This window comes from Clinocottus analis, unplaced genomic scaffold (assembly GCF_023055335.1).
Source record: "Clinocottus analis isolate CAN_PGR_092001 unplaced genomic scaffold, fCliAna1.0.p SCAF_17, whole genome shotgun sequence".
Classification (NCBI taxonomy): domain Eukaryota; kingdom Metazoa; phylum Chordata; class Actinopteri; order Perciformes; family Cottidae; genus Clinocottus; species Clinocottus analis.
In genome coordinates this window covers 7,163,047-7,231,142 of record NW_027175898.1, presented here as the reverse complement: position 1 = coordinate 7,231,142, position 68,096 = coordinate 7,163,047, and the positions used below count along the sequence as shown (strand labels likewise).

The following is a 68,096-nucleotide window of genomic DNA, read 5'->3' as shown; positions in this document are numbered from 1 at the left end:
TTCTCAATGGCTGTGCTGTTAAAGGCGCAGTGGAAGACAAGATGAGAACTGTACTACCATACGCATCAATCGCTCCTGCCTGCTAGCCTGCCTGCTAGCCGTGCCCCTGCCCCACACACACACGTACTGTATTCAATCTGCACTGTTGTTAGCTTTATTCCATGCTGGGTCTGATCCAATGATTTGTACGCTGTTAAACCTGGGCACAGTCTCAGCAGCATCCAGAGATTATACCAAATATAAGGAGGAGCTGTTTTTTTCTCCACATGCAAGATGTAACGACCACTCTCTCCGATCCAAAGTGTTTCTGTAAACAATCCTAAACCCAAACTGCTGCTATGGTGGAATGTTGACAGCTCTGGATTATAGTCGAGGCTGTTCAGCTGCTTGCAACCAGCTCCGAGGGAATAATGATATTATCACACACCATGCCAAATTTGGTAAGTTCTATTGTGTGTGGATGAGTCAAGTTGTCCAAAACAAAGTAGCAGATCAATTGAAACTAAAGAATCTGGGACGAATTGTGCATTCTTCCGTGATGTTAGCTTAGCAGACTGTGCCCATATGTAGAGGGTAGTTGGAGGCATTAATTCTGCCCCTTGTTTTATATAGTACAATACTGAGCATTAAAATTGTGAGATGTTGAGGCTAGTGTTGCTATTAGAGCGTTAACATTTACTCCAGGTTGCATTATGATGAATAGAATTGAGAGAGGGGCAGAATCCACCTCGATGAAGGGCTTGTTGAGTTCCCAAACAATCTGATCACAATAGCAGTGGTTGACTACTGGAGGATCTTTCTGTGTTGGTTGCGTCTTAAAAGAGCATTTTGATAAAGTAACGTTAGCATTACGCTTCACTCAGACCACAGAGCGTTTCTGAATCCCTTGATTCTTCAGATTTTTGTGTAACTGCCGAGCAGGTTGAAGAACTAAGCCACATATTGTACGGTAGCATTCCTCTCCAACACTTTCAGCCCAAACACTGTGCCCATTGCTTAAGACCGTGTTGTAGCAGCTGCAGAGTAGCTGACCCAAACATTCCTCCTTGGTAAACATGGGTGGGGCTCTCGGTTCACCCAAGGCCTTGTTCCATGATTTTTTGTCTGTACACAAGCCATAGAACACACTGATGCTCCCAATGCCTCCTTTGCAAAGAATAAAATGTCTTTTTAAAAATGTCCTAAAGTGAGTTGCTTCTGATTTTAGGCCTTGGTAAGCTCAGACTGTCTGGTAATGTATGGCTGTGATGTTGATTCAGGGGTTTAAAAAGGTATGAGCCGTTGATGGAGCTACTTTTGCGAGGCCTTTGCCTTTAGAAACCGCAGATGTCTCAGCCGTGTGCGCACAACATAGCAGTAATGTTTAATCACAGTTACATACGTGTTTCATCATTCCTCAGGATAAGCATTTGCGTGCTATCTTGGTTGCCAAAAAGGCCAAGGAGTTTGATAGCTCTATCAAACAGCGTACTTTGTGAGATAAGGAACACATTTTTCTTGAAGTCTGTTTCATTCATATTTCACGTTACAGCTTATCAGCTTCATCTTAATATTTACCATAGAGAATGAGCATGAGCAACTTCGCTGGTGTTCAGTGCTGAGTGTAGTTTCCTTCTGAAGCCACAAGAGGGCACTATTTCCTCAACAATAGAGAAGTTGGCACAATGTCCACAACAGCACTGAGCCTGCGGCATTGAATAGCCAAAAACACAGAGCAAAGAAATGGAAGTTTGATGTTTATGGTGAAACAGACTCAGTAGAAATACATGACAAATACATTTAATACAAAAGAAAATGAACTGACTAAATTTGCAAGGCTATAAATGCCTGACAATCCTCTATATAATTACACTACCACAGGAGATATGTAGGCGATACATTTATAGTTTACTGATTCTTTAATATTACACACGTCTTTATTTTTCTATATATATATTTTTGGTTAATTATACTGTTCTTAGATTTATGCATGGATTTAAATCCTGGCATCATGCATAAGACATGGCTGACAAACAGTAGTGAGTAATTTTTAGCTTTTATTTTTATGTGCATGCAAAAATATTGTACGATGATGATGATGACATTTTCCATCATTCGCATGTGACTTCATCGCCTCTATAATAAGGGCACATGAAAGGGATTTAAATACATAACATGTCAGTTAGGCGTTTGGAGAGGAATGGAGCAGTGGGATGCCATGCTTCCTAATTAACATTGCTGCAGTAGATGTGAGATGGGTTCATATGTCTGCACACTTGCCTGTTTTTCTGAATGACAGAAGGGACTCTGAAGGTGACAGCATGCTAATTTGAGATCACTCGGTGACTCCCCTGCCTTAAGCAGGGCAGGGTTATGCAAATAAAGTGGAATGATACAATATTTTTCCTTGAACCAGCTTCCTGGATGAGAAAGTGTGTATAAGGTTCCTGTGCTCTGGTCTTTGTCACAGACAAACATCTCAGTACTTATATCATAACCTTTTCAAACCTAATTAACTTTTAACACTTTTCGCAGCCGCACAACTTGATTTTCCGTGATTATTACTTTCAGCTGCATCAGATGCATTACAATTTTACTAAAAAGGTCCTCTTTGGATCTCTAACACACATACACATGCATTGGTATTGAGCCTGACAATTTAATGGAAAAACTGAAGAGCTGAGACATGTAGTAGGTCAATGATATTAAAGGGATACTCCGGCATTTTAGTATTGCAATTCCATAACATTGAGGAACTCACAAGAGAGAGATTAAAAAATAAATGAAAGGCAAAGCTGGGAAGGCAGAGATATCCTACATTTTTGTTCCTGGAATGGGAAAAACAGGCTGATTCCTATGTTTCCCATAATGCAAATTAATAGTCTTTTATGAGACAAGGCTTCAAAATATTGTTGTTATCTAGTCCAGTCCAGTTACCCCAATATACTGCTGTTTTAATCTCAGACTCCAGTCTGCTCTACGAGATGAGAACAATCTGTCAGACTTGCATTTAAGAAACATTTCAATGTCAACATTTTAAATGATCAAGCAATTTTCTTGGGTAAGCATTTAAAATACATATTTAGTTTACAGGCAGCAATAGATTGGATTATAATGTGCAACAGCTGTCCGTCAACCAGCTGCCACATACCAGAGGAAACCTTTAACTGCAGTTTGGAAGAGTCCGGCCTCTTTTCTGTTTCCTGACGTGTGAAATGCCACAGGTGTCTGCGGGCTGTGAGCCAACTTATCAGCAAGACACCTTACATGGCAAGTTGAAGGCTACAATATTTACTCCAATTACCCAGCATGCAACTGGGGCAAATTATATGCAGATCATCATCTGTAAATAAGAGATAGTGCTCTTCCCCTCATTTAATCTAAGTAACAACCCTCAGAAGCAAACACAACACACATGTATCTCTCTAGTTTTTAATATAGTAAAGTTAGCAGCCATTTTATGTGTGTAATCTCTGTAATGTCCCACTATTTCTGCCTTTTTGGTGAGTCACTATTTGTGACAGAGACGTTTTTTCCTGCCAACACCGCACTGATATTTTACCGTAAATTTGGCTCACCTTTCTTTTTCTATGCCCAAGGTCAAACACCTCACACAGGAATCTCCCTTTTGATTCATGCAACTTGATCTTGTCAAACAAAAGCATCACTTCTTCAGAGGTATTCTTCAGCTTTCAGCAAGCTTTGTGGCGCCAACGTTACACAATTCAAGCTGTATGCAGTGCAGTTTGAAGAGGATTATGATGATATCAGGCCTATTTACTATTTCATGTGGCTCTTGATGATACTTTGTGCTCAGCCTACTCAGCTTATTACTTTCTCAATGAATAACAAATGAGTTGTCAAATAAAGGCAAATAAACACAGGCTGAATAGAAGCTGGAACACATATTTTATTATAACATATGAGGGGGAAATAGGTCTGGAAAATCAAGCAATGAATTCAAACAATATGAGTGTACCTCTTGATGCCCTCTTTATCTCATGTGCTCTTATAGAGGCATGAGGCGTCTCATCTAAACAAGGGGACAAATTACTTTAATTATGGAGTAATTGCAGAGTCATGTGTTAATTAAATCTTTATCAGTTCAAATAAGTGCATTTCTCCCACATGGAGGCGTGCTGCCCCCCCCCCCCCCCCCCTGCTCTGCCTAAATTTTCCCCCAACGTCACAGTCTGAGACCAAATTTATTCCCAGTCTCACGCAACTCTCACTCTTTTGCTCACCCCTGGGTCTCGAAATGATTGGGATTAGCATCATTTGGGGAAGGGGGTTGTTTTACCGACTCTGTCAGAAGCCAGCTGTTTCTTCAAAATACCATAACAAACATGATAGCACTGGCGTGAGGCGGTGTCCTCCGCTGGAAAATGAGATACAAGATTTATCTTAGGTTCCCGGTGTTTGACAAAATTGAATCCTCTCATTTTAATTGCTCTCGACTAGGTGTGCTGCTCCAGGCGATGGAAACAGGAGCTCTGTATGTTGTCCCTTGTTCTCTTCAGACTATTATGTTCCATTGTGCAAAATGCCGATTATGATTTGCTTTATCCTTGTCATCTATCTTATTTAGGATCATTTAGGTAGCCACATGTTACAAAGGAACAGCAGTTCGCCCTGTTATTACGTGTGTTTGACTTCCCTGCTTCTTGTAATGAGAACAGGATCACAGAAGAGAATTAATCCCTCTGAAGACTTATTCACTGGAGAAAATGTAGGAAAATTGACTTGTTTTGTTGATTTTTGTCGGCCCAGCATTTGATCTAAGGTTTGGAATATTAATACAACCATTTGTCATGTGTCTTGCAGCTTTCGCTTGACAGTTCTTGCCCAGCATATTGGTTTTCTGAGTAAAAGGAGGAGAGGGTGACAGTTTTGCATGACAGGAAGCAGTGAGTCACCAGTGACTTGACTAACTCCACAGTATGATATTGTGCCTAAAATGCATGTGTTGTGATCGCTGATTGTTTGAACCTTTTTAACCTAGGGACAGTTGACTAAACACTGTTTCTTTTTGCAGTTCCCTGCACACATGTAATCACCAATGTTTGATCTTTTAACATCAACAGTTTGTGAAGTTTGACACTTAGCGAGCTACTGTTTAGCAGTGCAAATGTTTATGGGACTACGAATGGGTGTAATATGGCTGTGAAGCAGATTCAAAGGGTTTAACTGGATTACAACTCATTTCAAGGATGCTTAAGGTAAGATTAAAACAGATATGTGGTAAGTGAGGAAAATACAAAATCAAATAGATTGAATTTCACTCACTGTTCTCGTAAGCCACTTGCTCATGCATGGCTTTCCGTTTTTTTTTGTGAGGCGCTGAGCTAAAAAATCAGATGCCTTTCTATGCGAGACAATATGTAGATTGTTCGTGTAAAAACGCTTCAGCAAAGGAAACATATGCACATTTCAAACAACAGTTTTGCTCTGTTGGGCCGTCACAATTCACCATTAATGCTCTTTCTTATCTCATGCTACAAATCCCCAGAGCTGGACCATTAGAAGTCTCTAATCACACACACTGGCACACATTGAATGTGTGTTCATGGACTCCAGCTCCACACACACACACACACACACACACACACACACACACACACACACACACACACACACACCTCACATAGAAAAGATAATGAATTTAATACCACTGCTATTACAGTCAACTAATGTTTGTTAATAGCTTGGTGCCATATGGACCGAGGGCCTCAACCATGTGGGTAATTCCTTCTTTTGGACAAGCTGTCAATAAAAAGGCCTTGCATTTTGTGGATGCATGTTGTCGAGAGAAGGGGAGGCTGGGTTTAATCCAGCAGACTCTCTAATGATTCCTCTGTGCCTCGAATGGGAGCTCGGGCCTCTTCGAATAAACTCGCGTCACAGCTGTGTTTTATCTTTCCTATCAGGGCTGTAATATGTGTTCATATTAACACTGCATTTAGCTTTTGTCAGTGCATATGCCATTCAGTTTGGCTGGGTGCAAGACTTTGGTTGTGGTGGGGGCTAATGGAAGGAGTGGTTTTAGCAAGAAAACTTTATGACGTTCCCCCCTCCTCCCTCTCCTCCGCCACCTCCCCAAATTCACTCCATCTCCTCCCCATATCCCTCTGGCAGCACTGTAGCCCAGCGGATAACCAAGCGTGGATTAGTAGTGACATCACACTGAAAAGATGGCTGAGCCCGAGTGTGAGGAAGGGTGAGTACTTGGGTACGTTTGTGTGTGTGTGTCAGATGGGTGTGAGCGTTATGTGTGTGTTCAAGACTGATTAGACGATGAGGGTGGTGGTGAGAGGGAAGCGAGGATTAGAGAGCCATCTGAGAGTTGGCTAGGTGCTGACACCACTCCACCTCACCAAGGGCTCAATTTACTGAGGGATCAGACTCATTTATGGTGGGCTGGGATTATTATCAGTTCAACAGGGCAATTTCTTTATTACAGTCACCCTTCAACCTGTGAAATATGGACACTTGTGAGACATTTATGGATGCACGCATCTTGTTTCAGGTATAATCTACTGCTATCCTGCTCCAATTAGTTGTGTATTTGCAGCAGGTAAAGTAACAGCTGTAGGAGGATAGTGTTTTGAATAAAGTTGTATTACTCTTACTACAAGGTAAAGTTTGAAAGGGTTATCAAAGTGTTCTACCTAAAAAATGCTTTTTCTTTCTTTTTTAGAAAAGACTGGTAATAATAAAACATCTATTAGCGATCCATTAGTAAATATATCCATCATACTTATACTCACAAGAGTTCAAGGAGAGCACTAGTGACTATACTGTGGAGCTTCTTTTTTTTTTAAAGGCACCAAATCAGGTGAGACAGGCAGCTATATGTTTGAGTTTACCTGGAATATCAACACTCTCAAACTGGCCCTCTTTATCGAACCTCTTGTATTGCAGGGAGAATCATTTATCTCATTATTTGGCAGCACCACAGTCCACTGAAAAAAGAAAACATTTTGACTGCATCTACAACAACAGCACATTAGTGAAGAGAATGAAGCACACATTTAGTTGCAGCCTTAAATGAAATTTAAAGGGGCTGGGGCAGTGCCATTGAATCAGGTTTAAGACCAATTGTTCCATCGTCAAAGACTACAGCCACCTACACAGTTCAATTTATAGTTACACATAATGTATAAACAAATATATATATTCATAATCAAGACTGCATTTTTACATTGGAAACAAGCTACGGCCAATCTTTGTTCTGAGGCAACTGAAATGCCCAGTGTGAAAATGTAGATGTTACGACATCCATACTCTGTGGACATTAAGGACTTGCTGTCTTCCATAAAAGTTTAGATCAAGAGTTCATTCTTGATCTTGAAGAAAGCTGTTAGCAAAATGTAGTATGTAATGTTATTATATTTGTTTTGAATTTGTTGTTCAATAATCAAGCACATATACATTTTATAGGCCTATTTGAAATACCTGCAAATACAATGTATAAAATGTAGGTTAAAGTAACACAAATATGGAACAAATAAACAGTATTCATCGTTCTAGTTATTTACAGATCAATGTGCAGTGTTTGTGTAGATGTTTTGCAGGTGTAGACCTCCCTCTGCCACGTGAACTGAAGTGTCCTCATTCTTAGCTTTACTGGGTGAACTGGGAAGTATTGTAATTGCGGTTTTACGAACAAACACATACAATGTTATTTATTCAGGTTCAATATAAATCACTACTTCTATGATCGCGTCAGGTAGTATCGCGAGGTTACCGTTGGCGCGACTGGAGCCGCTTCTTCCCGGTAACAGAAGCGTTTCATTTGAGCTAATGCTAACTGTGAAACCGCCACACATAAACCCGTAAAATTAAGTAAGGGATTTACTTGGTGTCACGTTGACTTAACGTCAGCTCCCAACTAATGTCGGTGTTTGGTTAACCGGTAGCTGACAGCTCTTTTACAGCCCCAGCGCCGAAATGTATGGACGCTAACCATACGATGGATGATGCTAACGCTACCATGATAGCTGGATAGTCGACATTAGCAGTTGTTTGAACACTACCGCTATTTATCCAGAAACAAACATGTCTGCGGAGCCAAGGACAAGCTGGATACTGTCAGGCACCACGTCTGCTTTGATCGTCGCTCTTTACGTGCCCTGTGTGCAGAGAACGGTCCCCGGTGGAGACTCAGGTTGGTGTTAGCCAGCTAGCTCGCGCGCATCTCTGGTCACGTGGCTTTGTTATGTCACCAGTCAGCCAATCATGCGGCGCGTTGTTGGGGCGACCGCAGCTTGTGCAGCTGCAGGGTGCTGTCCGGGGTGCTGCGGGTACTCATGCATACGATTAAAAAACTAACTTTTCCAAGATGCAAAACAAAAGGCGTGCACAGCTTAAACACACAAATACATTGCTTTTGAAATACACATACATACATAGCAGATAACTAAAGATTCAAAACATACACCTGCACCGTTTTCAATCTACTACTGAATGAGGGTTTAAGGCTGAATTAAATGCAGAGTAAATATTGAATGCAGAGTAAACACATTAGATAATGCCTGCTGGACGAACATGTCTGGTAAAGAAAAAAATGTGTAAGGGTGTCTTTGTACCACGTACAATTAGCATAATGACCAAACAACGCAAACATATCCCCATGCCATGAGATTATTCTTCCATAAAGTGTATCCACCTTTGCATTTCTGCATTGTTGTCTTCATTAGTCAGACGACATAACATAGTTTGTATGTATTATAAAGAGTTGTGATAAGATGGATTCTTTCAAATCTAAAAATATTTTAGATGTCATGATCAAACATATTTTAGCCCCAGTGGAGTAACATATGTTTATGCCTTGATAATTATCACAATATTAACTTTGACCATTTGACCCACACACAATCTCCAGCACTGAATCTAAACATGTGCTTTTCATAGTTTCATAGTTTCAAGTTAATTTAACTGTGTCAAAATGCGGTCCCGTTTACATATTTACTAAAATTAGTCTTTAAACAACTTTTACTGTTCTTCACTAGCCATAAGGGGAAAACAAGTAAAGAGCATTATTTCTGATACTGAATGCAAGGCCATGGTAGGTCATATAGACACCATTTGTAATGATAAAGTATTGTTGAAAGCTCTTCCTTATAAACAATTTTGGTCCGTTTGTTTACATATTCTGTGTGTGGAAACATTTGATTTACTGTCTTCTATAACCAGCCTCAACAGTGGTATGATATTTCCCTCAATAGCTTCCTATATTACAGGCCAACAAATTTTTACAACATTCTTGTAATGCAGTTTATGAAGGACTGCCTTGCACAATTACAAACAGTGTTTAGAAGTGATAGCAAGGTTACAAACTTGTAAATGTGGACTTGAGAGCATGAAGGCTGTGCTTGTTAGGTTTGCGCTGCTCTGGCATACACGCTGCCATGGAGGGGAATGCTCATTTTGCAGAATGAAAGCGTGTGAAAAGCTCGGCCAGATATGAGTGAGGAAAGACGAGGAGAGAGCAGGCAATTGGAGCGCTGAGTAGCCCTGCTGGTTGTGCTGCTGCCGAGCGAACGGGGCCTTTGAAAAAATGGCCAGCCCCTTCGCCACAGTGTTTAGGGACCATGCAGGATGCCCGCTCTGATAGTGCCAGCTGAACACCCTTCTGAATTCTCCAGGTCTCCGTCTCTGTGTCCTAATCTCTTTAGGTGTGATGTGCCCTGGAGAGGTTTGAGCACAGCCCCGCGGGTACGCTGTTGTCTAGGAATGTGGAGTGTGGAAATGATGGGGATTATGGAAAGACTGGTGTGGGTGCCCATGCTCCACTATCACAAAGACTCTTGGCACCCATGCTGCTACCCCGTTGAGTCAATATTTTCCCTTTTTTGTATTGGGGCTGCAGAACTGCATCTCTGTGGCACTGAGATGGATGTTTTGGCTCAGTATTAGTTTGAGTTTTTCTGTGTTGAATGGTGTAAAAGTGTGCCACTACGGAGGGTAAATAAGTGAAATGAGAAACTGATGAGGGATGAGAAAGTGTGATGTAAAATGATGGCAGGTAGCTAGCTGGCGGCTCATGCCAGGTGAAATGGAGCTGAGAAAACATTTAAGCTGTGCAGGTGCAGGAGTTCTGACTTCATGGTCCATTAGAGTGATAAGAGTTAGGGCTCCTCATGTGGCAGACATTTAGGCATAATAATTCACTGTATCGGCAAAGTTGCAAAATACGTGATGCAGCCAATGCCATCTGAAACTCAGCCGTTCTTTTCTATAATGGTTGTTGCTGCATTTGGGCACATGTCCTCGCTCTTCAAATGTTTATTTTAAAACATGTAAACTTTTCGATTGAAAATATCCACCTCTACTCGGTTGCTGTTTTTAATGTTTGGTTTAAAAGTAATTGAAAAGACTTTTAGCTTTTTAATGTAATTATGTATTCATTTACTAGGCGTCTTACTTGTGGCTTACATGCTGGTAATAGATTGAGTACCCCGACAGTGCCGATGTAGGAAACGAGGCCACCTCTTAATTGGCTGTATTGGATGGATAAGATGAGTACCCATCTCGTACCAGTAGAGGGAGCTGTCTTGAACCCAAACATTTATCAATGTCATTTAATCTGAACCAAATTTCAATTTCCATGAGTGGGAGATGCAAACATTGGGTGAGAAATCAGTATAATTTGAAACGCTCTGGGTGTATTCTGGCACAAATGGGTTTGTGCCCAGATACATTAAAGCTTCCTCAAATAGCTTTTAGGGGTTTTCTTTTCACTTTGTGCTGCGCCTCACACAGAGCTTGTCAAAAAATTGTGCAACCGGCTCTTATTTTTACAGCTTACCTCATTCTGTGACTGTCACCAACGTTGCCTTTCTGTTTGTGCCCAACGGACTAAACGAGACATTGAGGCATTGGGAGTGTGGGAGCAAGAGAGAGGCACGTAGAGCAGCAGAAGAAAGAGGAAGGAAAAGGACCCTGATGCATGGGGAGGATGGGACTGGAAGCATTATTTTCACATCAGCATATGTGTGTCTTTGTGTGACAGAGCATTGCGAAGGGAGTCTAACGCTGTGTGTGTGTGTGTGTGTGTGTGTGTGTGTGTGTGTGTGTGTGTGTGTGTGTGTCTGCGTGCATGTGCTGGAGACAGGGAGGGAGGCATCAGGGGAGAAGCGAGAGATGAAGAGAATGAGCGCGCCTCTTAGGAAATGTCACACTGGGAAGATTTGTAGGTTTTGATCCTGGCAAATTAATGCAAAACCCCAGTGCAAGTATTTGATTTGGGAAAACTTTGGGGGCAGACTTGTCTCTTAATAATAATTATTGGGTTTACATTAATTTCCTCCCCTATTCTCTTCCACAGGAGAGCTGATCACCACTGCTTGTGAGCTGGGGGTAAGTATTAGCTGTATTGTTTAATCAATTCACTCATTAACTCTTATACGCATTAAGGAAGTTTAATTAAGCATGGGCAGAAAGCAGATTAATTTACTTTCAGTCCACAGGTTTTCTCCTTCTTTTCTATACACTTATTTTACTAAGTTGCAAGTAGAGAATGCTATAATTTGCAACCCGTTTTTCAAATCCAATTAAAGTCAATGGTAAGGCGATGGCTTTTGTAGGCTTTGCCTTATGTACGGTATAAGGCTTATTATATCCACCCCTCTTTTTTGTGTGTGTGTGTAAGCCGCGAAGAATGAACTAAATCGGGTTAACAGTTATAATAAGTTTTATTATTTAATAAAGTTTATTACGCTGCTGTGATCCTTTTAGGGAGGCTGTGTCGGTGTCACTATGCCAGTAATCCTGCCGTTAGTGCTGCAGTCCGTGTGGCCTGCCTGTCTGCCTTTCAGGCCTCCCCAGGGCCTTGCAGTTCGTCCCTGGGCCCCAAGCTGCCGCCCCCCCCTTCTGATCCCAAGAGCTCTAGAGTTCTGCTTCCCCATGCTCCCTGTGGCCTTTGTCCCCCGGCTGTGTCTGTCCATTCCTGTTGGCCACACAGTCCCTCCTCCACAAGCTCATAACTGATGTTACCTACCCGTCTGACACGAACACTTAGTTCACCAAGCTGTCTGCTGTCTGTTTTTCTTTCTTTTATTCTCAACATGGCTTATTCTCTCTTGCTTGACTTCTTCTGACCTTCATGCTCTTTTCCCTGCCCATCTCTCGGGTGTTGTTTCTATGCTTGAATGCAACCAGGAAGCCTTTCCTGGGTCGCAGATGACCAGTGAGGTAGTAGCACTCTCACCTTTCATCTTTGTGCTTATTTGAAGAGCTGCCCTTTCTCCCTGCCTGCATGGCTCATGTTATCAGTGCCAGGGAATGAGTCTGTGTTTAATGACTGAGCCCTTATCTGGGTGGAGGAGACTTAGCGGCTAATTGCTGTGATTGCCGAGATCCCCCAGGCGAGAATGACTGCGGCTTGGAGGTGGTTTGGGGGCTGGGGCTGGCGAGCACCACGTGCTGTACCACGGCCTCTAGGGAGCTGCACTGTCCTTGGGAAGAGGCCAGAGAAAAAGAAGTGAGAAATTGTAGAAAGAGAGGAAGGAGGGGAGGGGGGGGGGGGGGCTCAGTTCGTCAAGCCTGAAGGGATGTGTCCTGCTTTTCTTTTTTATAACTACAGCTCTACAGATCACTACTCCTAGCATCTACCAAGGGCAGAAGAGCAACTAGATTCAGTCAAAGGGGACTCAGTCAAAGGGGACTCGTAAAATTAACACATCCTCACTGCTTCATTCAAGTTTTATGGTCGCCTCCTACGTTATCATTCTGGCTTTTGTGTCCTTGCTTTTTGTCCAGTTCTTTTCATTCCTTATACCGTATTTCTTTTTCAGAATAAGCTACAACTTCTGCACTTTTCCCATATTATCTTGCCATCCACACAAGTGCATCTTGAGTGAGGCATTACCTTGCTGGACTCTTGAAGCTGTGAGTGTGTCTCTTATTGCGTTTTGGGATCAATCTCATACGTTTGGTTCTTAGGTGGCTCATCCTCCAGGATATCCTGTCTTTACCCTCCTTGCTCGCCTGGCTATGTGGCTACTGCCCTCACTCTCTCCAGCCCACAGTGCCAACCTGATGAGCAGCCTGCTGGGGGCTGCAGCTTGTGGTACCCTCTGCATTACAGTCTGCAGGTATGCACAGAAAATATACATTACCAATGCAATTTTCCACATTTTTTTTGTTGTATTTGTGTTATTCCTCTGCATTTTTAAGCAATATGCTTCAGTAAAAATAATGCCCAGGCAGGGTATTTTAAGTTGTCTCAACACGTTTATTAATTGCCGTCTACACACCCTCTAATGTCACACGCTTGTGTGTGTCTTAAATTTAGATCTTGGGAAAGCACAGAGAAGCTTTACCCGTTCAGCGGAGGAAGCTGGCAAACGCTGCACATGCATCAATTTGTAGAGGAAAAAGTCAAACATCCAAAGGAAGTTGTGATAAAAAGAAGACATTTTTTGAGTGGAGGGGGTCTTCAAAACATTCCCTTACTGACGTTTTGCATCTTGATGCTGTCTGGAACAGAGAGTGGTATTTTTGGGTCCTGACAGCGTCGTCCCTGATCCTCTGTTCAGTATTCAGGAGCAGAGCCCAGCCGCACTTCTCCCTCCCACCACCCTGCCCTGCCTGTTTACCCATCAGCCACCCATTGTGAGTGTGCGTGTGTGTGTATGTATATCACAATTATCGTGCCCTCCAACCCCCACCCCGGCATCCCTGTTCTTCTACTCCCCCCCACCAATGCCCAGCGTGCTCCCAATCCTGACATGGCACGATTTCTTATCTCCCCCTTCTTGCCTCCTGGGTCTGAGAGGAACAGGATCACTAACTCTGCTCCTCCCTCTCTCCTCTCTTCAACCATCTCTCCCCTTGCTCAGTCATGAGCACAGTTTACGGTCTCTGCATTGCCATCTATCTACCACCCTGCAGTTTCGCCTGCTGCTGACCCTGTCATGTAAGGAGTATTTTACCCCTTCCCTCTTTGTGTGTGTGTTTATCTCCCATGGTTGGCTGGACTACCTTACATTACCCTTTTGCTGATCTTAGTAATTTTCCCCATCGCATTGTTGGTGGCAGCTTAGTGTCAACATTTTTTCTTTTTGTCACCGTTTATGCAGACTGGGGCATTTCCAAGCATGTCATATACTTGTAATTTACTCTTCCAGAATAGGAATTGTTGAATATGATGTAATTTCGTCCTGCTGTACATCTTGGCAGGCTGTGAGGACCCAGTTAAAGCAGTTGAAAATGGAGATGTGTGTTCCCAGGTGCTCAGCACTGGGCCTACTTCCTGTGTGCTTGGCCCGTGTTGGCTTTGTGGCAGGTGGTCTGGAGTCGATCAGGGTACAGGGTCAGCCCTGCTGCAGCAGGGCAGGGGCTTCAGAGGCAGTGCTCCCCAGGGGACTGGCCCTAAGCCCAGACTGCATCAGTCTTTTCATGTCTGAGAAGCAGTCAGACGAGGGCCCTACGGCTTGTCAGAGGTGAATCAAAACTTGCCAGCTTCAGCCATTCTTCCACGTATAGGGCAGGAAAAGAATAAAGAGAGGACAGCAAGAAAGGGAAGGACCACAGTGCTTCTTCTGGGCTTTTTAATACTGCCACCCTCGTCTTAATACATTTGATGAGTTACCAGTCATTTGTAGGATTGGACTCTGTACTTGGCCAGACATTTCCAGATAGTTATTTGGAGGCCAAAAAATATCCATGCAGTCTGGGTAATATTTGGCGCACAGAGTGCATGTTAACTGCAGCCCTGTTTGTAATCTCTGGGGATTTAGATCCAATTTTGGATTATGGTCAAGTAAAAAGTCATTATGAGGACCTCCAACCCCACCCACTACTCAAAAAGGGATGATGGGTAGTGAGGACTTCAGCCAGAGTACACAGTCACACCATGTAAGCTCTTAAGTATGAACGTATAATCTAAGCTTTCAATTTGAAAAATAAGCATAAAAGGTTTTAGTCATTATCTGCTCAGGGCCTAGTTTGGGATGAGCTTGTGGCTGAGGATCAGCTGGCAGACTCTGCCTGGTGAGGGGTTACTGGAGAGGGCAAAAGATGAAGAGGGTGAAAGAGTGGGGTTTCCGGATGGTCAAGACCTCCCTCTCGGTTCTGGCACAGAGGGCATTGGGTGCTTTGACCATACCGAGGCGACTAGCATAGATTCCATGCCACATCCCTGCAGGGATCCTCTGGCCAGACCTTTCCCTCAGATGAAATGCCAAAACTGACCAGTTGACACCCGTTCGTACCTTCTCCATCCTTGCAGTGATGCCAGTTTGTTGTGTCTTTTCCCAACATAATTAATTCTGATATGTATTTTGTTGTTTTTGCCCCTATGAGGCACTCATAAACTTTTTCACTACTTCTTATTTTTAGGTGTGCCTCAGCTGAGAAGTAGACTTTCCCCCGCAAACAAATCATTGCTTTGTGTGATTATTTTCAGATGGCAAAATGTATTGAAGTTAATACGGGTACTTGAAGGCAGTTCTCTCAAATAGTAAATTGTAAGACCTTGAAATTCATCTGGAGCATACCCAACATGGCAAGCCTTTGATGTATCAATTTAAATTAGTCGGCCAGATTGCCGTGTTTAATGTGGGGGAATGTAAGTTGATAGGCTTGGAAGCCACTTCTCTCTCTTGCATAAGTTTAAATGTAGCACTTAGCCTCCCTTTGATTTGTCAATTACAGTTCTCTTGGCTTGATCATATGGTTTGATGGCCAAATTGCATGTCTTGTTATGTTTTCACACCATGGCCTGACAAGCCTTTGAGGATGGTGGACGTAATGATAATTACTATCGATTGCACTCTGAGGTTCACAGAAAGAAACATTTTTGCCTGTGAAATGCTAAAGGCCTCAGCCACGAGTCTCTGGAGGAATGCACCCTTCATAGCGGGATAATCCAGACAGCTCGGTATTTTGTGCTCTCTCGTTTCAGAGTTTATCTGCTAAAGCTGCTCTGAATCTCTGCTACCTGAGAAGAATCTCTCTCCATTCCCGAGCTTATCCCGAGAAACCAGGAGCAGACACGTTAGCGGGCTGACAGCCATCAGAGCGGAAAAAACAACCTTGCAACGCTCAGTCATCAGCACTTTTTGTTTGATCACGTGATTACATAACGGGTCTGTCGAAACGCACCAAAGGTGCCTCGTCTCCCCTTTCCCTGGCGGCTCTCGAAACAAAAATGCACACCTGCGAGAGGCTCCCCCACCAAGAGCTGGCCCAGGTGGCACAGCTGATACCTTAGCGGACCGGAGGGTGGGCGTGGTGCCATCCCCGGCTCCTTATAAGGACCTTTACCATATGGTCCTGGTGGCGCCTTCCCTCCTCGCTCAGGTGGGTTGTTTTTCCACAGGGGTGGGGTTCCATGTAACTTGTTGGGGTCATGTCAGGAGCAATGTGTGTGGGGAACGTTGTTTTGCAGCCATTGGCCCAGTTTTGTTTTGTTTTCGGAAACAGCTGAGTTGTGTTGGGTCATGTCCTCACCTCTCCCTGCAGGTGGCAGAGATGCCCCTCCCTCTCACATCTGCTGTGGTCAGATACGATCATCGTCCCAAGTGAATAGAGAATACATCCATTCCTATTTCCTGCAGAACATAATTTTACTTTTGTCTATTTAAAAGGCCCAAATCTCTGGACCTTTTGTTCCATTTCTGCTGTATCTCATCCGTCATATTGTAGTCCAACAGACCTCTTTTACTCCCCCATCCTCAGCATGACCAATGGTTCCCCCAGGACTCTTCCTCTAATACAGTTAAACAGATGTCTAATGAAGATGTTATTTCCTCATTACTGGTTATGGGATGGGGATAGAGAGGAGGAGGAGGGAGGAGGGTGAGATAGACAGCAGAATACAGTACCAGTTTAATATTCCTTTCGCCCGTGGGCTCGAGATTGTGTCTGCCTCGGACGTCAATATTACATTCCTCACCCACCACAGGCAGTCTTAATAAGGCACCCGGCACGGAGACGGATCAGACTCGGCAATTACAATTCACCCAGAATTAGTTAATGGAATCTATACAGCAACATTTATGTATCACGGGTGTGTGCCTAATGACTCTGTTGGAAAAAACAGCAATAAAAATGGCATTCAGGGAATTGCATAAACACAGGATTTTTGTAAATTGTTTTTTTCCCTCTTCCTGTAATTTTTGTGTGTTGGGTGGAGATTAAGATGGCATTCTGGAAGAAATTGTCATGTCAGTGGCTGCATTGTTTGAGCAGAATTGTGGTGATTAATTTTACACGCACTTGGAGCACTGGAGCTCCCCTGGAGGAGGGGTGTCTGAGCGGGAGCGCCGGGACCCTTATTTACCCTCCTCTCTGCTCCAGCAGACAGCCTCTTCTCTGCTCTCCGGATGAGGCAGGACGGACGGGGAAGTGCCGGGTTTGGTGACTTGCTGAAAATTAGGCTGTGGCATCACAGACTTAAATGTACAGCTATAAACAAGAATTATAGCCGGGCAATGTCTAAAGAATTATATTATATGTATTACATTTGTCTCAATAATAAAAATCTATTATTTTGGTGATGTTCTTTTGGAAGATAATTTCACACTAAACTATTCACACTAAACATTCATTGGGTATTTTACACAAATAGAAATCAATATCATTATATTGGCAGGAAAGGAATTTTGATATAAATAGTTATGATATAGAAAATGTATGCAACATTTTAGATTAGTCAGTGCAATTAAATATGTTAAACTGTTATGCTCTTCACACAAACATTGAATTATTATTTATATATGATTATGTTAGTCTTTCATTACAATTAGCTTTAAATCATTAACTTAGATGGGCACTGCAGTGATTTAGTGTTGCACTTATGTAAAGGTAGGATTTACAAGAGATGCGTTTGGATACAGAATTGTCAAAATCAAAGCAGCGCGGGCCGAGATATTCTGACATTTAGGCAGGTATAAGTCAAGCCTCCAAAACTGACATCATACATCTGTTTTCACAAGCTGCTAAAATGAAAAAAGACAAAATTATCACATTATCATATGATACAATTCCACTGAAAGACATTTTTGCTCAGCCCTGACCCATACATCGACTGACTTCAAAACACTTTGTGGTGTTTTATTTAGTATTTGGTTTTGTGGTGCATATACATAAAGTATTATTTAAAAGCTTAAATGTGCATATCAATTGCTGCTTGGCTTTGAAATGTCAAAGCAGTGCACCAGACACTTACTGTCACATAATAGCTACTAAGTACCCTGCCTGGTGTCCTTGCCAGAGGGGAGCCCTGGGGTGTTGGCGAGGGCCAGCTGGAAACCTCTGTCTCAGCCCGAGCAGGCCACCTCCTCTCTCGGGTGCTCTACCCTCTTCAGGAATGTGTGATTCTTTTCCAGCGCTGCCTCCCCAAACCACCACTCGGTTAGAGAACAGTGCGGCGCTGATCCGCGATGGCACAGCTGTGGTATTGTCTGTTCCCTAGGGTGGTGTGACAGTGCCTCCATTGGCCAGCTCCATTGTGAAGCCTCAATAGTGCAGAGTGCTGGTGTAGGCTTTTTGTGTGCTGTTATTTAGCACAGACGACTGGTGCTGGCACGCCTCTGGCCCGTACTGTAGAACGGAGGGGTAAATGAGGCAGGTCCCATTTTGACACTTCAAAGTGATTATACTGAGCTTTTGTTGTGCCCTTGAAGGGGGCATTGCTTACCACAGCCTGTTGTATCATTGTCATTCATTAGTTTTCTATTTACCTTTGATCTTTCTGTTTGAACCTGTTTTCAGAATAGTTTTGGCATTCAATATTTTCTATTTCACCATTTTCATTCCTTATGTATGATTTACAGCACATTTTCTCTTTTTTAACAACTCACGTGATTGCCAAGTTTGCGCTTCATTCCCGGCATTAAGCACACAATTTGTCATTGGGCTCATTACCCAAGTGATGACGCAGACATTTTGGCAGGGCGGATGAACTCAGGGTAGAATGGTCTCGTTGTCAGCCATGTTAGTCTTCTGCCACGTCTCAACCGGGCCATTGTCACTGAGCCACAACATTTCAGCACAGCAGCATCCTGCTCCGCATTGAGTTGTGATAACGGGGAACACGGCCACACTGGTGTCAGAATGTGTCCTGCTTTATCCGTGCGCCCTGGGAGCAGCCTGGAGAATGAGCTGTGGAGAGGCGTAGAGGCTGACTGGGACCCAGGTGGTCCCGCGCAGACAGACAGGTCATTTACAGCCTGCACTGTACACACATCACTGGGCTCTTACACACTGACAAGCTCTAACAGAGAGATTTGTCAGGCACTTGGGGAGAATAAAGAAGTTGAGGAGCAGGAATGTGTATGTGTGCATGTTTGTGTGTGTGTCTCTGAAAATGTGACGAGTGCTTCCTGACTATCAGACGAGGCTTCAGAGGCAGGAACATCCTCGCTGTAATAACCTCGTCCGTGGATCCCCATGACTGTCGTGCACCCAGTGGTGCCCCCAAAATCAGCCCCCCTGCTCGGTGTATGAGCTATGGGTTAATTGTCATGCAGGGAGGTAAAAGTGTGGGTGCGGGGGGTCTATGCACCTCAACAAAAGTCCCCATCTGCCCCATCCCGCTTCATCCTTCCTTCAAGTTACAACTAATTCCTGGAGCGGTGCAGCGAGAAAGACGCTGCTATCTCTTATTAAGACCCACTCCTAGACGCCCAATCAACACAGTCCACCCCCTCTTTAAGTGCACACACACACACACACACGCACACATATACATATTCATTCACCAAGCTCGCCTTACAGTGAACACAGAGGAAAAATAGTGAAGGGAAGGAGAGAGAAAACCCAAGAAAAAAGGGGAAGTAGTCAGCAAGCAAGAGTTTTTTTTCTACCCTGCTCTCGCTCTCCTTTTTTTCCTGATTTACCGCGCTTTCCTCAGAAAGCTCCATTGTTCCCCTAGCCTAAGTCTCATCAGGCCTTTTGTGGCTGACTATCACAGCGGCAGGCAGAGAGCTGGAAATGTATAAATGGTATCATGCCTTGTGATTAATGGCGGTGCTTATGAGTCAGGTCTGATAACGGGCCTGCTCTCTACTCAATTTCAGATACCGTTAATGGAATCTGTCTTCTGCGATTGTAATGTGAGAGCGCCTAATTTGCTATGGAGCTTGAAGCTGTCACCGGCAAGGGATTGTGGGGTCATAAGGGACCTGGCAGCCGTTTGGCCTGCAGCTTGTATCTGTGGTGCTGAATAGAGCAGCTCTCTGCCTGTCAGTTAGCTGATAGGCTGATGAGGACTCTAAGCCACTCCACACAATGGCGGAAAGGGCCATACTGCCTGACTTCCCTAATTGTCGAGCCTGCTCATATTTCAGAGCCAGCATGCCGAGGACTGGGCTGTTTTTTTTTTTCTCCTCCTTTCTCTTTTTTCCCTTCTCTCTTCTTGAACTTTTTTCTTCCCTTTTCTATATTTCATCCTTTATCCGGCACACTGTCTCACCCCTTTAACGCACACTCCTCGGCACTATTTTTCTTTTCTTTCCCTTCGCCCCGTCATTTGTCGCCCCTCTCTCTCTCTCTCCCCCCTCTGTCTCTCATTTTAGTAAGTGGTGGGTCTTAGCGTATGACAGATTATCCCAAGTTTGCTTCAATTACCGCAAAGGAGATGGAGACAGTACAGGAGAGGAGGAAGGGGAAACTTTTGTGCACACATTATATTTAAGAAGCTGAGGATAAAGTGCTATCTCTACCACGGTGGTTTCTGTGCCCGTCTGCTGGAGATCAACCGGCTGCGAGGAGGGAGTTCTCGTGATATGTGAATGGCCCAATTCACTGGGTGTTTTTCAAGGTCTTGTCCGAGAAGCAAACTTGGGTCAAAGGAAGATTATAACGGGTCCCCAAATTAGTCTGGGGGAAGTGCTGGCTTTTGTAACGGTAAAAAAAAATAAAAATTGGGTGAAGATGCTGACTTTGTTGTTTTGCTTATTGTGTCAGAAAAGTGTAACTTGGATCAAATAAAGTACAAAAAAACACTTAAAAAAGTTCTGTAGCCTTTTAAAAGTGACGAAGATCAACGAAGGCTTTGATTGGTATATTTAAATATTGGGCTCCTGATTACTCAGTTACTGTGTGTAATTTAAAATTACACTTAATGTTTTTTCTGGGTTTGTGGTTTATAGTTCTTTATAACTATGAAGGTGTCTCTTCTCTCGCTGTCAGGTTGGCCGGCCCCGGCCCCGGAGCAGTACTGGCTGGAGGCCTCTTCGCCGTGTCCAGGCTGAGCTGGCAGTGGTCCATGGTGGCCGAGGTCTTCACCCTCAACAACCTTTTTGTGGGTCTGCTCTTCTTCTTGACCGCCAGCTTCCACTGTGCTGAAAACGTCACCCAGAGGCGGAAGGTATCTTCCAACCACTTTGTCGTCCCGTCTTTCAGTTTGCTCTGATCACTCCTTAGATGCCGTACTAAAATGCTTGACCTTGTCAGATTGCACACTGGGGAGCGCTATGCTGTGGCTTGGGGCTGTGTAACCAGCACACCCTGGTGCTGTACGTACTGATCATCATTCCCTGGGTCCTTCACCGACTTTACTCTCTCAGGGTAAGTTCTGGGATTTTTTTTTTTTTCCAGAGTTTAAATAGGTATTTAAGAAACCTAAAAACATGCGAGAAAAGGATGATCTTAAACATTCAGTAGGTTTCCCCCGTCTAGTTGCCATCTCATCGATAGTGTTGGCACTTACCATACATACATATATTAAATAGTCGTGTAAAACAAAAATCTAAATCTGAATTTCTTGGGACGCTGCTTTTTTTTTAATGTGGTTCAATTTGACTTTATACGAAAATTGAGAACATTTTTCTCTCAACAATATCAACAGGAACTGACTTTGCGTGGCCTTGTGTCTCTGGGAGCGTGTTTCTTCTCTGGCTTTCTGCCGTACATCTATCTGCCCATCTCCTCCTACCTCAACACAGCCCGCTGGAGCTGGGGGGACCAGACCACGCTGTCAGGCCTGCTAACTCACCTGCTGAGGGCTGAATACGGCACCTTCAGTCTTGTACGTGGTGCTTGATAAAACTACAACTAACACACTATAGATGTTTGAAATGATGTGCCATCAGTTTGTACATGTGCTCTTGTCACCTTTCACCTTGTACAACAATTGTTTTCATTGTATTATTTTTTTGTTTGCAGGCAAAGACAGAGAGCTCTGTAAACCTGACCTCGATGCTAAAGTGAGTCTGCTTGGCCCTTCTGATTATTTTGTCCTTTTTTCCCTTAATTATACACATTTCAAATACTAAACGCAACAATTCATCGCTTATTTTAAATTGAATTGAACTGGTTAATTCGTGAGGGACGTGATATATATATATATATATATATATATATATATATATATATATATATATATATATATATATATATATATATATATATAATATATATATATATATATATATATATATATATATATATATATATATATTATGACATCATCACTTACTATTTGCAGTTGTATACATAGGTCTACAGATGGAGGACCCAACCACTCTTTGTGCTGGGTTTGGTGTTTTCTCCCCAATCTGTTCTGAGAGCCCAGAATCATTTCTGCAGCCCATCTCTCTCTCCCCTCTCTTCTCCCCAGCAGCTTTTGTTCTTCCCATTCCACTCTCTCCCATCAAAGCAGAACTGAACCTGCTTAGAGGGCCAAATCGCTGTGTTCTGTTTCTCCAGCAGTTTGAAATGATCACTCAGCTCTGGTGTTTAAGCGTGACAAGCTGTGATGACAGACACTGCAATAGAGCTGGAGAAATTGTATTTTTCCACTCCGGCAACCCCCTACCTCCTCCACCCGATCCCCTCCCCTGCTCCTTGCTTCCACCACCACCGCAGTCATCCCACTCCTGGTATCTTCCTCCAGCTGACGGGATGTGGGTGCATGTGCGTCTTAAGACCCCCCACTACCAGCCCCCCCTCTGCAAGGCACCCACCCCTTCCCATCACCCCTGCTGCTTGATGGACAAGCACACCTTCAAGATGGGAAAGAGAGGCGAACATGACAGGCATGTCGCACTGGAGACGTAAACCCACTGGAGAAGCTGACACACACACACACCCACAAACACACGCTGGTGAGCACATTCACACATAGTGTACATTGGGAGATATAGAGACTCAATAAGCTGTCAAATAGAGATGGGTATTAAGGAAGAGGCAGGAAACTATCTCTCTGCTCTGAGCAAGCGCTCTGTGACTGACAGGCACTGTGAGGAGAGGATGGGGCAGCGGGGGGTGGGTGACACAATCATTCCTATCTGTCAATCCGATTGGATGAAGGAGCAAACAGTCCAAGGAGTATGTTTTGACAGGGGATGGAGGGCATTTGATAATTAGTGTCCTTGAGTTCAGTAGCAGCGAGTGTAATTGAGCTTGTCTTTGGTGTCCATCATATACTGTAAGTCATATGTATGTTTGTGTGTGTGCAGGGCCCAGTGGAGCCACTGCGTGGAAGACCTTTCATTTCCTGCTCTGCTGCTGGCAGGAATAGGCCTCCTCCTCTCCTCATGGGACAGGTGGGATGAGTGAGACGCCAGCATACAAAACACCAAAATCTGTCAGACACATCCCAGCAGCCACTTCAACCAAAATCTAATCCCCCTGCAGTAAAAGACAGGGAACAAAACCACTGACAAAATGCTGATCTTCGAAAAAGAGAATACAAAAAGCCACTGAGGCACCTAACTGTCAAGATGTCGCAACGCTTCACATTCAAATCAAGAGAGGTTGATGTGTATTCGGGATTTTCAAAAACATGTTTGTGTGTACAAGTAAGTCGCTGCTTGTATTTATCTGTATGTGCAGTGTGATCCAGTAATTCATTAAAGCAGTGCCTTTTCGGGGGTCTTTGGGGTGGAGCTGATAAAGCCGAGCGAAGCCCCGGGCTCTCTGGTGCACTAGCCACCCCCCGCTTCCCCTCTCCTGGGGTGCACTTTGATGAACTTGGCTGCATACACACGCAGATGAAAAAGAGCAAGGTCATTTCATAGGATGCCAAAAGGAAGCCCTGCAAGTTCTAATTTACCTAATGTTTAACTATGGAGTGGATTTTTTTTGGTTTAAAAATCTAGAACCCATCAGATCAATTTGTTGGAAGTAAAACCAAAAGTAACTTTCTCTGGCTTGAAAGTCTCTTTTGGTTCAGATGATGATTTGTTTTTGCCACAAGGGTAACGTGTTTTCTTTTTAGTGCATAAGTACATTTTACAGCTGTACTGTAATGAGTTTGTGATTCAACGTTTGGCACCAGCTCATTATGACTCAGTCTGCATTAGAAAATCAATCATGCACCTCTTAGCGGGAGTATACATTTGCTCTCAGGCTTGTGATCTCACTCAATGCTTTAATGTTTTTATGGACTTATTCAAAACAATTATTTATTTATTTTACAGAGGAAACTGACAATTTAATATGTTCAGCTAGATATGTGAAAATGGCAGTGTAAGAGTGTACAGAACAAAATTCATGAAGTGATGATATATGTTTACTAAACAACTGACTAACTAACTAACCTTTCTTATCCCAGGACGTGCCGCTCGGTGTCCCGGCTGTTTGCTGCCATGCTCGTGGCCTACTCACTGTTTTTTGCTTGGAGAGCCAACCTGGACATCAGCAGACCCTTACTGCTGGGAGTGGTGAGCTACGAGACTCAGTTTGACATCTTCTCTTGAAGCCAAGTTGTTTTTATTGTTTTCAATCACCGTAATTGTCTAAAATGTGTGCTTATACATTGAACTACAGTTTAAATATACGAGAGAGCTATATACAGTAGGCAGTACACCCATCTAGAAATATAAGTGAAAAATAAGTATATTTTGATACTAATCCTGAAATTAGCAAACTACAGGAAACACTGGTGCATGTGTGATTGTTTGTCTGTATTTGCATGTACGCTCACTTCCTGCAGGTTGAGCGTTTCTGGCTGCAGGGTGATGCTGCAGTGTGTGTGCTGGCAGGCCTCGGCTTGAGCCGGACACACACTGAGCTGGAGAGGAGGCTGGGCTGTGGGGGGTTGTGGAAGACCGCAGGCTGGGTCCTCACCGTGGCTCTGCTGGCACATATGGTGCACACCAATCACAGGTGAGCGTGCCACTCAGTTACAGCAACTAACTTCCTGTTGGGTGTGATGAAAACATACATTATTGCCTGTAAATATCAACAATATTACATGTTGTTCAATGAAACAATGACATGATTTTTGTTGGTTTTCATTTTCATTTTGGATGAACAGTGTAGGACACAAAGTCCTTTTACAGTGGCCCTGAGAGCTCAACGCACTGCAAATAGACACAACACAAGCAAGTGATGTAATATCTTCACCAACGTCATTGGAAAATGAGCTAAAATGAACATCTATTTTTGCTTTTTTTTTACATTGTGATCACATTATTCAGATATTATTGCAGATCACAGATTTGCAGGTAACCCAGTCTGTTAGCCTGTTGCTTATTATTAGACTTCCAATTCAAATAATTAAACAAAATAAACACAATTAATGATGAAACAGGTTAACCTGTGCTACCTATGTAATAATTACTTTCAGAAACTGTAATAAGGACAAGCTAAATTAAATTGCCTGATTGTTCTGCTGACATGACTCGTAAAATGATATTAATTTGCTCAATTTGTTTATCAGTTGACAATTAGGTAACCCTATAGCTAATACCAGTAACATAACGCTGCCTAAGTATTAGTTGGAATTGACAGTCTAGTAATAAGCAACAGACTTACTTTCTGTTGTGTGTGAGCTTCTTGCAGTGCTTTTTCTAAATGTTGCGCATTTTTGTGTGTCTTTAAGTTGGCGAATGTTTTCTAAATACTGTGCATGTGTTTACTTGTGTGTTTTCTATGTGCAGTGTGTTGAGCTCTCAGGGCCACCATACCATTTGCTCTTGGGTTGTTTCATTTCAAATCAAATGGAGCCACAAAAACGACTGTCCGTTTTCTGTTCGGGCAAAGACACAAGACAGGTTTTGTACAGCAGTAGAGATTGTGATCACAGCACAACAGTGAACTTGACAAAAGATACACACAAAACACAAAATGGTCACACATAGCTGCATTGTGTTGTCCTCCTTCTGAGCTCCACTAGTGTGTCGAGCTCCTCTTGTTGGTACGGTTTTATTTGGATCTCCTGAAATAAAAACATACGTCAGTTTCTTTGCACTCTGTGTGCATTTATCTATCCCTGTTGCACAATCTACACGCGAGCCAAACGTGTCCCAAGTTACTTTTAAATACTTCTGATGAGTAAAGTTAAAGTGAAATGAAAACTCTCCTCTCATTCTAGTTCCTTCTGAAATCCCCATGCATAAGTTTTCCCTGAGTCAACCTGATTTGTTTCTCTTCTGAGCTTCATACCGCAGGTCTGAACTCCACATGTCAGGTTTTTCTCTGCTCACCCCATGGTAGGGGCTAAAGAGAGGCACGGTTAGCACATAGATTCCACTCACACAGCTCAGTCTGAGATGTTAGCTGTCCGAGAAGGCAGATTACACCGGCGTAGTGCTGGGGAGTGCCAGACAGCCATCACTGAGCGGCTTTGATCAAGGGGAGAGCATGGCCTGTGCTGTCAGACCCATCACACCTGTCTCCCCACGATTAGATAGGCAGCCACAGCACTATGCAGAGGGGAAGGGGCGGGGGCACTGACAACTTACCCTCAGAGCACCTTGAAAGCATACCTACAAACACACACATACACACAGTTGTACACATATCACACACTTCTAAACGGGAGTAAGGATGCATGCAACACCATTTTAATATTCAAGTAAACACAACTTGTGTTTTGATGATATTATACAGTATGATGGTGTGTGTGTGTGTGTGTGTGTGTGTGTGTGTGTGTGTGTGTGTGTGTGTGTGTGTGTGCTGATGATCCCAAGGGAGTGCGATCAGAGCAGGAACAGTGTGGTCGAGAGGTTCGGCAGGGAGCTTCTGGCTTCTGTCCCAACGGACTCAATCATCCTGACGAGAGGAGATCTGCCTGGAAACTCTCTGCGCTATTTGTACTACTGCCAGGGTGTACGGCCCGATGTCCGGCTGGTCGACCAGGAGGTCAGAGCTGTGATTTCTGTCTTTGTCTTTGTCGAAATGTCCTCTGACTTTTGATATTTTGATACAAATCTAAGGTAAGAATTAAGTCATAAGAACTAATAATGTCCACTCAAGCAGTTCAATTAGTATTCCAAACGTAGGGAAACATATAGGAATAGTTACTGGCCAACCAGAAGTATAACATTAATGCATTATGTGTATTGAAATTGAGGGTTCGTGACAAAATTGTATCAGCCTTTTTTGTTGTTAAGTAAGTAAGATATAATTCAGAATTCAGATTTGTATTAAAAATTATATATTTTGCTGAAATTGCAATCGACCTCACAGCAGTAAATGCTTGACATTATACAAAATACAATAAGCAAAATATGTAAAAAACAATGTACTCATTATGTAATCATACGTTTGTATATCTCTTGCAATTATAAACGGCTTTAGTGAAAACAAGAGCCTCCAACATTAGACTCTGAAGTGAGAAAAAAAAACCTTTGATAACCTCAAATGTGCAGTAAAAGCCCCTGAAATAGCCAATAAGTCCTTTTCTTTAAGTGAATTGTACACTGCTAATTATCGGGATACAAAGAATTGAACAGAGTTGGTGGTCCTCTTTCTTCACTCTAGATGATGACATATGCTTGGTATGTGGCCAAGCTGGCGCAGCACCACCCTGGGGTGCACTTTCCTGGCCGCTGGTGGGACCCAGTCCACCCTGAGGAGAAAGACACCTTCAGTCTGGAGCAGTTTCTGTCCCACAACACACAGTGAGTCACTTAGTCACAAGGAGCGAGCCGAGACAGAATAAAAGGGTGGTCCGAACAGATAAATAGAGTGTAAAATGGAGAGAGAGAGTGAATTGGGAAGGCTACAATGGCCCAAATGAACAAGTGGGTGATCTAATGAGGCAGAGATCAGTAGGATGAGTGCAGGGAGAAGATAAATCCGTAAAACTGTTGAGGCCATAAAAGGAGTTTGATGAACTGCAGAAGTCGACTAATCTACTTGATTTGGTTAAACAGTCTCTGGTGGACTCATTGCGGCTCCCTGCTCTCGTCACTCACTCCTCCAAGAGGAATTTAGACACAGGAACTGGCTGGAGACTTGTTAATACCAAGCCCACCAGGGGGCAGTGTTTGCCAGGCCAACATGCCAGTCTCTCAGCGGGGCAACACTGACCTGTTGGATTAGCCATCAAGGCCGAGTCTTTAGAGACTGTAGGGATGCTAGACAATGTTGGGATGGTGAGGAAAGGTTTATCTACGTGGTGTTTCTCTGCCTCGTCACCAGCAGCTACCTGGGGAAAGAGGAGTGTTTACGTGGATAATAATTGAGGAAGTGAGAAAACCTCTTTCGGATGTTTTCTGCAGGAGAGATGTGTTTGCCTGCATTGGGCTATCTGAAGGAGACCCAAGCTGGGAACATAGTTTCTCTCGTTGGCCCCTGGGTGTGTGTGACTACGTGGTGCCAGTTCAGAGGCAGTTTCATCCTGAAAGGTGGGCCCATCGAACCCACAACATCTACAACTGGAGTGAGCCACACAACAGGTGCATACACAAATATACCTGATCATTAATTTGCCTCACAGGTAAGGGTTTCCCCCCGAAGCATCATGTTTTACCTTGTACATTTCTTAAGCCTCTTTAGTAGCTTTAAAGTTGAAGAAAATAGCCTCATTCCAAACTGTTTGATGATACCATCGGGTACCCAATATCGACCTGTTACACCCCTCCAATTAAGTTATATGACGTTAACGCCGAGGGAAATATTCAAACCCAAAAGTCTTTTTTTTTACAGCAGCACCAAGTAGAAATGTTTTTGCTTTGTGCATAACTTTATACATCGCTAAAATTCAGCCTGACACATGTATCTCTGAAAACTCTGGGATCCCGACTTGTTGTAGGTTTGAACACTGCTCAGCTCCACAGAATGAGTTTGTAAAGACTGGCCCAGTGGCAGGGCAGGGTTTTTTTTTTAAAGAGGTTTAATTTGCAGGATGTCATTTCCAGGAAATACAAGAAGAATCCTGATGCAATCTTTTGATGCCACTATATATTCACCCAGAAAGATAACAACGGATGAGTCCTCACCGTGTATCCATTGCCAGCACCTCCTTGCCCCGTTGTCTCTCTGTGGTCTGTTTGATCCCTCTTCCAAAGACTCCACAGAGCTTGCCTCACTGAGGTTGTCCTCTGTTTCCCATGCTGTGATCCAGGTCTTTGTGAATGCAACCAGAGCAAGACATTAGGCCCTCAGCATTCTGAAATGAGACTGGAGATGAAAAATAATGAGTTTCTCATTGCATTTTGTCAATAACTGTGTCAAAAGTGGAATTAGTCAAAGCTCCATATTCTGCTGCTGTTGCCAGCAGCCCTTCATTCACTCAGATATCCACGACTGAATACTGTGACATTATTTCCTGCACCCTCACGACAAGCGTGTCCGCCGATGCCCACAAGCCAAATATTAGCTCGGGAACCCTGCTAAAATATTCTTTTGAAGAAGAGGTCAAGTGTTTACAGTCAACAAAGTGAAAAAGGGAGATGTGGTTTTACTCCATGTCTAATGTGCTCGCTAGTATTGTTGCTCAGTCATTTAATGTTTATGCGGCAAAGATTGATATTTAGTGTATCAAAACCTGCACAGACGAATGGAACAATATATTCACATAAATAATCATTTATAGTTAGTGGAACTGTGCACAAGCCAGAAGCTGTTTACATACAAAATATATTTTACTTTTCATGTGTGAGCAGTTTCCATCCTGCGTCCTGGGAGCGTGTCGCTAATGAGGAGATGTGGCAAGCCAGGTACAGAACACTCTTTTGCAAAAGACATTGGTTTTCCCTTTGAAGAGGTTGTATACTTTAGTGTGCAGATAAAAAGCTGCGTCACGATGCATACCAGCTCGCTAGAACATCTCCATAAACCAGTCTGGTGCGGTAGAGCATCTACATGTACATTCTATTTGGTGGCGGCATCTACATAAATCACTCCATTGCAGTGGTGCGTCTGTGAGTGTGGATCTGCATGGCTCATCCATCCAGCACTTAGCCCTGAGCCTGCGTGCTTTGTTTCAGGATGAAGACGGCTTTCTTTCTGTTTGACCTGGCAGAAAGGATGCAGGGAGAGGGGAAAGCTCGCCTGTTTGAGCTGTCTTACACTGTGAGTCTGACCTCAGCACACACGCAACAACACTCTCATTTACCAGAGTGGGACAGATTTAAGTGCCACACAAGGCAAAGTTTGACATATTTAGGGGCTTTTTTTGTTTTTTGATGTAACATCTGTTGTTGTGTCTGTGTCTATATGTATGTGTGTTTGCTGGACAGCTGTATAAGGAGATTGTGGAGCTCCACTCAGACTACCCTCCAAACTGGGACAAGAACCTTGCCCTGGCCTGCGAGAGGCTGCTGCGATCAGGTCACCGGGGCTACAGTCCAGACAGCCTGCTGACCTGCTGCACCCAGCACTTTAGTCTCTACTTGGAGAAGGAGCCCACAGATCCCCAGGCGCCTGCCATTCGCTCTGCCATTACAGACCTGCTCAAAGAGAGGAACAAGCTCCGCCAGAGCTGGAGGCAAACGCCATAACAAGACCCAGAGAGACCTACATGGAGCCAATGTACCTTTCCTCATGGTTTGGAGGTGCTGCTTCAGAAGGCTAGAATGATGTTTAGTTCAAGTTTGGGCCAAATGGACTTGGCTAAATTGGACTCATGAGTTGGGAGTTTGGAGGAATGGTGATGCAGACAAACTGGGACTTAGTGATCAAGCAGAACTCTGCACAAAGGACAGAGAACTACAACTCAGCAATGCTTCATTTGATGAAGCTTTACAGTTGACCGGAGACAGAGCGTGACTCTAGGAAGCCTCGACTGACCTCAGTCAAACTGTGCACGCCCCCCTTAAAATCACTCATTCGATTGCTTTATCGTTATATCTCGTTCTTTTTTTCCCTCTCCTCTTCTGCTCACACAGCTTTTAACGTGCTGATTATTTTTGCCTCAGCCACTGCTCTACTTCTCTTTTTCTCACATTAGGATGGCAAGGCCGAGATTGAGGGAAAACCAATTTGGGGGCAGAAATGGGGGATTAGAGTGACTGTTTAATCTAGGACAGACTTGTGCTGTACCACACAGTCGTCACTCCGCATAACCAGCAGTACCCACCCACCCCTCTATCCTCACATCAGTCTATCTTAGATGGTCCTGTAAATGTTTAAAAACTAATGGATTCGATGGGTGTATTTTTTCCCTCTCTTGCTTCCTAACGGGAGAGGCCGTAATCCCTCGTGGATTTATATGAAATGTCACAATGCCAGGGACCCTTTTAGAGGTGCATATCTGTGTGTTGATGTGTGTTTGCATGTTGATAACTCGTGTGAACACGAAGAAATCTCCACCCAAGCCTTTTCCCTAAAAAAACTGCATTTAAACTGATCAGCACACTAAAAAGCAAATTATGTTCATCATCATACAAGCACAAAAATCATGAAAACTCTTAGGACACGTGAGGACGAGCAAGGCCATCAGGCCATCAGACCATCAGCTCCACAACTCACAGGACTTTTAGCCCTGAAAGGTTGTTGCAGAGACAACGTATCGTGCAAACACAGCGAGTGGACTAGAGTCACTTGTCTTTGGAGGGTTTTCAGTGTCCAAGACCTCAGTTACACGCTGTTTTTGTAAATGCTGGTGCTGCACCTCTCGGCCATGACACGTGTTGCACAGGGGTGAAACCAGTCCATCGCTATACGAGTCATAAAACACTGCTGGGGGAGCCTGCTGACACCACTAGAAAGCGTAGGACAGAATAAAGTACTTTTCTCAGAATGTAATCTTCCCTCTCTGTTCGCAGGCCTGGTTAGCGACTGTCAGCTGGCTGGATGATGAGATTCAACCTGCTGTAGCGCAGATGGTTTGGTTTCTCATAAAAAGAAGGAAATCTGTCTGTCTCTACTTTTCTAAATATTTCAATAAAGATTCTGTATATTTTATGACGTTCTTGACCATTTGTTCCACGGTAGACGAGGCCTACAATATCGCTCGATATTTTTTCACCCAAATTTAATGTCACGTACATATTAATGTCTGTTTTTTCTGTTTACATTTCACTCATTTGCTGTGTCTTGTCTCCTGCCCTCCCGTTATTTTTGACTTTACTTTCTTCCTGTCTTCCCATTTGGTATCCTCCTCTTGTCTCCCATACTCTCATCCCCTCTCACCCTGTCTTTCCCTAACCCCTCTGTTCCTCTCCTCTCCCCAGTCTCTGAGAGTCAGTTGCCCACCCTAAATCAGCAAGCTGCCGAGGATTGTGGGAACCCATGGAATCGCCGTGACCAGGGATGCAGGCAGGGAGCCACGGCAACGCTGGAATGTGGGGCGTCTGAGGAGATAAGAGCTGTGAGCCCAGCCAGGGAGAGGGGAGGGATGCAGCGAGAGAGGAGCAAGAGGGGGGAGGAGGGGGAGGCAGAGTGAGGAGGGTGAGACGGAAACAGGGAGTGCAGCAAGTCTGTGAATGGAGAGACAGAAACACAACACCATAAACAGCCCAGAGAGCAAGACGGAGTGAGACAGAGAAAGAGGGGCGGAGGACTTAGGGGGGCACACACTGGAGATGGGAAGCCAGCCTTATTCCTCTTTGCATTTCATTTACATCCCTGGCCGTATCGACCAATCGGATTGGGAGCAAAGCCCAGGGCTTAGGAGGGGAATAAAAAGACAAAATGCCTTTGCTGCTCTCATCCCTCCCTGATAATACCCCTTCTGTTTTTCTTTTCTCTTTTTCTCCCGTCTATAAGTAGATACTGTCCGAAATGCCAGCGGAAAAGCGACACCTCCGCTTGCTGTGTATCTCAGATAGACCGAGCGGGAGCAGGGGCTGAAAAGACAGCTTTAGCAACTGGGCCTATCTCCTCTCCTCTCCCTGGCTGGATGGAGGCTTGGAGTGGAGGAAGGCGGAGGGCTGGGCTGTGTTGGTTAGTGTTTGGGAAGAGAATAGAGGGTGTGAGAGGCATGATATACTCAGCTGGCCACAGATTTTGCAGAATCTTGCACTCAGAAAAACTTTGCTTGCAGATCCCTTTCCTAAGCATGAGAAACCTGTTTCAAGGATGTTTACGAGGTGCCACCCATCTTTGTGAAGGTTGCCAATGCCTGCTACCAAACTCCACACATATTTTTAGCCTTGGATTGTTGTTATTCTAGTGCACTAAGTTGAAGGTTTATCCCAAACTCTTGTTAGTTGCTAAACTGCAATGTATTAGATAACAGTAGAATACAGTGGAACCGTAACTGTAAAAACCACTGCACACACTTACGTTGAATAAAATATATATCGTTAGACTCAGCGATGTGTATTGGGGAGAATTAGGCCCATTCACGTCCGTCTGTGTTGACATGATGTCATGATTGACTTGTCTCAGGATTTTGTTTGCTATCACTCTTGATGTGTGTGTTTCTCAGTGTGTGGTCGCCACCGTTTGTATGTCAGATACAGTTTGTTTGCAGGTTTACTGAGTTTATTTGTACAGGTGTTTGTAGTGCTCTCCGTTGTGTTTCCTGTATTTAGGTTGCTGTGTGTCATTCATGCCTGAATGGACAAAGTATTTTTGTTTCTTTCCAGTATTTAAAAGACTGTGTTATTGTCTTTGTGCTCACGTCTTTGTGTAGGAGCACCCAGACTATTGTGTTGCCACTGGATGCAGTGCTGGCATCGCTGCTGAGATAGAGCTTATTGAAAGTGATTGTTGTTGCACAGACGAGAGTTCATCTCAATAGGGGTCTGCGGCAAAGCATTCAGAAATGGAGAGGGTCCTTTACCTGCCTCCACCAGACGCATGAGAGAGATAAGGTCACCTAAGGACCCTGAGTGGACCCCCTCCACCTTCGTCGCATCCTCATCCTCCTCAGACCGCACAACCTCACCCCTCTCTAGTAAAACAAACCAAACAATAGAAGCAGATATGTGAGGGATTAGAGGTCAGAGGGTTGGGGAATGCGACATCTCCATTTCCAGGATCAATCTTCAACCGCTTGGTAATCTCTGGCCCCAGGCCCCACATACCTCCAGTGGACTCTCTGGCTGAGAGCTGGCATTGCCAGGGTGTGTGAGCTGGTACTCTTGCTGGGTATGGGGATGCTGATAGGAGAGTGTGTGTGTGTGAGTCGGCGGGGGAGAGTAAGAGGGAGGGAGGGGGTTATAAACCTGATCGTGTGGATGGATGTAGGAGCAGAGGGATGAGTAACAAAGGGGCCCACTTTATAACCAGACCTCACCTAAATCCTCACCGAGGTGTGTGTGTGTGTGTGTGTGTGTGTGTGTGTGTTTGTGCATGTGTGTGTGTGTGTGTGTGTGTGTGTGTGTGTGTTTGCCCATGTATGACACGTTAAAGTGTGTCTGTGTACTTTGTGCGCACACGTTCGTAAAGTTTGTTTTAATCTGTAAATGTGAAATAACTTTGAGTTCTTCAGAGCAAACTAAATATTATCCCCAAGTTCCCGTTGTTATCTTGTGTACACACATTTGTTTATTTGATACAGCCCCTCTCCACTACAGCACTTCTGTATATCAAAGACAGCAGTGCAGAGCGCAATTGAAAATGGCTACCGTGAAGAAAGGTCTCTCTCTGCCTTTGACTGTGAAGAGGCAGAAAAAGCCCCATTCTCCGCTCCCTTCTTAGATCTATTTAAATAATTGAGGAGTAAACTGACAAATTAGGCACCTTTATGGACGCCCCTGGGCTCTCTCTGGGGTCCTTCAGTTTCCCCAATACAAGAGAGTGCCACCAGCCACAGGATAATATCTCTGTGTGCTTTGAGAGGGGGAGGGAGGAGGGAAGCGGGGTAGTGGGCCAGGAGGGGTTTCGCCAATCAAGCGGGCCACACTTCCTCCCCCAGGTTCTAATTTTGTGCCACATTAAAGAGCTCGGCCTCCATTTAGGACACAGAGAGGCATTTTCATAATTTGCCGGGTCTCTCGACTAGCTCGGGGTGCCTTTTTTCCCTCTCTCTCCTCGCTCTCCCTCTCACTCCGTGTCTGAATGGAAGGCCTGGGGAGGAAGAGGGGTAATTCATTCGCCTCTTTTCAACCAACCGGCTTCAGTTCTGCATAATGTTGCTGCTAGGTGTCTATTGCAGCTAATATTTATCTCTTTAATAATTCTCTATTAGACCTGGATATTATTTGCTATATAAAAGCTAACACTGCCTATTGTCAGCTTCACACAAATGTTGTCATTCACGTTTCCTTGATACAAATAAGGCTAAATCATATGTCTGTATTCAGCATTTTGAGTTAAAGACTATAGTGTGTCTAATCTGTGACCATGCAGCAATACAGCTGCTTACATTGATAACATCTGGGATGTAGTATACATACAGTGCATAATCTAGGTTAAGGTTGTTCATTTTCTCTTGCTGACACCATTCATTCATGCACTACAGTATGCGTAAGCATTGATTCATATGTGATTGGTCACATAATTCACAGTCTCAGAGGGCATTTCATTGCTGACAGACAAGCTAATCTAAAATCCCCCAATTTACAAATGAAAATCCCACCATCCAATTGAGCTAATAGAGCGACTTGAATGGGATAATAAGATGTGGTGTAATACTGTGTAAAAAGCCTGTAATGTTGTGTTGGTGTAAGAGCCTGTGTGACTGGATGTTTGACTGTTTGCAGTGATTACAGGGGCCTGCGGGTCTGGCGGCGGCTCCGTGGCTGGGACAGGGAGCTTCTCCCTGGGTAAGGAGATACGCCTGTCTCCCCCTTCTGCCGGAGCTACAGGGACCAGTATGTCAGGAGGGAGAGCGCTCCCTGTGAGCTCCCTCTCTCCGCCTCGTTCCGTCTGTCTCTCTCCCTCTCGTTCCCGGTCTCGCCGTGTCTGTACTATTGCAGCGCTTGCAGATGTGCACAAACAAGGGAGGATTAAAGCAAAACGAATCTAAACAGACAAATGGAATTAGAGTGATGGGTGTCGGTGGGCTGGTTCACAGTGATAAACATAATGATGCTCTGTATGTGTGCGTGTGAGTGTGTCCCTGTGTCTAGGGGATTATCAGTGGTTAGGTGTGTGGTGTGTATGGCTGGGTGACTGCTTCTGGGTGTCTTTCTGTGTTTGCCTATCTGTCTGTGTTTTTGTAATTATGTGTGTGTATATTTACTCGGTCTCTACTTGTGTGTGTGATAAATGTGTTATTCTACATTGCCTCACAAAAACAAGTCTCTGCGCCCTCTGCGTGTGCGTGGATGTGTGTCTCTGTGTTTTCCTGTTGGTTGGGGTCACATTTCTTTCTGGTCTTTCACAGTGTTTGTTTATGTTTGTGTACTGGAGCTGCTACCTAAGCCTGTACGTCTCCGCTGGACATCAAAACTCTTCACACAATATTGACATATGCCGAGAAAGATGAGAGACGGTTTGTGGAATACGAAGGTCTCATAAACTAATCTTGCATACAGTGCCCTGCAGTTTTTGTGCTGATGCGATGTGTAGGCTTGTTTTCTTGCGACAGGGGTCTGTGTGTTTTTGCGCTGAGGAGGTCATGAGTGTGGACGAGCCAGCAGGGGGCCAGTGATCAACAGACTGGGGCTCCCCTGCCGAGGGGCTCTGGGATTAGGGCTAAACCCTGGCCTGCCAGATGGGCACAACACAAACTCGGCATTGCACACCAGCAGCAGAACCGTCTTCTGTGGAAAGCAGGCAACTGGAGCCATGCCTGTGCTCACTGGTACACTTCTCCAATAAGAGTACATTCAAATGGTCACACTAGATTACATCTGGAGTTTATTTAGCGTTATGCATTTGAGATAAATCCATAATTGTTGCATTTAAAGAATATCTCTTCCCTCATTCCAACATTTGGGATTTCCATTATTAGTATCTTAGTTCATTATTGATGTGGATTGGTTAACTAAGTGAGACTCGTGTTCATAGATGTGTCATCGACCACACAGACCGGTGGCAGCGGAGACGGCTGAGACGAGGTACTCTTCAAAGTGTCAGCGAGTGGACATTTTGGCCAGTCAGCAGGTTCAAGGGTATCGGAAATGAAACTTCAGGTTGTTTTGATGTGCTGTATTTCAGAGCCACAGGCAACACTGAAATGATAACGTGTGTGTGTGTGTGTGTGTGTGTGTGTGTGTGTGTGTGTGTGTGTGTGTGTGTGTGTGTGTGTGTGTGTGTATCTGTGTGTGTGTGTCTGTCTGTGTGTGTGTCTGTGTGTGTGGAGAGATTGGTGGCTCAGGAATCAGCAGTGTGTTGATTGCTTCCTGCTCCACTTTTATCGTACAGAACCGGCACTAAATAGTGTTGAATTCAGCTCATGAATCACTAGATTACTGTGTTTTATTTCTTAGCTTATTCATATACATTTATAATATCTGGAAGACTCTCATCTTGTTAAAACACACAATTTACTATTACAGAAACATAAACTGGGTTTGTATGATTGCAAGCAGATCTAAATCACAGAGCATCAGTTGCAGTGTGAACTAAACAACGGTCTAAAAGCCCTCATAGCATCCCACACAGGCTGCGCTGCTTCTTCTGGCTGAAACAAGTGGTTTAACTAGCCAATCATTTCCAGGCTCAAAGTGCAGCTCTCTTGCGAGCAGGCCTAATGTGTGCATGTTGAAATTCAGTAGTATTCAGCGTCAACCTGCCGTAGGTCTTTGTGGTTCTACCCCACCTGGATCTCTCATCCACGGGTTCCCCAGCATAACTGAGGAAATGGTTTCTGTATTAGTAGAAAGCAGATTACATGAGTAAAGTGCACAAACAAATAAAAGATTACAGGCTGCGAAGATGTTTCAGTCTAATGCCCTTTCAACAAGCCGTGCTCAGCACAATGCTTTTCTCTCCCCGAGCTAAATGTGGATTTCCCCTCTGATGTGAAGGCCTGCTGGCCAGCCATGTCTTCCACCAAGAGCACAACCTCTGTAATGACAGTGTTCCACACGGCTGGCCTGTCTCCTCCGCTGGTATTAGTTAGGCTTTGGAGTTCAAGTGACTACGGGGTTTAAACACAGATTTCTTTTTTTTTAAGGGGGGAAGAAAGACTCGCTGTTGTTCTTGAAAAGCTGTGTTTATCCAGGATTAGAGACACCAACATGTTAATAATTGTTTCTCACAGAACTGCAAAGAAGCACTTTCCTGTAATCCCCTAATCAGGCATTACACCTCTGAGCGAAGCCACAACGCAGGCGCGTGGTGTGTGTGACGCAGCGCGCCCACACTGTGTGATACGCCCGCGTCTTCCCCATCACCACGCCCACCTCAGTGTACAAAAGCACCTGCTCTCTTCATGTTCGTTTCCATCTTTATCCGCTACATCTATTTACTACAAGAGAGCCATTGAGACAGTCATTTTTCTTCTGGTAGTGCTGTGCATCCATATAGAGTCGTCAATATTTTTCTGTGTAATAATAATAATAATAAAACACTTGTTAACGTGTACAATGATAGATTTTTTTTTGAGCATTGGCAGTCTAGAAATTAAGCTTTCTCCTTCCTCTTCAAGGTAATTTGGCTTTGGATGATGATATCAAGGCTGAGTGGTATCTTCTTTCACGATAAAAGCCCATAAAAAAGCACAATATTTCCCTCAAAGCTGTTCAAAGTAATTTCTCCACCCTGCACGTATGAAGAGGTGGTATGCATGACCTCTTTCGATGCTGCCAAGGTCACATAGTTTGCCCGTGGTCGGTCAGTATATGTCAGTACAGTGGCACAGGGTCAGACACGAGGCCACTGTACATGCTGAGATGATGACAGGTCTGAGGCTCTACTGGGAGTGTGAGGGCGCAGGCAGTCGACATGGGAGCTGCGTGTTCACTTTAATAAGTCTATGTTTTCAAGAAAAAAAATCTGTACTCAGCAGGAGCTTTGTTTTGCTTTTCCAAAATATGTTCACATCATCTATGAGGAAGACAAAGGTTGAAGATGAATTGATAAATTTCCTTGTGACGCATTAATGTGGTTAATGTCAATGTTGGTGTGGCCTTCCTGCTTCACACAGATGCTTGTTTGTCAACATATTGTTTTGTTTCAACAATATGTTGACCAAAAAAAAACACCCTTTTACAGTCTTTTCATTTTCACATTCAGCCTCTTGTTTTGTTTTTGATTTTTTTCCGTGCCCACTGTTCGTGTTGAATGTTTGTTTGTTGTTCCCCGGTCGCTGCCCCCGGTCTCCTTGCAGGGCCCGGTTGGAGAGTGCGACGAGGGGATCGGCAGGGATTAACCTGGGGAATTTAATTAGTGGAGCTGTCGTCCCTGCCCTTAACATTTCAATCTCCGTGGGCTGGCTGGCGTTGCTGGACCTGGGATGGCGAGCAGCTGGGGAGGGAGGAAGGGGTGATTTAGGGTGCGGAGGAAGGACACGCGTTGGACAAACAGATTAGTCTAGCACCCTGGTGGAGTGCTGCTGGTGGGGGGAGCCGATGGAGGAGGGCTGAAAAGCATGAAGATTGTCTTTTGGCCTAAATACACATTGGAGTTAGAAACATTGATATCACTGTACATCCTGATTTAAAACAAATTGTAATAACAAGCTACGGCCATGAGAGGGAGTGCATAATTATTTATTTTTTAGCTACTGAATCACTTAGATTCAGTAGGCTTATATATGATACCTTTTTAGTATTGTGGAGAAACTCTGTTTTCTGCACGATATTTTTGGCTAAACCTGTGTTTATTACAATCCCAAATCCCATGTGTACACCAAAACACTCATTTTAAAAGACATTTGTTGGTATACATTTGGTTAAAACATTTTGCAAATTGTATTACCTTTTCAGGAATTATCAACAAAGTATTTTATTTTGTTATAATTTTGGCCAAAATAATGTTTATATTAATATGAATGTTAATATGAATGTGTCCATCTGACCACGCCGAGTCCTGTTGGCCCAGCGGTGGCGTTGGGAGCAGTAGAAGGGGGTAGCCGGTGTGAGCTTGGGGTAATCACTACTCAATCCAAAGCCACACTGTTGCATTGTAATCCTGATGCTAAACTCCCCATTAACCCATCTGGGACCCTACAACAGCCCGCCCCCCGCCTGCCCCGCAAACACACACACATACACACACACACACACACACTCAACTGTGGCTGCATGTTAAAGTGCTCTCTGTCCTGTTAGCGCCTGCTAGGGGGGGTCATGTCCAGCAAATTAAAAAAGCTGCTGTAGGAATTTCGCCAAGTCCCACAGGAGCAACCGGCACCCGTCCCTCTTCCAGCGCTGACCCACTGGTCACTGGTGAATCCCCTGTTTGTATTCCACACACACCCCGGCTCTGGGGAGCGGCCCCACAAGCCTCCTGTGGGACTGCTGATAATTTAAGTCAAACATTATGTCCGCGCTTGTTTGACACCCATTTAAAGCTTTTCAATCACATGTGTTTGCTACAGTCCATTGCCTAGCCTTGGAGTGCTATCCATGTCACACCCGTTCAAAGACCTAATCAATGTTGTTTGATCAAGTTCCTCATGTCAAAACAATTGATTTTCTTTTGGAATCTTGTGTACTTTTAATTCAGAATAGGTTAGATGTCCCTTTTTGTTTTTTTTTCAACAACGAAGCCAACAGTAGATTTATAAACTCAACTCCCCTCCCCCAGTGAGCCTCCCCATCTTCCCAGCATGCCCCTCCTGGTGCATGACTGCCCAGTGTCAGTGTGCCACTAATTAAGGACTCTTAGAGAGCCATGGAGCACACTCATTAACAAACTGTAGCATCCTTACTGTCCAGTGAGAGAAGAGGGGAGGGAGGGCGTGTGCAGTTTGAGGGTCTGCCGGCCTCGTGGCCAGAAGGTCAGGGAAGACCCACTGATGGGAAAACTAAAGTTGGAAAATTTATATTTTCCTGTTGATTTTCAAAAGTATGTTGGGTTATTTATTGTAAGTGTTCAGAGAGGCAGTCTTTATCTGGTTTGTTTGACATTTTATTCCGTTTTAAACCTATTTTTCTTCTTTACTGTGAATGTTTAACAAGCATATATTTTTTTTAACCTGTAAACACAAAAATAAGCTATTTCCAGGAATATTTTTTTTTATTGACCGTTTCAAACTTGCTCTAGCAGTTGTGTTTCCCGCATCTCATACAAAAAAAAATGCTCCAACTGTCCCTCCCTGCCACTTGTTTATTCCATTTTTATGGAGCGGCAAAACAAAACAAATGGCTGTGTTTGTCTTTATGAAAGTAGGCCAAACAACCGCTGACAAACAAGAGGGGGAGTTGTAGGTCAGGGCGCCACAAGCCATGTGTAACCGTGCCTGACGAGAGAGCACGACACGATGTAGTAAGCCACAATAGACACAATAACATACAAACAGCCTTGCCAGAATGATGTAACATTGTCTAGACTAAACAGAAACACACGCTTGAATAAATTAGTTTTCAGAGCAGGCCTATAGGCAGTGGACAAAATAACAGGAACATCTCATTATACATTGCAGCTGATATGTGTCAGTTTTTAAGCAGCTAATAATTAAGATTTTATATGAAAGATTTTGACTCAACGTTAGTCATCTAACAGAAATCCAAAGAGGTCAAATGGGATTGATTGAAACGTCGCTGCCGACTGGAGTTCATTAATCACACAGCAGCACAGTCACGAGGAACTGGAGGGAGAAGGTAATCATTGCTTGTTTGAACTGATCAATTGTATTGATCTGTGAAGCGATATGAGTGAGCAAGCACTGTAGTAAGTGCTGTCCGAGACGTAATAGAGCCAAATGTCAGAAGACGTTACTTATATAGCTGTACATGAAAAAGTGGAGGTTCAAGTTGGTATGTTGAAAAGAAAGAGTTATTTTCAAATTCAGTGTTTACTGGTGAGTTTAGATTGTTTGGGGGTGAGTTTTGTAGATGAAGTTTGTCTTCTACTTAAAAAAAAATACATTGGAAAGACCAAATAGAGATGTTTCCAGAAATCATGACCCAGTTACTCAAAGTGTTCCACAAATCTTCATGAAATAATGTGAAATAGTTCAGACGTGAAACTTCTCACAGCAATGTCTGTCCGGGTCAGTCTTTCTGGATGGAATCCAATTTTTTAACGCATTTAGCATCAACGCTTTAGCGCCATACAGTCCCTTAATATTTAAGGCAGACATCGATACGATCGATGGCTCCAAAACGAGGCAACGCAAAACCAAAACAATCTACAGGTAAAAGGTTAAATACGCATTTTAGTTTTTGGGGTAAATCTTACAGAGGCCGCTGTTTAAAGAAGTTCATGTTTTGACCCGCTTTCTAAAAATAATACATTTTCAACTCCAGATTTGGATCAGCTTGATGTTCCGTATGTTTTCTGAGGGTTTTTTGGGGCTTTTATTTGTATTCTTGACACATTACAATTCCTCTCAAGACACAGACAGTTAAAATCAGTTAAAAGCATGCATTATGAAGCACAAGTTGTCAAGTGCTCCAATATGAATTTCATTAGCAGCAGAAGTTGACCTGTTATTAGTTACACCACAATGTATTCAATTGTGGACTCATTTAATTATAATAGCTGCACTTGTTTTTAAGTGCCCTCCCCCCCCATCGCTTCTCTCACACACACACGCACAAAAATGAACACACGTCATATTCTTTGTCTCCTGCCCCCTTGTCTGGCATAAGTCCTCAGGTTAGACACACACACACACACACACACACACACATGACAGATGCCCCCTGACGCTCATTCACATAAAGCGGGCACGTGATCGACGGCCCCGAGTCCACAGGCCTGCCAGCCTCATGGCATTGTGTTCCCCTTGGGCAGGCAGCCGGCCTCCCTAAATACCCTTTTGTCTTGGGTGCGATAACAAAGCGGTGGCCAAGCCGCTGGTGTGGCACGCGCACAGCCACTCATCCCCCTGGTCTGTGACCCAAACAGGTGGATCGGAGGGACGGCTGCTTGTGGCGGGTGGACGGAGAGGGAGGAGGGGGAGGGGAGGGAAGAGGTTGCATCTGTCCCCACACCAACGACTCCCCGGGTCAGCCCCTGCCCCATATGCTCTAAGGAGAGAGGGAGGCACGCATGCAGACCCAGACTAACAGGTGGAGGGGGAACAGAGGGATTAAGAGGTACAAATTGATCAGAGGAGGATGGAGGGATTTTGAAACTGTCAAATTAGCTGTATAAGAAGAAAGAAGAAGATCTCCGGAAGATTTCACTTCGAGGAGATTCTCACCCCTTAAGCCATGTTAAATGTTTGGCGGGCATTATGGAAATCACTTTTTGTCTTTGCCTAAGAGCCATATTGACACCAGTGAGTGTCATGTCTTCACCGGGCAACTGTTGCTGTGTTTGCGTGTTCATACAATTAGCTGTATTTTAACTGTAGCTGTCGCTGCTCCATAATGTATGCTTTTTCCAACTGGGGTCTTGAGTACAGTATTTACATGTGTGCACTAGAAAAGTAAGAACATCAACTATATTGATGGTAGGTGTGTATGCAGCTTCGGCTTGATTTGTGGGTTTACAGTTGTTTCTGTGCTGCTGGTAGAAAAGTGGCTTGTTCTTGTGGACGTGATGTTTCTAGAAGTCGAACTCGGTCGTGAACTTGAGATGGCTGCTTTCATGTATTCGAGGCACGTTGGATGACGGCGTGGGCTGTGAATTCAAAAGGCTTAACTTCTGTGCAATGGAAGTCTGGAACAATTCATTGATGTATAACACTCAATGAAATATTGAAATAAGCAAAGAAGAGATTCTGATTTGCCTTTCCTCCACCCTCTGCACTGAAGCCTAACTGTGCGTCCGTCTAGGTGTGTGTGTGCGTGTGTGTGTGTGTGTGTGTGTGTGTGTGTGTGTGTGTGTGTGTGTGTCTGTCTGTCTGTCTGTCTTAAAGCTCTAATCTGTTGGATGCAGCTAATTAATTGTTGGCTCTTCCTATAGGCCCACAGTCTCGCGAGAGACTATTTGCAGGAGATTACGAGATAGTGAGTGAGTTAGAAAGGTGAGAATCATCAGTGAGGCCTCACGTGCACCTGTGTTAATTGTAATAATGAGGAGTCTCGTGAGCTCAGTGGGTCTTACTTGTAGTCTAAACATGTTAAATGCAAATTAAACATTTTTTCTGTAGTATGGAAATGGTAAATTACACTTAATTTGTTAATTGACATTGCTGAATTCACGGGGCCAGGGATTATGAGAAAAATATTGCACTACTTTTTCTCTTTGGAGATACCTTGTCGCAGTTTTTTTAAATGCTGTGTAGCCTGTGGTGAGAATACTGGCAGAATGGTGAGAAATTGGCTCCGTTCACCATGAAGTCATTAAATTTGTAAGCTATTTGTGATCAAAAGGTGTGTTTGAGGCCATTAACTGTAGAGTTTGATCATGGCTTCTATGCAATGTCAAATGTCAGCTGTTTGCTGCAATTTCGGTTGAAAGTATTAAACCAGAGAATATTAAAAGTGCCCTATGTTAATGTAGTTGAACACTGTTGTTTATTGCTCAACATCGTACTGTGCTTCTAATGAAGTGGCATTACAGACAGTTACATCCATCAGTTCTTTGCCTCGGACCACACGCCTTAATAGTGGATATTTGTGGTAAAATATTTTAAACTTGAAGATTTATTCTTGACATGGCAGCAGCAACTTGACAAAATAAAAGTCTACATTAGGTCCAACTTATTTGTTGTGGTCGTTATTGTTTCCTGATCAGTAATAAGAACTGTCCTTTGCTTTAAAGTTTAATGTTGCTCCGTTGATTAGGGTTTGAATTCATAGGACTTCAGCATTAATATCAATATGAGTCATCAGTTAGGGCCGATTATACCTGTAATATTTCAGCACTTTACTCTTTACCATCCCGCTGTGTGGGGGGCATCACCATTAGGACGACATAATCCATAAGAGAATATTTCCATTTGTCTCCGAAAGAGATTTTAATTAATAGTCTGTAAATGTTCAATACAGAGAGTTTGAAAGGCCTGCAAGCTCCAAGTGCATTGACACTATTTTTTACTATCTACAAGAACACGCTGGTCGTCAGACTATATCTGTTATTTTTGTTTTAACATTTGTAAAAATGTATACTGAATGTATTACTAACAAAACCATTTAAATGGACATCCCCCTTAGTGCTAACTAGGTGAGCTTTAACTAACTAGGTATTAACTTGACCCATAAGCATAGTAATAATGTGTTTTTTAACATATGCTGAGATCTGGTAATCTTCTTATGGGTTTGAGGTTTTTTCTCTCTGTATAATAGCTTAACAAAATACGCCTCAGTAATGGAGGTTGTATCCTCATCCATCGCCCTCCTCCCACCTACTAACTTGAAATAGGCCATCAAGTGGCTAATGAACTGATAAGCCCTCTGTGTCCTGTGGGGCTTATGAACATCATAAGCCAAATGTTTAGGCATATTTGGTGAGAGTGTTTTTTGGAAGAACACTTATGGACCCTGCTGAAAAAAAATAGGGCCTGCAGCTGCAACAGTATGAGAATGTGTTTTAATAAATTGTGGAAATGGTGAACTTTTTGGAATATTTTTGATTTATCTCATAGACGCTCTGATGCTGCTGCTGTGGAAAGAGTGTGTGGCCCTTTGCTTCATCAGACCTCCAGCTTGTCAAGCTGCTGTATCATTATCAGTGTGGGATCTCTGTAAATCCATGGATTTGTGTGAGCAGTCTGAGAAATTAAAATAACATGCTTTTTACTGCGCTTACTTCAAATCTCTTTAGACTTCATTTTTTAAAACATCTAAATCTGTTATTATGTAGGTTACACAAAACCCTTTTAATTTAATCGTTGACAAGATTATCATATTCATTGATGATGTCACAAACTTAAATAATTTCTGAAAATGTCGACTAAGCCTGGATAAGCACTTTCAAGGGGATACTGCTGGATTAGTTTAAGAAATATTATTTATTTTTGTTTTTATTAGTTGTTGGCACATTTTCCACATCATTATGTTGTTTCTTTAATTTGTATTTCCATTACAATAAATACACATGCATAAACATCATGGACCCTATATGCAAACAAGTTGTACCATCAAAAAGCAATTTGGTAATTTCAATCTTAATGACTGAATGATTTTTTCATTGAGAGCATAAATAATTATTCTCAATTATTATTCTTATTAATAATGTGTTTTTAAATACAATTTTAGCAAACTGTCCCACATTCCTGGGCAGTTTTTATGGTCTGTCTTCGTCTGTCTTTCTCTTATCTTCAATAATTAACTCGTTTTGTTGGCCTTTCTTCATACTTACGCATTATTCATGGAAAGTTCCAGCGATGGCAGCAGAAGTAGACCGTCGTGTGACTTTGATTACTGTGTTTGAGGGGAAACACCTGCAGACGCTCGCACAAGCACCGACTATACGCGGATTGATTCCAATTTAAATTTATAAGATTGCTCTTCAACCTGCTCTGATATACTTCCCTTAAATGATGACCAGACCACATACTCGGTGAATAAAAGCTGCGGCCTTGCGTCAACTCTAAACAGGCCGATGTCCCGCGTGCTTGTGACCGACCGGACAGCACCCAGACCGGGGACGAGGGGCGCTGCTCGACAAACCAAGAGGGATTAATGCGCGTCTGTTGGTCCCATATGCTCCTCCGCGCTGCTTTGGTCTTGATTAAAACTCATTATTCTATGTATGAAGCATTGTGGCGGCCGGGTGACTAATCCTCCTCGTGACTTGTGCACTTTGAAGACACGAGGCTCCAAGGTTAGAATAACAAGCTGGGCGAAGCCATTGTGTTTAGTTGATATCAGTGCGCATTGATTAGGGCCAAGTGAGGGCATTGTTTAGCGTGCAAATCTGAACGGCAACTCTTTGTGCTGCAACTTTAAATCACTCTCTGTGGGCCATACTTCCTAATTGGCAGTGTATAGGGACTTGAACTTAACACACATCGTGTTATAATGTCCTACCACCTTTATTGAGAGCTATACATGTTTTTGGTTGGCGTCTTCCAACTTTTTTTTTTCTCGTGACTCGTTCTTCTTTCAGTCCCTTGATGCATCTTCCTCAGTCGTTAATGGTTGTTTTTCTACAGCGGACATCTAGAAGTGACCCTGCAGCCTGCAGCACTTTCCCCCTCTTTTTCTCGAGCAGTCTGGATGAAGGAGTTGTTGACACGAGAGGAGACGCGTCTCATGAATATTCAGGCTTGTGTGAGCAGGGCTATTGTTTCCAAGTTCAATTGTTGCATTGTTTATCGCCACAACGATGCATGTGCGTGTTGCTAAACTTGGCGTTGTATTGTGGCGATATTATAATTGATTCTTGAATATTATAACGTAAAAATCTGTCTGTGTGATAAACTAAAAGGGCGGCAGGACCCGGATATAAACAGCTATTTCTGCTTCACCCTTGAATAAGTTACGGACTATTGTATAATTAAGTCTTTCAAAAGTACAATCCAACCGCCTAACACACACACACACACACACACACACACACACACACACACACACACACACACACACACACACACACACACACACACACACACACACACACACACACACACACACACACACCTATGTTTCTGTCCGCGCAGGAGTGGAATCAAAGTCGCTCTTCTCTTTAACGCTTCGATTATTTCAAGCAACGCTTTTAATTAGTGTGCTCCTTTAGCGGAGACTCCAATGAAAGAGAGATTATTGGCAATGTCAAGGATGCTAATTGAATGTTGGACTTCTAACAATTAGCCCAGTGCAGAGCCATGTCGACTCGTTACAGATCCCAGAGCCGGTCTTGCTTTTTTTTTTGTGTGTCTCCTCAAGCTGACGGTGACGTTGAAACCCCCAAAAAAGTAAATGCAAACAAACGCTCCTTTCAGCCTTCAACTTCTGACTCCTCTGATTTATTTTAAGAAGCTGTGACCTCTCATGTGCGCCGGAGCGTGACAAATTAACCCTTTATGCAGGTGAAACATAAACTACTGTATTTCAAATTCATCTGAACTTGCACGAGCCCAGATACTATTGTATCTAATATTTAGAAATATTACTTTGTGTTGTTTCTGAATTGAGGTTCAAATGAAAATCACACGACGTTACTTTAGTAACTTTTGGGGTTTTAGATCCGAGTTTCTGCAGATTTCTCACTTTTCTTTATTCACCATCCAGCGGGGATAGAATATAAATATGATATTTACAGAAAGTATCACCTCCACTGCCAGATACCAAAAACCATCAGTAAGAGGAATATGTGCAGTGATTTTCAATTCATGTTTTGTGTTAAAACACCTGAGGATTTAAAGCTTTTCTGCAGTGCTTCTTCTTCCGCTGCAGAGTGCTTTACACAAGAAGTAAAGCAAACTGGTGCAGATTCTTGAAGGACTAATGAAATATCAACGTGTGCGTGTAGATGAGGCTTCATATGAGAGCGCACATTTGAGAACCCGGCATGTAAACCCATGTGGCGGCTTTGATTGAGGCCTCGCTGCCTCTGCGCCTCAGAGAACCCCCGCCGGTAAAATATGGGATTAACATCTCTTGGAGGCCGGGATTAAACTCTGCTTTCTCTTTGTTGAAACGATCTGAATTGAACTACCGGAAACTAAGAAAGGGGAAAAATAACTTTAATTCTGCTACCTGAGCTCAGGATAAACTAAGACCCCATCTTTTTTTTAAGCGTTTGACTAATTCGATTATTTTTGTAAACAGACCGTCAACATATTTGTTATATGTGTTGTCGCATATTACTTTATTACTATGCAATCGATAAATGTAATTTCAGCCGCAATGTGTTAATCTGGCCTTTTGATCATATCAAATACATTTGACTGTGGTCGCCATTGAGGAGCAGTAATTATTGGTCTCATTAACACGCAGGCAAAACTGCGTCTCTTTAGAAAATTATTATTAAATCACAATGTTCCCTTTTTACGTGACCCTCAAATATTGAGTCAAATTATTGAAGTTTTGACCGTTATCAAGGTATATTCTCGTGATCAAGAATTAATGTTCTGTTGTTTTGTACTCACTATTATTTAGGTTGATGCAAGGTAAAATGTTTTTTTAATATTTATTTTTTTAAACTGGAGTTTAAACATGTGTTATTGCTGCACGTTAAATAAACCATCGCTTTGTTTTGTCACTTTGTTCATTCTCCATTTGCTCTCCCCACCACACCCCACACACACACGCACACACGCACACACACACACACACACACACACACACACACACACACACACACACACACACACGCACACACGCACGCTCACACACGCACACACGAATCGTTTGTTGATGAAAGAGTAAGCTCACAGGACCTTTATTCATGTCTTTTCAGCGGTGAGGTCACACCATCTTTGGAGCCAGTAAAGGATCCATCACCGTGTGGAGATCAATGGAGGGGAGCAAGTGTGGAGCTCTCAGCAGCCGAGAGTCATTTCCAGTATGGCTAACTCTTGATTATACCATTTGCTTGGAAAGTCTCGTCTCTCTTTGTGATGCCGGTCATTTAAGCATTAGCATCTTTTGTTGTTCAAAAAAAGTTAGAAATCTATTAAAATCACAGCAGAGAGTCTGATGCGAGGGGGGCTCACACATTGCATACAATACAACAGATCACAGTTTCGAAGGCTAGCACAGATAAAAACAAAAACAAAAAACACATATGTACCATTTATATAAGACACACACTGATTGTCTCTTAGAAACTACATATTGATTCCTTATAAACACTTTTTTCTTAAATAAAGTAGTGCATCCATGTCCACACCGTCCTCACGTGTCTCTGCCAGCAGGTCGGCAAAGTTGTGTGAGGAGCTTGAAGGAGGTCTGTCCAGCCCGAGCACTTCACGAGGACAATGAGCGCGAGTTCTGTTCTTGGATAAACATTAGTTCCGTGGCTGCGCTGAACTTTTCTTTTAGTCCATTCTGTGTCGCCCTCAACAGGTGTTTTTATGCATGAGGCACACACTGACAGACATGGATGAGGGGCTACAACCTGTGAACGAACGGAAAAAATCTCTTAGCCAGAGCTAAAATAAATTAAACCTCTCCTCTAAGAGGACCATCATGCCAAAAACCCGAGGCCCCTGAGAGCCCTGCCTCGCCGAGCCCGGCTGACATTTTGACCAGTCCGATGTGTTTTATTGAGGGGTGGCCGCGCCGTGTCTGATGTGATCGTCACTGTTTGTGCACTTGTTTGACAGCTGCTCGCTTTGTTCACAGGACCTGGAATTTCCACGAGGATGTTTGATCCTTATAATCCAAGCAATCGGCATTGAAGTTCAGCTTCCACGACGCCGCTTGGTCCTTATAATCCAAGCAGTCTGCTGTGGAGTTGAAGCCCAGGCCGGACGTCCCGTAGCCTTGGGCGGAGAGGGACGCCGGGGACTGGTTCAGATGGCTCGTGACCGCGTTTGTGCTCATCGGACTGAGAGTTGAGCCAGGGCCTGACAACTGGTGGTGCATGGGAGTGAGGTAAGAGCCGCAGTCCATGCCGCCGAAGTAGGACGTCGAGCCGGCGTAGGTCTGACTGTAGCCCGAGGCCTGGGTGTATGTCATGGGGTAAGACCTCTGCATGCAGGAGGAGGAGGTAGACAGGGGGTCTGAGATCGGAGAGATGGACGCAGGGCTCCAAATGGACACTGGGGCGGTGCTGGTGGAGATGACTGGGGCCGTGGTGGTGCTCGCGGGGGGCGTGAACTGGCCGCTGGCTCCGCTCTCTGAGCTCACTTCTCTGCTTGGGGAACTTTTCTTTTTGGCAGGTCGCACCTTGTTCTGACCCCCGTTCTGCTGCTGCTGCTGCTGCTGGCGACACTTTGCCCGCCGGTTCTTGAACCAGACCTGAAAGAGTCACAAAGTGGTCCATGTAAGTGCTCGAGAATCCTTAGAGCATATATAAACCAAACTATGCGTTTCTACAATATATAGAGCACAGACTGTTATATAAAATATTGTATTACTCACAAATAATATGATTTTTTAAATTATTAAATAGTGGTTAATGTATTTCAGTAAAAATCGAGATCTAGCTTCTCTTTTATAATACGACAGAGTTCGTGGTAGCAGTGGACTGATCGGGTTTATTTCATTGCGCAAATTCTCGAAACAGGAATCTAAGTTGAATTATCTCACCCCACTGGCAGAAGTTTTCCACTTGATTTAAGGAAAATGAAATTCTAAGCTTTAGATTTGCTGTCAGTCACGGGGTAAGACGAGTGCTTCTTGCAGTGCAGACGTCAGATCTATTTTTACCATTTTCATTCGAGCTACTTTTGTTTCGTATTTATGTAAAAGGGATGTAGGAGTCTATACTATTTTTTTTTTTACATAGTAAAACATAATAGTTGTGTTAACATTCAAATGTGTCACAAAATGTGTCTACACTTTCGCTTTGGTGTCTAAAAATAACATGTTTTTTCATACGTAAAATATTTCTCTATATTAATAATGTGCTAAATATGGCTGATGTTCTGGTTAACTCACCTGTACTCGGGACTCAGGTAGATTGATTTTCAACGCCACCTCTTCGCGCATGAATATATCCGGGTACCGAGTTTTGCCGAATAACGCCTCCAAAATGTCGAGCTGTGCGCGCGTAAAAGTAGTCCTCTCTCGCCTCTGCTTCCGTGGCGTTGCTGAAATTAAAAGAAAAATGCAAATCAAATGAAACGTCTATATCCATCTTAAAAAGAAGAAGTAAAAAAATATCCAAAGTCATCAAATCCATGATGTGTAACAGAATCAAAGTACATTTGTTTGTTCTTGTTTGCGTAATTACTCACAAGTCCTGTGAGACTTATAGACGCCGGTGGCAAATTATAGCACTCGACGTACTTTAGACTAAACAAATTATACAGTTTTAGTAGAAATCAAAGCAATTTGTCAGTAATTCATTTGAAATGCACATCCAAGAATAAAATCACACAAGAGGACACACACACACACACACACACACACACACACACACACACACACACACACACACACACACACACACACACACACACACACACACACACAGAGTTTCCTTGTGGAGTGCGTTTCTGCAAGACGTTTGGTAAAATAACCATTGCAATATAATCTTGGATTTATTTTGTTATTAATATAATTCATAATTCGTCTGTATTGCATACAATTCAATATTCACAAGTCTTTAGATTTGGAAGTTTTTCAAAAAAAAGTCTTGATGACACGCTGTAACATTTCCAGTCCATCAAATCGATATCCCCAAGCAATTACTGTCATTTCATTCCACCTTATTTATTCTTCACACGTTTAAACCCACCTGGATAGCCCACTGATGGATGCAAAAGGTCCATTCCAGAAGTAGTTAAGCTGAGGCCATTGACTGTGTAAGGTGGTTGCTTTAGATACGACATCATGCTAATGTTTGCCTGAGGGCTGAAGTTGGAAAAAATTTTGAAAAATGGATGGAGCTCCCGATATGTACTTGGTGTCCTCTGCTCACCGTGTGGTCCGTCCTACACCGGGCACCTGTTCCAGAAACGACAAGAAGAGAAGACACCGATGAAGACCTTGTGAAGAGATGTAATGTCTGAACAAGCCCTCTCTCCAAAGCGCACGGCGCCTCTCAAAGCAGCAACTCTTGTCCAGCTGTCCTCGTCTCTGCTCCCCTCACCCCTCCACAAACAAGAGGCAACACATCGGCACGAAGGTTGCAACAAGTCCCTTTAAAGTGCAAATACACAATGGCTTTTGTATATGAAGCACAATACAAATTAAAAAGAGAATTCAACTGTCTGGGCTATTTAATATACAACCACAATATACAACTATATTTAATTTTAGCTCTCTTTCAGTTTATTAATGGCAGTTTAAAAAAAATGTTCGACCTTATTTAATTAATGAATTAGCAGGAAATGTGTGGCATGTGAAAGAAGAAACTGAAACAATAAACTATAAAACAACATTTCAAAAATCACCATCAATTTAAAATGACATAAAGCTTTTCAATTATTAAATGTATCATTTCAGACATCCTGAATATTCTACAATCTGTAATATTTTTAGTGAGATTATCCTGAATTTTCAATGCAATTTAGAGTGAAAATCATTTCGATTTTTTACATTTTAAAACATGAGATTATTTGGTGCTGAGACGCTTTTTTGTGTGGAAAAACTCGTGCTTCCTTACTGAACACATAACAGTTGCTTAATCAGAAATAAATGCGCTCTGTGATGTTGATTGGTATATGTGTGATTGCTGTCACTTCAACTCCAGTGACCCTCACGCGCTATCCCCACTGCGCGTCTTGATTAGCTGCATTTTTTTTTCAACATCCAACGGTTTTAACCCCCTCATCCCAATCTGTCACACTTAAAACACACCCGTCTACCAGTTGCACACACCCGCTCGATAATGATCACCCTGTCCGAGAATTAATTATGATAAATGTTTTTTGCTTTTTTTCTGTTGATGAATTAATGAGATAATCTGAGTGGCATCTCTAACTGGAGCTGCAGTTTGTAAAGCAGCCTTAAAGTGCTGCAGACTCTTGATTCTGCAAATCAGCAACGGTGCGTTGTAATCACATTGTTTTTCATCAGAATAATCATCAGCCCCCCTTTCTGAAAAATATATTAAACTATTTTACATGTTTATTTAATTGAGCAAAATTTCCAATTTAGACGCATAAAATCAATCTGTGATCAGCTGATCGATAACACGGGTGAAATATGAAATGTGATGTGTTTATTGTCCTCGAAATGTTTTGTCTCTGAAGATGCCCCGAAACGCTACATTTTCTTTGCTAGCAGGCCTAAATGTTCTTTCTCTTCCGCCTCACTCCTCCTCAGTAATCTCTGATGTCTGTAAATTCATGTCGAGGTCAAGTGTGCAGGATGAAATGAAGCGGGTTTCGTTTTAAGTTGAAACTTCACTCACTGAATTAACACCACTGGCTTCAGTTAGTGAGTGTATGGAATGAGTAAATTATCAATCATACAATTATCATAAAAGGCAATAATAATACTATTAGAAAAGCTAGAATTTAGCTTTGAATCGGTCTTTGTTTCAATTAGCAGAGCCATCGTGATGCAACTTCATCAGCTCTGATGCTCTGTGAGCATCATTTATCTATTTGTTTGGATCTAAAAGGGTTTCGGTGACACTTACTTCTCTGCGCTCATAAAAGGCTGAGTTTCTAAGAGGGCTTCGCCTTCATGGCATTTCTTTTGAATGTCTTCATGTGTTTTATTTCAGCACCATTGTTGAAACGCTGCGTTCCCTCTTTAAAATAAATGCTGTTGAAAGCCTTACATGTGGTTTCATTGGTGTGATTTAGCTTCTAATTGTTTTTACTTCTTTGAGTCTTTTGCAATTTCTTATTTCGATGTAGGGTCATAATGGAAATACTAGGCTAATAGTAATGATAACGATATTAATAACGACAGTTTAAATACTAATACTACTAGTAATACAAGTAAAACTTACCCTGCTATCGACGACTGTAAAGTTCTTTGTCTACTTGGTTTCCTCCTGGAGAAAAAATAGAACTCGGTGGTGATGAACCGCGTCCTGGCGCATAAAACAATAGAAAACCAGTAGAAGCAGAGGCAGTGGTCTTCTTCAGTGGCAGAACGGCAGATACAATAAAAGCATAAAAGTTAGAGGTTGAGCGCCTGCATCCGGTTTGGAAGCGGTGCGACAGCAGCGGAGTGATGGAGGAGAGAGAGACTGCGTTACGCCTTTAGGATTTGTTGGTGTGTTGTGAGTGAAGTGGCTCGAGTTGGATTTTGTACAAACTGCCAGCCAATAGGAGCCGCAGGACTGAGCTGAGGTCTGTCTCTGTCTCCGTCTCTCACACCGGTGGGGAGGATGAGGGGCTTTTTTTCTCCTTTTTTTTTCCTGGGAAACAAATGTCTCCAGCTACTTTTTTGACGCACAGTCCTCAGCCAATGGCAGCGAGAGGGCGACTGACAACATCCCCACCCCGCCGCAGAGAGGGGACAATGACAATACAGGCACGGTGTGCCGGTAGATGTCGAGAAGTGGAGTTTAAATCGAGGAAAAGTCAGTTTAGTCACATTTTTATTACATTTAATATTCGACATCGCTGTTATATATGCATTGACCTGAAGAAAGTTACATGAATGTTGGTTGGGCGATACATGGGCAAATACATAGTTAGAAACATATATATTATTATATATAAATGCATAGCCTATTGTTAAATATTGCATATTGTTAAATATTTAAAATTATGTTAATTCTGTTCTTCAGATGTATTCACATTTTAAAAGTTTTAAATAATCGAAGAATATAAAATAACATTAACATGAATTTGCGGACGTTATGGGAACCCGGCACAAAACAAATGTAAACTGTGCATGTTTGTTATAGAAGAGGATCAAATGAATTATGTGACAAAAAGACATGCAGGGGGAAATAAGCGCCTGGACTGCAGCACAGCGCTCGGAGGCTGCACCGTCCTCTCACATTCCAGCGCGTCGCAAAAAAAAGGGGATTTAGAGCGACTTATTTCCTTAAAACTGTCCTCCCATCCGCAGAGCCAGTCAGTCAGCTCCCATCAGCCTGATACGGGCCTGCACCAACATTCACCGACAATATTTACAAGGGAGTTCCCACCGAGAGGCAGCAAGCAGCCGATGCCTTGCGTCACATGCAGCACAGGAGCTGCAGAGATGAGGAGAATGGAGGAAAGGTATACTGATGGAGACATTTTCACTTATTTCACTTGACACGCGTCCTGCAAGAGAAGGATGTGAAAGAAGATAATTATGGAGGTAGGATTGTTGGATTTTATTTATAAAAAATATATTTTTTTAGGTTTTATGTGGTAATGTTGTAATAGCATGTAATAATAATAATGTGTCGTTTTTATGAACGTGATGTTATGATAGCCGTTTAGCTCAGGATTCATCTTCTTTCATAATAACCGGAGGAAAAGCTGCAAGGGACAAGCAGGCTTCCTCTGTGTCACTTGAATTTTGAACCTGCGTGCCCATCTCAAAATAATATGCCGAAGGTTTTTGTCACGGCTTGGTAAATGTATCATCTTAAGAGGCTTTGCGGAACACCTACACACACTCTCTCTCTCACACACGCACACAGACACACACGCACACACACTCTCTCTCTCTCGCACACACTGCGCGCTTGCACGGACACACCCGCTTACTTCAAACAGATTTGAATATTGATTTAGATTTATAAACACAGGCAGACCGTGGGTTTTATGAATCGTCATTTCGCCTCTCTGTGGCTCGTGTGGAAGGCCAGAGTCAAAGGTGCAGTGACAGCTGCTGGGAGAACTGGTTTGCAGCCTGCTGGGGCTCACACAAACTGGTACAACATGCATCAACTTTACCAACTCAGTGACATCTCTTTTGACAGATTTCCACAGCAAGAAGCCGCTGAATGGATCATAACCACGGATTTCTTTTAACAGCCAAACATGCAGAAGAAAAAGGTTTTGCTGTGAGTCTGCCAGACGAGGAACTGCAACACATCCAGGTACCTGTGTGTTTAGTTTAGTTTTTATAATTTATGTTTGGATGAATAATACACATGTATTTTGTCAGCTATAATACGTTAAAAAAGTGAAATAAAACTACATAAACTCACTTTTCACGTTTCTGTTGATTTAAAATTCACTTCATATAGCCCAGCACAGAGAGCAGCTTCACATGAACAAAACACTCTTTTTGGTATTTTATTCCTGTTGCTGTTTACCTTATGGCATCACAATGGGCGGGCTGCCCAGATGTTTACTGCAACAAACTCCACCAGACTCCAGCCAAAAATCACCATATTTATTGCAGGGTGTAAAGTTGAAATTGAGATGCTAGACATAACCTCTTCTGTACTTAAATAGCCTGATATTTAAGAGTAATCACCTTGTAGCCCTCACACAAAAAAATAAATCATTTTTTAAAACGTGGATTTAAGCTGCTAATATTTTAGCAGCTGCATGGTAATGCACCCTAACGCGAGACTTTCTAACTGCTGCGTGCACAATTGTGACGTCTGATGCAGTTATCTGCTGGATCTCACCGTTTAAATTGCTAAATAATTTATTAAAGTGTAAAGCCAGGCCCTCCGCAGGGACTTTGTATCTTAAAAGGACGTTTAAAGGGAGAAGGAGTTAAACGCCTCTGGCGAGCAGCGCTCCCACTGACTCCCGGCTAATTGACGACGACGGCTTTTATCTCCGCCTCTGCTACATTCAACCTGAGGGTGAGGATTTCAGGCCGGCTCCAACCTGTGATTTCTACCAGTTAATGCGTAGCCTATGCATCCTCACTAATGCATTGCACAGGCATGGATGTTTGACCCTTGTTTGATAGCTTTGAAAAGAAAAATCTTATTTCAAGATTGGATAATTACCGAGCAGCAGCAGCAGCAGCAGCAGCAGCAGCAGCAGCCCCCTCTCCCCCCGCTCTGCGCCTCAGCCAGCCAGCAAGAGAAACCATCAACACATTATAGAATGGATACATGCACGTTTTGAAGATTTAATAGAACAAATAGACATGCAATCTGTCTGTGATTTATTTAGCAAAAGAGACACATTTTAAATGTGATTTATGTGAATTTAAAGCATGCATATTTACCACATATATATCTCTTCTATCTAGGCAGCTTTACTCTCTGCCTTTTGCCTCCTTGTTTGATATGCGCATGGCTGAATATGAGGAATGTGTTGGTGGAATTAATTCTGAGCTAAAAAAAAAAAAAAAGAACCAGAAAAAAGGGAAATCAATCTAAGAAAGGCTATTCATATAGAAATTATGATAATGCTAAGACAAATCTTTTCCTCTGGCATTTAATATCTACATTTACCTGAGTTCATACTGCCTTTTGACTTTACAACAATAAGTTACAGAGTTGCGTTTATCAATATTTTTCCTCTTTTTTTGTTCTTGTGATTAAACCCAAAAAGTTATAATTCATACCTAAAAACATCCTTTAGATGTGTATTCTTCAAACTAATATTGCTTTATAGATTGTCATAACTCATATCTTTTTACTAAAAAACTGACTGACATGAATATTATAATAATGTTTTTAAAATTCATCAGCATTTATTGGGTTATGTTACCGTATCTTTTTCTTAAACCTGGCTTTAGAAGGTATTATTGTGAATAGATGTGTGTGTGTGTGTGTGTGTGTGTGTGTGTGTGTGTGTGTTTGGTTTTGTGTGTGTGTGTGTGTGTGTGTGGGTGAATGAGAGAGAGAGGAGGTGAAGTAGGATAATCACAAGCTGTATTTTAATTAGCCTGGCAGGTTTGATAGATACGTTGCCATTGCTGCTGCTGCTGCTGCTGCTGCTGCTGCTGCTGCTGCTGCTGCTGCTGCTGCTGCTGCTGCTGCTGCTGCTTTTCCAAAAAGGTGCAGTGCGTAGTGAGAAAGATCTCTAAACAGAGGGCTTTCCCCACACTGTTTTCTTATTACAAAGGAGCTAAACCTTTGTGTAATGTAACATGTAACTGACCCTAAAGGTCATCAAAACACACAGTCTCCTCCCCAGGGATTACAGAGGGAGAAACCTCATTCAGTGTCAGTTTGAGAGTGTTTACTGACAAGAGGCACACAGACGCATTTTACCTCTAAATGACTCCCGATGTTACACATTTAGATTTGGCTCAAAGTTGAATTGAAGCAGAAAATGCTGGTGAATGAGTTTGTTTTCTGTTTTTAGTGCCGCACCTCTGTAATGAAAAAGATGTGCTGATCATGAAAATGTTGGGTTTATTTTCCAAACACACATTTATTTTCTCCTTCAATTCAGACGTGTTGCCTCAACAATGCCGTGGCCGTGTGTGTGTTTGCAAAGTGTGCTCTTTCCATTAATATGTCATGCCTTTTAATTAGTGCCATAATTGTTTGTGTTGTGTTTGTGCAGGAGTTTGCCAACAAACAAACGGATGCAATTAAACACACTCGCCTTCAGATCATCAATGAGGAGGCAAAGTCAAGACTGGAAAAACCAACAAGGACAAACGTAAGAGGGAAGAAGACTCGGCCTCCTCAAGGTTAAACTTGATCTGTGCGAAGAGCCCGACTTCACTCAATCTGGATCTGCCTTCTTCTACAAACAAAAAGAATTAAACACCCTTATTTTACACCCTGTAATAACTATTAGTTGATGTCATATTTGTCTGTATTTGCTAAAAAAAAAAGTGTTTTCTTCTCTGCCTCCACACTGTCTCAAAAGTAATCAAAAAGCCTAATTTGCAAATAAAGACTACATCATTGTCAAACCACCACCTGCTCTCTCCCTCTCTCCCTCTCAGTAGCTTCTCCTCTGTGTGCTAAGGTGTCTGCATGTCGAGTAAAACCTGCCCTGCAGACCGGACCTCTCAAGTCTTCAAAGGAGTAGGAACTCAATGTGGGGGATTTGTTCAGGCTTATTTGGTAACCTAGGATTTGAATTGGATTCTGGGAGGCATTCATAACACATTTGAAAATGTTACATTGTGTGATTTTGTGTGTAATCCCCATAATAAATTTTAGAAATGGTCACAGCACTTGCACAACTGTGACTATTCATGATTTATCAAATGGTTTTCTTGTCTTGCCTCTCGGGGGTGAGGTGTGTGTTGCCGGCAGGAAACGGGGAAGATCTCGTCCGTCGGACGGGAGAGCCGTCGAGGAGATGATTCCTGCGTTTTAACCTTTCTCTCAACATTTTTTACTGACCTAAATATGTGATCGGGTCGGCCATCGAGCCTCCAGAGGGATTCTCTCAGACCCCCCAACAGCACTGGTGCATTACAACCTCTAGTGGATTATACCTCCCTGGTAGGAGGGTTAGTGTACACACACACACACGCACACACACACGCACACACACACACACACACACACACACACACACACACACACACACACTGAGGGTACAGTTTATTAAAGTCTGTATATTTGATCAAAGCCGCAGCCATAGATTAATGAGCAGTTCTCTTTTCTCCATCGTGCTTTGTAAAGTGCTTCATACTTTGCATTAAGTAGAAAACTGTGCGGCTGTATCGTTTTATACTTGTTGGAAAGTTTTACATATTGTGCAAGTCATAAATGGAATTTTAAAGGCCCCCACCAGACATGTTTTATGACACATAAGATATAGCTGAATAATTGAATGAATAATTATGTGTTTGATATGGTTTTTACACAAAAAAAGTTCCATATTCTACCTAAATCTGCTCCGTTTTCCTTATTGAAGCATTCAGGGTCTGTGAATACGCAAATGTTCTTCATTTCAAAAGTTGAACTGCTGGACAGAATTTGTCTGCTACTTTGTGTAAAAGTCAATTTTTCAGTGTTTGATCACTGCACGCTTCAAATTCCCACATCACACGTGTGTGTCTGACATCCAGACTCATAGTGATGTCACACAATCTTGAACTTATATTTAAAGTCAGAACAGAGACACATTTATTCTTTCGCAAATTAATAAAAACAGCTTGGTAGGGTCAAACTGTGCACTTCATTCTGCTCAGTGACGGTAAACCATCCACGTGAAGCATCAATGAGCACAAACTATTTTAGGAGTCGAGAGGGGCTTTAATTAACTATCATGCGCTTTTCCCCCCACAATGAGTTGTGTCTGTTTGCAAAATCAGTAATTTTTTGGCCAGTTGTTTTATTGAAACAGCAAAAAGATATGTTCCAATGCGGCATGTTTTTTTTAGGTGGCCCAGAAGGAGAGAATAATGTTATCCAGTAGACTTCACACACGGTCCATCACATTGACGGCTTCACTGCTTGGATTTCTTGTCTGGTACTGTAACTCTCCCGCCTTAGTTCGATCAGAGCGAGAGCAGTAATATGTGTGTGTGCGTGAGCATGTGTGTGTGTCTGTGTCTGTGCGTGTGTGTGTGTGTGTATGTAAATCAGTGTTTATGCCCTGTCCAAACCCCACTTTGCTTTGAATGACACTTTGGCGATGCCCCCAGCTCCCCACTTCGACTTCTCAAGCGTACCCCCTGTTAGTGCCAACTCTGCCAATTCCTCTCATGTCTTTAATATCTCTCTTTGGGCCCTTGGGTTCTGCCAGTGAAGGCTCCCCTGTGACAGTTGGACATCGCCCTCACATTTGGGAGACAGCGGCGGGTGTTTGTAACGTTCCCAGCCCCAGGCCTGTGGGGAATCTGTGATGGCTCGCCTGTCAGCCGGCCCCTCCCCTGTAATTAGGAGAGTAAACACAGCGCCTGGCTCGGCTTGGGGGACAAGTAGGAGGGAGCGGAGGAGGAGACCGTCCGGCTCCTGTCCTCCTGCTACTTGAGCTGTCCAGGAGCAACTTTTGAACTGACACCACATCACATCTCTTCGATGTAGAGGAGAGTGTATGTTAACATGCTGAGAGACATCACGTTTCCACTTGCTCGGTGAACCACTGAACTGAATCTTTAAAGAGATAAAAAAAATGAGACTGATCAGATATAATCTGAGAGCTATGCAGATCAGAACATGCACAGTGATGAACATGTTGATGAGTGGAAGCTGTTTCCTGCAAGGTTTTTCATGCACATGTGTATTATTCTCATGTAGCGCCCCAGCAGAGGAAAACCTCCACTAAGCCTCCGTCCCTCCTCTCTTCACCTCTCTCCTGGTTGCTGGGGGGACTGGTCAGCGGCTGGAGGAATGTGTTGTGGGCTGGAGTTGTAGCCGTAGCTTGGGACCAGCTTGGGGGAAGCGCCATCTCCACCCAGCCCCAGCCACTGCGCTCTGCCCAGGCAGGGAGGCTGGCTGCGGGAATGCCGAGACCAGGAGAGGAGGAATTTTACTGGAGGATCTGCCAGAGAAATGCCATGCAGGGAGCGATGAAGAGAGAAACCTAGATAGGGAGAGCGAGAGAGGAGAGAAAAGGAGATCTCAGCCAATTGAAACGCAGCCTGTCAGTGTCATTTCAGTTTTGTAGGATGCTTACTGATGAAGGGCCAGTTGCTGAATGAGCTGGTGGCCACACAGACACAGTGGCACCGCATCTGACTTAGATCCTTCGCAGATGGCTTTGGGGTTCAGGGGGCGTAACTGAGGTAGCTTGAACTAAAGTCAGTGCATTTTAAACTATTATTGTTTTACACTTTCCGCGTAAATCATCCATCTGTATTAACCGCCATCTGTTTCGCCAAGACATGAGCATGATCACATGCACTAGTTTTTGTGTAAGTACATTTTAAATCAGATGGTGTGCATCAGTGTGTGCATGTGGCGGACAGGGAGAGTACAACGGGAGGGGTGCTCGAAGGCCCTGTGTACTTGCCAAAGTCTTTACGGCGCCCAGAGAGCCATGCTGCAGCATCATGGTCCACAGCATGGAAAGACATGGGGCAGATGGGTGCAGTGTAGCAGCACAACCTCCCCCTCCCCCTCCCAAATGTGAGGCAGCAGTGGTGGGAATGGCACAGTGTGAGAGGGAGCCCGGGTTCATGGCTGAAACAGAAAAGCTGTTGGAGGGGCATTTGGGGGCTGGGGGAGAGATGGGGGCTGAAAGCTGTTTGTGGGGGAGGCGGGGGGCTTTGGAGAAGCTGGTGGGGCAGGCATCCTGCAATGGAGAGGGAAAGCCAGTCCCCCCTGTCACATCCCTTTGAAATCCAAGTGCAGGGGCACGAGCCCAGGGAGGAGTGGCAGCGTGGCCCAGCGCCTGGGCAGACAGGCAGTCACCGCACTGGGCCGCAGTCCAGCTCGCCTCGCCTGGCCCCTACCCACCCCAGCCCACCCCGTCTGGCCCAGGCTTACAGGAGTCAGGCAGCCGACCCCCGGTGGACAGGCCGGAGCCCCACACGACAGCGTCCCATCTCAGAGCCTCTGCTGGGTCCCAACAGGCAGCAGCGTCCACCGGTCAAGAGGCCCTGCAGAGATGTTGGGGGTCCTCCTCATGCACCCTGTGGGTGAGGGCCCAGCGGAGTCTGCTGCTGATGATAACCCCCACCTCACCGCCAGGCCATTCTGCCTTCAGGGCCTGCGCAGGTCCACACATCCCCATGGCAACAGTGGCAGGGCCGTCCACACAATGTGAGTGGGCAACAAGCCAAGTGCTGCCAAATTGGGATGAGGGAGAGACATTTTGGAATAATACTCAACCCCCGAATCTTTTCACCTTTATTTTGTCTCATGTTTTTGGCTCCGTTGATCTAATATCAGAGACTTGGACAGCATTTGTTATCTGAACAGTGGTCAGCAGCAGCAGAGACACGCACACGTTCTTGTGCGAGGTTCTCCACCACCGCTCCACTGTACATACATCCTTCCACCACTCTTTAGACTCTTACATTTAAATGTGAATGACCCAATACATTCTGAAGCATTCGTTGTGTGCTTAAAGAGACCTTGTCATGGCAATATTAAGCCTGGGTAAACACAAGTAGTTCAATGACATTCACAGCAGCCACCTAAAGTTGATTCCCCACCCACTCTAAGCCACTGGGAAGATACCGCATAAGTGGTTGGGTGGTGTTTACTGAAAGTGGATATCTGCTGTTTGTTTTGTTGTTTTGCTTTCCGACCGTAAACACTGCATAGATTTCCTTGAGTGGTGTTTGAAACGCGTATGTGTGTGTGCCATGTGTTATATTTGCTGATAACAGGATTTACTCAAATTGCGAATCACCAGTTGAGAAAGGTTAATTGTCAGTGCAACTGGTAGAATGAGTACATGCAATAATTATTAGTCTAAGTTGCTTTATTATTTAGGGAAGCTAATTAGGCATTAACTGTGGGCCCCTTTTTGGATCACAACTTCAAATGCATGTCACATTGCATTAAGTTCACTTTGACATCCATTTATCAAACTAAAGGAATGCCGTTTTGTAGATGTCCTTAGTGTGTTTATTATTATGAAACGGATCTGTTTTTGAGGTATTGATCAGCAAAATTAGCAGAGGGATTTCCATAAATTGCTCAATGTGGTGCGTCCTCATTTTATTCACTGTGAGGACAATACACATAGTGATTTATGTGTTTTTGGGGTTTCTGGTGGTTTAAGTTTGGTAATTTAAGATTGCATTAAGAAGGATTATTTGATGAACGCAAAACTAAGAACACTTGATTTGAAGTGTATTTTCAGTCGCACCGGTTATTACTCTGAGAAACACAAGGATCGGTCTGGATGTGCCACCCATGTGGATGAGGCTGGCATGAGTCTGGCACAGAGGTGAGGTGAAAAGTGACAAGGAAAGAAAGCAAGAGATCAAGGCATGACTGCCAGTGCATGTCATTGCCCTACACTCTCATCAAATAGCCCCGTGCTGCGTATGTTGCTGCCCAGACGCAAATTAATTTGGATGCCTGGAAAGACTGCAGAGCCCAGGACTCATCTCTGCCCTTTAAAAAAAGAAAAGACACCAGCGGAGCGCACTCTTCCATCAAGGGGCAGGGGGGGTTGATGGATTTCAGCGGAGGGCAATACAGTGGCTGGAATAAGATGGGAGGGTACAGAGGACACGGTTGAATGTGCTTGTCCTGCTATGATGACAAGATGGCTCAGCCACCACTGTGCCACTGGCCTCCCCTGGATTTTTCCCTCCCTTCCCTCCCCCTGGTACTCCCCCTCAGGACAGAAGTAAAGTAGAAGGGAGTGCTGAAGGGAGGGGGAGGGTGGGTAGAGGAGCACTGACGGTTAGCCGCCGTTTAATCTTCTCCTTGGCTCGCTGCAGAATCTTTCACTACATGCCCCACTCCCTCTTCTCACCAAATCTGTACCTGCTCATCCCTGGCCCGCTTTACAGGGGGGCCCTTGATCAGTGAGGTGATGGAGAATGGCCCTCGTCACACACTCCAAATAGGATCGGATTGCCTGGGAGTAAAAGGTGAGAGCTTCATGGAGCTAGGCAAAGAAATATAGGTGGTGGTAGAGGTGGTGTTGTAAAAGGGGTGCTGCCACAACCAGACACCAAGAAGTGAGCTGTGTTTGAGATGGAGTTTCCAGGTTTGAGAGGTTTGTGCTGGTGCAGAACAACCAACAAGTCCCACTGCATGCGTGCTGGTGAGGAGTCTGGCCAAAAGAGGAGGGGAGTGAGACGGAGGTCTTGTCCTGCTATCATGTCGTTGGCACGTCGTTAACCTCCCAGGGCTCAGGGGAATAAAAGCAAACCTCTGTGTGTGTGCTTAAAACTCAGGCTTCGTTTGAGCCTGGGGAGAGCTGGACCCCTGCTGGAGGACAAGGTAACAAAACAGCAGCATGCTGACTGAAGGAGGGACACTTGAGTAAAGGGTTAAATAAAAACACATGCTGGGTCTCAGACCGGCCCCCTGGGTTTACTATTGTACAAGTAAGTAGTTCAAATGAAGAGTCTCAATATTCGGAAAAATCTTCCCTTCAACCCAACACTTTTGTCTTATTTTCATCCGTGGTGATAGAAGTTTTCAGACCTTACAATAAAATAAAAGTAGCTAAATGTACCACAGTGTAAAAATACTCAAAATTGATAATACAATTATAAAAATGTACTTTAAATGCTGAAGTTTAAGTATTCCTAATGCAGAAAAATGTCACCTGTAAGGATGTGTTGTCTTTTAGAGTATAAGTGGTGAATTCAAGCGTTACAGTGGTTTGACATGGTGCTAATTCAACTAGTTAGTCAGTGTTTAACAAAAACTATCAGATACATTTAGTGGACCAAAGAGTAGGATATAGTATTTTCCTGTGAAAAGTGAGTACATGTATTTTAGCAATAGTTGAACCTTTTGGGAAATATGTTTTTTTTGCTTCCTGGTAGAAAGTTAGATGAGAAGAACCCTCACATGTGTTGTACGGCTGCAGCAGCCAGATGTGCAGCACAATTCCTGACTGGAAGCATAACCGTCTGTTGTTTTTACATTTACATTTTTACAACGTGTAAACAGAGTTTTAAAGGTGTTGGTGGACAGATTATTATTAGTATGGACCTGTGACTTCAAGGTTAGCCTTTCCCCCATCTTAATGCCAAGCTAAGCTAACTGCAGCCTAAAATTGAAATAATTTCCCAAAATGTCTAACTATTCCTAATCGTACTAGTAGCATTGTAATACTCAAAATGTTTACCTACTGTACTTGAGTAAATGTATTTGCATTATTTGTATCTGTCTTGCTACAATGAAATCATTAATATGCCAGTTGCTCACACAACACCAACTCAAAGGATACTGTCCCATGTTTAATTCTTATAAGGTTTTTAATGTTGTGAACAAAGGGACAAGAACAGAAACTTGAGGACGCTGTACTTTTTGCAGCCTATCATCAGTTATAATGCATATTTAGTGCCTGAACAATAGTAAACAGAGTAATGGGAACAACAGGAGTTAATGAGATGGAGGCTGGAGATGGAGCACAGAGGGGGGAAGCGGCCAGTGAGAGTCCGAACAAGAGGTCGGTAACTCTTGCTTAGTCTTGTGATCAAACACCGGTGGTGACACTACAAACTTCTATCCCCTCTTTTCAACAATTCTCCTTTCCAACCCCCCCTCCTCTCTCCCTTCTTTTCTACAGTAGTAATGCCCCTCACTATTTTTCTACATCTTATCCCTTTTAATTAGAAAGCAAATTCTGCAGCCTGGAGAGACCTAATCCCCTACTACCCAACAATGCACAGAGTGGCTTTGAACAGCCGACCTGCAACCCCCAATGCCTCAAAGTCTCTCCACACTGCTGGACCTTCAAGGGGGGAAGGGGGCCTTTCTCTTCCGCAGAACATTATTACTTAAAGATACATGTGCTGCGGTATTTGCAGAACTACATATTTGCATTTTAGGAATGTTAACAGTAATTAACAACTAAGTGACACATGTGACAGAAATGATACAAGTGTATGCCAACCCGCTCTATCTCTCCCATGAGAGATGTAGCCTCAGCTGATTTGCATATATATTAATGTCCCTTATTGTATAGATTAGATCCCATTAGTTGTGGTGATTCTGGTGGAAGGTGCAGTCACTATGATGCTTAAAGTCTCGTTATTATGTTAAAATTATGTTTAAATTGTTGGAGGGCAAGGAAAAAAGAAGGGGTTATGCCACTGACGCAAGGTTAAGGGTGATTAGACACCCTGACCATCCTGACAATAGGCTGAGATTAGATTCTAAAAGCCCCAAAAAGGAAAAGACCTCTCTAAAATGGAACTCCATTAGCTGTCTGTGCATTTACACTGCTTGTATCTGAAATTACCAGCTTCCATTTCTTAATAAAAAGTATATCTAGATGGAGCACACAGTCTGCTGAAATTAAATTCTGGCTTCATTCCTGGGTCTGAGTGCTTTACATCCACTCTGGCAGTTAACATAGTGGCAAAGTGATCATTTACTGAGCTGTTTGTCAGGACAATTATGAAGCTGTCAGCATCTGCTCTTGTGCCGTAGTGTGGAGAGAGAGGTCATCTGATAGCAGCGATGATGAGAGAGAGGAGGAGTAAATCAGGCGAAGAGACGCTGACAATGGAAACAGTTTAATCTACTGATTGCTGCTCTTGATTTACAAGAGAGCTGAAACATTAGAAAGTTAGATTTTGAGTTTTTGTGCTGCACTGCCTCCAGCGGCTGATGCTCTGCTCATGTCTAAGTGACTAATGGGGACAACAATTTTTGAAATTGGTTGAGTATTGAGCCAAAACGTTGCAGACGCCAGTTGTTAAACAAGCTTCACTGTAATCGCTCCGGGCAACTCTTCACTGTCATGTAAGTCCACTAAAAGTGCCTGTTTTTGCTAATTACAGACTCAGATTGTTATTATAAGTGTCTGATAAAATTGTGGAAAGCACCATAAAAGGAACTGAATATTTCTCTTTACCTTTGCTTGATCCGGTCTGTTTGTTCTTGTGTCTCACCAGGTCTCGCTCGCTTGAGCGTTACAGAATACTAATTGTAGGACACCGCTAGTGATTTTCTATGCTGGTTTTGCATCTTAATTGTGTATAGTCTAGTTTTTCTAAACCATTCACAGCAAAAAATGGCCAACACATGGATGTACTACGGATACAAATACATTTTTTAATCAGTGCTAGTCAGAAAGGAAACTGGAGAAGGGCATTTCTGTCATGAATGAATAAACTGAGCCTGTGTAGTAATTTGCAGACTATATTCTTCAAAGCCGGTTCCTTAATTTTAGGTCTTTCAGCTCCGTCACCTCTCCTCTCTCGCTGTAACAATGTTGTCTTACAGGAATTCAGAGTTTTATT

The 68,096-nt window shown here is 43.4% G+C and overlaps 3 protein-coding genes and 1 long non-coding RNA gene across 5 annotated transcripts in view; 3 read left to right on the top strand and 1 right to left on the bottom strand.

The window, feature by feature from the left end:
• peli2 (pellino E3 ubiquitin protein ligase family member 2) overlaps positions 1–1,146 on the top strand; it is an 11,620-nt gene extending 10,474 nt beyond the window's left edge. For both annotated transcript variants that reach the window (XM_068580893.1, XM_068580892.1), the window contains exon 6: positions 1–1,146. This exon is cut by the window's left edge and continues 1,649 nt beyond it. The gene's annotated coding sequence lies outside the window, so the exon portion shown is untranslated.
• Positions 1,147–7,760: 6,614 nt separating this feature from the next.
• On the top strand, positions 7,761–32,016 carry tmem260 (transmembrane protein 260). The gene is made up of 16 exons (XM_068580940.1): positions 7,761–8,146; positions 11,309–11,340; positions 12,925–13,076; positions 21,124–21,301; positions 21,388–21,501; positions 21,782–21,961; positions 22,099–22,139; positions 23,394–23,480; positions 24,491–24,599; positions 24,872–25,044; positions 26,853–27,024; positions 27,646–27,785; positions 28,389–28,565; positions 29,775–29,828; positions 30,099–30,183; positions 30,351–32,016. Exons 1-16 carry the CDS (start codon positions 8,038–8,040, stop codon positions 30,609–30,611), a joined length of 2,064 nt encoding a protein of 687 aa, XP_068437041.1. The 5' UTR covers positions 7,761–8,037; the 3' UTR covers positions 30,612–32,016.
• Positions 32,017–49,166: 17,150 nt separating this feature from the next.
• Positions 49,167–54,695, bottom strand: otx2b (orthodenticle homeobox 2b). The gene is made up of 4 exons (XM_068580979.1): positions 54,421–54,695; positions 52,252–52,460; positions 51,450–51,601; positions 49,167–50,807 (listed from the first exon to the last, which is right to left on the bottom strand). Exons 2-4 carry the CDS (start codon positions 52,346–52,348, stop codon positions 50,184–50,186), a joined length of 873 nt encoding a protein of 290 aa, XP_068437080.1. The 5' UTR covers positions 52,349–52,460; positions 54,421–54,695; the 3' UTR covers positions 49,167–50,183.
• A 208-nt stretch (positions 54,696–54,903) lies between these two features.
• On the top strand, positions 54,904–59,400 carry LOC137788123 (uncharacterized). Its single transcript, XR_011077714.1, has 4 exons — positions 54,904–54,999; positions 55,497–55,733; positions 56,344–56,463; positions 58,853–59,400. It is a non-coding gene; the product is annotated as an uncharacterized lncRNA (long non-coding RNA).
• Positions 59,401–68,096: the final 8,696 nt, after the last annotated feature.

What these genes read in the sequence shown, in the direction of transcription:
- tmem260 (XM_068580940.1), top strand. Translation starts at nt 8,038, where the DNA reads ATGTCTGCGGAGCCAAGGACAAGCTGGATACTGTCAGGCACCACGTCT. An exon ending in ACCGACTTTACTCTCTCAGG is followed by an intron (nt 21,502 to 21,781) that starts GTAAGTTCTGGG and finishes CAATATCAACAG; the next exon opens with GAACTGACTTTGCGTGGCCT. An exon ending in GAGGAGATGTGGCAAGCCAG is followed by an intron (nt 29,829 to 30,098) that starts GTACAGAACACT and finishes GCTTTGTTTCAG; the next exon opens with GATGAAGACGGCTTTCTTTC.
- otx2b (XM_068580979.1), bottom strand. Translation starts at nt 52,348, where the DNA reads ATGATGTCGTATCTAAAGCAACCACCTTACACAGTCAATGGCCTCAGC. An exon ending in TCCATCAGTGGGCTATCCAG is followed by an intron (nt 51,602 to 52,251) that starts GTGGGTTTAAAC and finishes TTTTAATTTCAG; the next exon opens with CAACGCCACGGAAGCAGAGG. An exon ending in TACCTGAGTCCCGAGTACAG is followed by an intron (nt 50,808 to 51,449) that starts GTGAGTTAACCA and finishes TGACTCTTTCAG; the next exon opens with GTCTGGTTCAAGAACCGGCG.